We start from the raw sequence: 72,089 nt of genomic DNA on the forward strand, positions 1-72,089 counted from the left end.
TCCTGATTGGCCTATTCATTTTTTAGTAGCATGCTATTTAACCTCCACATATTCGTGCTCTTTCCAGATTTTTTCTTATGATTGACTTCCAGTTTCATAGCATTGTGGTCAGAAAAGATACACAGTATGACTTCAGTATTTTTATTCTTGTTAAGGCATGATTTGTGACATAATGTGTGATTTGTTCTGGAGAATGTTCCATGTGCATTTGAAAAGAAAGTATATTTTGCTATTTTGGGGTGAAATGTTTTGAATAATGTTTTAAATCCATCTGGTCCAGTGTGTCATTCAAAGCTATCGTTTGCTTGTTAATTTTCTGTTTAGATTATCTGTCCATTGATATGAGTGAGGTGTTAAAGTCCCCCACTATTATTGTATTACTATTGATTAGTTCCTTTATGTTTGTTATTAACTGTTCTATGTATTTGGGTGCTTCTATGTTGGGTGCATAATTATTTACAATTATTAAATATTCCTGTTGGATTGTCCTTCTTTATTATCATTATTATTATTATTATTATTATTATTATTATTATATAGTGTCCTTCTTTGACTGTTACAGTCTTTATTTTTTTTAATGTTTTTTTTTTATTTATTTTTGAGACAGAGAGAGACAGAGCATGAGCAGGGGAGGGGCAGAGAGAGAGAGACACAGAATGTGAAGCAGGCTCCAGGCTCTGAGCTGTCAGCACAGAGCCTGACATGGGGCTTGGGCTCACGGACTGTGAGATCATGACCTGAGCTGAAGTCGGACACAACCAACTGAGCCACCCAGGCGCCCCTACAGTCTTTGTTTTAAAATCAATTTTGTCTGATGTATTGCTACTCAAGCTTTCTTTTGACATCTATTTGCATGAAAAATGTGTCTCCATTCCCTCACTTTCAATCTGTAGGTGTCTTTAGATCTGAAATGAGTCTCCTGTGGGCAGCATATAGATGGGTCTTGTTTTTTATCCATTCTGTTACCTTACGTCTTTTGATTGGAACATTTAGTACATTTACATTAGTGATTATTGATACATATTATCAATATGCACAACATTCTATTATTTGTTTTGTGGCTGTTTCTAGAGATTTTCTCTGATCCTTTGTCTTTCTTTCATGGTTTGCTGATTTTCTTTAGTGATATATTTAGATTCCTTTCTCTTTATTCTTTGCATATTTATTAGTAATTTTTGATTTTGATCAAAAATAGTTTTGATAGTGGTTACCATTAGGTTTATATATAACATCTCCTGCGTATAGCAGTCCATCTTAAGTTGATGGCCGTTTAAGTTTGAATCCATTCTTCACTATTCTCCTCCCCACATTTTAGGTATATGGTATCATATTTTACATCCTTTTGTCAGTTCCTTAACCGGTGTTTTACAAAAATATTTATTTTTACTACTTTGGTTATTTCCTACCTTCATTCTGTCACTTTTGGTCTTTCCTTCCCACTCAAAGTGTCCCCTTTAATATTTCTTACAGGGCTAGTTTAGTGGTCATGAACTCCTTTAGATTTTGTTTGTCTCGGAAACTATTTCCCGTTCTATTTTGAATGATAGCCTTGCTGGGTAGTTTTCTTAGCCACTGCTTTTTCCCATTCAGCACTATGAATATATAATACCACTCCCTTCTGGCTTAGCATGTTTCTTGAAAAATCACCTGATAGCCTTATGGGGTTTCCCTTGTATGCAACTGCCTTCTTTTGTCTCGCTGCCTTTAAATTCTTTGTTTATCACTATACTTTGCCATTTTAATTATATGTTTTTGGGTGGATCTACTTTTGTTGATTTTGTTGCAAGTTCTCATTGCCTGCTGGATCTGGATATCTGTTTCCTTCCTCAGATTTGGGGAGTTTCCAGCTATTATTTCTTCAAATACATTTTTTTGCTCCCTTTCTCCTCTTTTCTTCTTCTGGGACCCCTATAATCTTAATGTTATTAAGTTGGATGTAGTCACTGAATTCCCTAAGTCTATTCTAGTTTTACATCATTATTTTTTCTCTGTTTTGTTTGGCTTGATTAGTCTCCATTACTCTGTCTTCTAGGTCACTAATTCGTTCCTCTGCTTCTTCCATCCTGCTGTTCATTCCATCAAGCATGTTTCTCATTTTGTTTATTGAGTCCTTTATCTTTGCTATGTTTTTCCTTATCTCTGTTAAGGGTCACACTCATACCTTCCATCCTTTTCTGAAGTCCAGTGGGTATCTTTATGATCATTACTTTAAATTCTCTATAAGGCATATTGCTTCCATCTGTTTTGCTTAGATCTCTGGCAATGGCTTTGTCCTGTTCTTTCATTTGGGACAAATCCCTCTGTCTTCTCATTGCATCTAAGACTCTGTGCTTGTTTTGGGGTGTTAGGAAAGTCAGCTACACCTCCTGATCTTGAAAGTAATGGCTTTACAAAGTAGAGGTGCTGTGGTATCCTGCTGTGTGGTGTCCCCTGTTCTCCAGGGCCTGGCACTTCAGTAAGTGACCCCAATATGTGCTGTGTGTGCTCTGCTGTTGCATCCTGGCCACTTCATCTTTTGGGTCAGTCATCTGCAGAGGCTCTGTGCCTATAATGGGCAATGTTTGATCCCTGGTCTATATGTGGCAAATTTTAACTAGGTGTGCTCTGATCTGCTTATAAAATGAGACCTGTCACCACCTCCACCAGAACCAAAGTCCTACAAAACTCCCAGGTGAGGGAGATGCAGCATGGGTAGGGGTATGGGCAGGTCCTCTGGGGAGGGGCTGCCTCACTGGGATTGAAGCAAGTGTGACTAGGAAGAGTGGTTCCACTGGAGTGCAGAGGGACTGGGGGCGGGGGGGAGATTTGCTGTAAGCAAGTTAGGCAGTAAGTGTTGGCACTGAGCTGGTTCTCACAGGTGGCCCTGTGCTTATGCTGAGGTGCAGGGGAGGGAAATAAAGCCTGCCAGGTCCTTTGTTCCCAGAGGGGTCTCTCCCTGAATGCTGCCTCTCTGGGATGGGCTCAGAGATAAGCAAATAACCTCCTCACTGTATGCCCCCAGCCACTCTCCATATTGCTGTTTCCTACTGTATGTCCACAGACTGTTTGCCCTGCCTTCTTCCCAAGAGCAGTCCTAATGCCTCCAGTCTCTCCCCAAGCAACGCTTGCTGACCGTTAGAACATGAGACTTTAAGTCCCACTGATTAACAGAACTCAGAAAATTTGGGCCCTCTCACCTTCCAAGCCAATTGTTATAGGGATTCATTTTCCCCATGTGCTCCCCTGTTAGTCTGTCTCACACCTTCTCCACGACCACAGCTCCCTCCCTACCACATTGGCTATGATCCAATTCTCTCCCAAACTCCATCTCCACATTTCCTACTTTCATCACGTGGCCTCTTCTCTACCTTTAGTTGTGGAGTTTGTTCCGCCAGTCTTCAAGTTGGTTTGGGGGGTATTTAGGATTATTTAATAGTTAACTAGTTGTATTCATGAGATTAGGCAAGTCTAGGGTCCTCCTACTCTGCAACCATCTTCATCTCCTCTCCAAAGGAGAATTTCTTGACTTTGTCTAACTGATAATCATAATATGCATTCATTTTCCAGGACTAATGTTCATATCTTTTAAAAATAATACCAATGCTTTTTTACAAATTCAAAATAATTTCGGGAAATTTCTGTAAGACTATTTCTCACTTTAGCTCAGAGCTCTGTGAAGTCAGTGGGAGCTCTGGGCTTGAATCAGCTCCATAGAGTGAGCAGGCAGAGGAGAAATGGGGCCAATACAAAAATATCCCAACATACACAGTGAGGTTTTCCTATCTATGATGTGTCTCAAAGCGATGAACTCAGAAACTGTTCTAATCAGAGAATTCTTCAAGGAAAAAGAAAAATAGTTCCCCAAAGAAGTCAAGAGCTACTCAAAATAAAAAGGAGAAAACCAGAAATTTAAAATAAATTTTAATGAACATTAATTCCAGGTCCAAAAAACTAGTTATAACATTTGTTGGAAGAATGAAGACTTAGTCTTGATTATAGTTAAAATACAAGTTGCCCAGAAAGCATAATTTTAAAATTAACAGATCCTCTCATTTCCCCTCCCAGCTATTTCCAACATTATCCCACAAATCTCTTTCCTAATGACAACTAAAACTTCACCATTAGTAATCAATTCCCTTGAGTTAGTCCCTCATTGGTGGTCTTTTATAAAGCAAATTCACTAGGAACAGGGTGTGAGGCACTTGGGGGTAGTACTGAAAACAGAAAATGCTATGGACTGAGTGGTGTCCCCCTACAAAATTCATATGTTGGAATCCTAACCCCTAATGTGACTGTATTTAGAGATAGGGCCCATAAGGAAGTTAAATGAGGTCATGAGGGTGGGGCCCTAGGAAAAGAACTGATGTCCTTATAATTAAAGACACCAAAGAGTGTTCTCTTGCTCTCTCTCTCTCTCTCTCACTTCTCACGGGCACAAAGAAATCATGTGAGCAGATGGCAAGATGGCAACTACCTACAAGCCAAGAGCAGAGCCCTCAAAATGAAACCTACCCTGCTTCCGGAACTATGAGAAATTAATTCCTGTTGCTTACACCACCCAGTCTGTGGTATTTTGTATGCCAGCCTGAGTTTATTAAGATAAGGGATAATAAAGCAAGGAGAAACATCCTATAGAGCAGATTGAGGAGAGCATTCCCTCAACAATACACACAGATGCAGGAGATATGTTTAAGGATAGAGTTATCCTTCAAAGAATAAGTTTCTTCATTCCCTTATGTATTCCAAGATCATGTGACAATCACTATTGGTCATGTGGAAATCACTAACGTCTGTTTAAGCCATATCACACTCTACTCTTTGAGAACTTCTGGAGTCCACTCACATTATGGGCCTGCAATATAATAAAAAATAAATATTTGGTCTTTGTCCTAAGTTCCTGCTATGGAGCTCATAAAACTCTTGGAATTTCCTGAATTATGAGTGTCTTTTGTATGGTAATAGTGACACTTCATGGAATAGGTCCAAGATAGCTTCAGGATGGGGGCTGGTTGTCAGAAAAGCCAACCAGATGATTAGAAGGTTAGAACATTGAGCTCCACCCTCTGACTTGGAAACAAAGATGGGCTGGAGATTGAGTTCAATCACCAATGGCCATTGGTTTAATCAATCATGCCCAAACAAGGAAATCTGGATTAAAACCCCTGAAGTTTGGAGTGATACCAAGTCAATGAACATATTCATGTACCACAAGGGTAATCCACCCCAACTCCACTGGGACAGAGGTTCCTATGTTCAGGTCCCTTCCAGATTTTGTCCTTTGTACTCTTAATCTGGCTATTCATCTGTATTTTTTGTAATAAGGTATAACAGTAAGAACAGCACTTTCCTGAGTTGTGTGAGTTATTCTAGTAAATTATTGAAACTGAGGGGGCCATAGTATAGTAGGCCTGGCAGAAGTGTAGGTAGCCTGGACACCACATTGTTGGATGGTGTCTAAATATGGAACAGTCCTATGAGACTGGCCCTTAACCTATAGGTCTTCACTAACTCTTACAAAATTTAATTGTTGGACTCCCAACTGGCATCAAAATTGGTTTGTGTGTGGAATAATGACACAAAGGGCCCTTGCATACATCTGAAAATCTCACTATGGCACCAGGAATAGACACCTGATCCAACCTGTACCAATCAAGTTTTAAGAATTTGAAAAAAGGGTCCCTAAGTGAATGCCTTAAAATACTAGACCTCTGTAATTAGTCTTGTGAATTGAGGACATGAAGATTCAGAGTTGTGGTGTCTATGCTCTAATCTGTGCATGAAGCAGCTGAAAAAAATTAGTCTGTGGTCAGAAAGAAATGAAGCAAATGCATGAAAGGAAGACCCTATGGCTTCAGAGAAACAGTGAAACTCAGGGGATGGTTGCCTTGAATCCTGTCAGCTTTCCAGTTCCTGGGTTCCATCTTCCCTGAGACCTGACTGCAGTTCCTGGTCTTAAGTCTCTTGAGTTCTCATGAATTCTTATAATAAATCCCTTCTCTTTTTATTTAAGTTTGTAAAGGTTGGTTTATGTCTTTGCAAAGACTTAAGATGATGACTAAAATGATGATAGTGATGATTATGCTAATAACTAATATCTAATGAGTGCTTACTATGTTTTAAACTCTCTCAAAAACACTCTATACTTTTTCATTAAATTCTCACACCAAATCTATGAAGTTGATATTATTACCCCCATTTTATTATAGAACATGTAGAACCTAAATGCTTGAAGATACTCACAACTCATTCCAGATACAATTTCTGAATTGACAGGGCCTATTTGACTCTTTTGGTCAAGAATCCAGTATATATGAGGCGCCTGCATGGCTCAGTCAGTTGAGCATCTGACTATTGATTTCAGCTCAGGTCATGATCCCAGGGTCATGGGACTGAGCCCCACATCAGGCTTCATGTTGAGAATGGAGCCTGCTTGAGATTCTCTCTCTCTCTCTCTCTCTCTCTCTCTCTCTCTCTCTCTCTCTCCCTCTGCCCCTCTCCCCCACTCATTCCCTTTTTAAAAAATTAAATTAAAAAGAATCTAGTATACAAACTAAGAAGAAACAAGCCAACAGCACATCTTACAAACTCCTATTTTTACAAATCTCACCAAATATCATCAAATCTAAGATGTTCTCAATTATCAGAAGCCTTCATTATTGTTTTCATTTTTTTTTCATATTTCCCCATTTTATTTTGAAAATTTTCAAACACAAAAGAAGTTGAATGTATAGTACAATTAACTCTCATCCTTTTTACCTAAATTAATTTTAGGTAAATTCAGTTGTTAACATTTTTACCATATGTTGTATATATGTAAGATATATGCTTATATAAACACACCAACTACTTTTTCTCCTAACCTAGAGGTTCATTGCAAGGAGATCTCACTCCTAAACATTCTAGTAGTATCACATCCAACAATTCTATCTAATAGGTGACTCATATTCATACCCCTACAGTTAACTCTGAACTAAGAGGGTGATATAGTAGACTCCTGAATTTCCCTCCTCCCACAGATGCAATGAATGTACAGCTACACAAAGAGAACTTCCCTCAGAGAGAAATCCAGAAACTAAATGAGTGACTCCCACACATTGGGTAAATGAGAAAATACCCACATCGAAACATGTAGAGGGGCGCCTGAGTGGGTCAGGTGGTTAAGTGTCCGACTTCAGCTCAGGTCATGATCTCATGGTTTGTGAGTTCAAGCCCTGCATTGGGCTCTGTGCTGACAGCTCAGAAGCCTACTTTGGATTCTGTGTCTCCCTCTATCTGCCCTTCCTCTGCCCCTGCTCATACTGTCCCTCTCCCTTTCTCAAAATAAACTTTAAAAAATTAAAAAAAAAAACACATAGAAAGGCTGAGACACATTCTCACCATTAAACCCACTCTCAGCATAGCACCATACAATCTGGAGAGAACCCTTAACTCCCAGCTTCTCCCTAAGAGTGAAGGGTTTGGATCATACAACTAGTGCTCCCCCCAGGAGTTTAAAGCTCTCACCCAATGGAAGAAGTTAAGATGGCAGAGAAGTACGGGGACCCTGAGCTTTGCTTGTCCCTCAAACACAGCTATATTGAGGTCAGGTCACTTGAAACGCCCAGGAAATCGATCTGTGCAGTGGCAGAAGATCTCCAAAGTTGGAGGGAGATAGCATGGCAGGTGCAAGGTGCATGGAAATGAATTGGGTGACATCAAACTGTGGTGCTGCAGAGGGGAGAGAACGCTTTCCATGGAAAGACAAAAAGAAAAGAAACAGAGAGGGGTTGAGAAAGTGTGGCATCAAGTTCACACAATAAGAAAACCTCTCTGGACCAGATTAGGGAGCAGAAGTACTGAGTGTCACAGGATTTTTTTTGGGGGGGGGGGGGGCGGTTTTGCAAACAGCATTTGGAGCTCAAACTCTGAGGTGTTGGAAATGTGTGAATTTCTCCAGAGTGGAGCTGTGGTACATGCTCTTGGGGAGAAGGGAGCTGGCCCCTGACTGCATAGCCTGGTGTAGGGTCTCCAGAGCACATTGGGAGAGAACACTCCCCTTTCTGGACTACTTTTGGAAGAGGGTATATTACCTCCCCAAGGACAAAAGACCCTGCAGGTGCCAGCCAAGACCCTTCATCAGCAGAGGACAGAGGTGCACCCAGAAGTAATATGACCTTTTGCTGCTTTTAGCGGTACTACACCATAGATTCCACACACTGTGAAAGTGTAGGACTGTTTTTGAGGGACAGAGGGCTTCAGACCCACTACGGAGGGGCTCTACTCTGGAGGAGGGGTGCAGATATGAACAATGATGGGTCCTTTAAGACTTCGGGTGTTGAATCCTAGCAGTGCACCAAAGAAAAAATGCAGGAGAGTTGTGGAACAGGGTAAGCTGGCTGCCCTCAATATTCTGTGAGGGCTGCCTGAACAGCAAGGTGGAGGTAAGATCTGTAGTCTGGGGCCAAGAGACTGAGGTGGTGCTATTTTCCCCCCAACACCAACACGGTGGGACTTCAGAGAGCAACACAGGAGCTCCCAGTGAGGCAGGACTGCTTACACCAAACCCCGCCCCCCTGTGCCTTGCATCTGTTTATTTACTGGGGCAAAACTGAACCAATACAGCAGGCCTCTCTTCCAGAAGATCAGCACAGCCAGCACCCCACATGCACCAAGTGTACTGAAAATTGAGTGCTTCAAAATGTTACCTGCAGTTCTGGTGGAAATAGGACTGGGCTTAATTTTTTTTTCTATTTTTCTCCCTTATTTCTTTTGGAATCAGGCTCATAGTTTCTTTCCTTCTTTCTTTCCTCCTTTTCTTTTTTAATTTCCTTTTCCTTTTGAGATCAGGCTTTTTTATTCTTTTTCTTTCTTTCTTCTTTTCTTCTTTTTTTTCCTTTCTTTTTCTTAGGAATCAGCCTTAGAGTTTTTTGATTCTCTATTTGGTGTTTTAGTTCCCTTTGCTTTTCTCTTTTTTTAGGATCAGGTCTTTTTTTCTTTCCCCTTTTTTCCAGGCTTACTTCAGAAAACAAATCAAAACATACCTACTTAAAGGTCCAAACATTCCCCACTGGGGAATTCCCCACTGGGGAACACTCCAAGGAGGAGCTCTGACAGGACTGACCAGTGGGAAAGAACAGCCAAAATTCAACAGCAGGTTGAACACAGCATACAGTAAAAATACTTCCTGAAGTGCCATGCCCTAGACAGTGTATGACCCCTTTTTAATATAACAGTACTCTCAGGTTCAAGAAACATAACAAGCTTTTAAAACATGCAAAAGAGAGAAACTTAGCCAAAATGACAAGATGGAAGAATTCACCCCAAAACAAAGCTCAAGAAGAAATCACAGCCAGGGACTTGTTCAAAACAGATATAAGCAGTATATCTGAACGAGAACTTAGAACAATCATAAGACTACTAGCTTGGCTTGAAAAAAAGCATAGAAGACACCAGAGAAATGCTTGCTGCAGAAATCAAAGATCTAAAAACTAGTCAGGCTGAAATAAAAAATGCTAAAACTGAGATGAATACCAGCTGGATAGAGTCACAATAAGGACTGAAGAAGTCAAGGAGAGAATAAATAATATAGAAGATAAAAATTAAGGAAAATAATGCAGTTGGGAAAAAAAAGAGGGAGAAGAAATTTATTAGATCATGAGGGGAGACTTAGAGAACTTAGTGGTTCCATCAAATGAAACAATATCCATATCATAGGAGTCCCAGAAAAAGAAGAACAGGAAAAGGGGGCAGAGAATTTATTTAAAGCTCTCACCCAAGGGACAGAACCCCGAAACACATAGCTTTGAAAGCCAATGGGTGTTATGTTCACAAGTCCCACAGGACTGTAGCAAATAAAGCAGCAGTTTTTAGATGGGCGCAGAAGAACCACTCAACAGCTAAACACCTGGCTCAGAAAGCAAAATGAAGGAGGGAGCAAGCAAAAATGCCCATCTCCTAGTTGTTCCTTGGAAAACCCCGACTACATACTTTTCAAGCTCCTGCCTCAGAGTCCACCTTCTAAATCAGCCTGTACCTAGATACTTATTTAAAACCTAGATCATTTTACAGTCCTCCCCTTTGAGACAATGATGGGTCTTGGCACAGCTTCAAGTCCTGGGAGTCACCTAGAACAGATTGTGACTTGAATAATTATAAAGGTTTGAGAGGCAACCAGGAACTCAAGCCACACTGATTGACAACTTTCATCTCCTACACAAGACCAGTCTACCAAGACTGGAGGAGGAAGCTGTTTTATCTAACAGAGAGAAACCAACACAGAAAGCCAAGGAAAATGAAGAAATAGATAAATATGTTCCAAACAAAATAAATCTCCAGACACAGATCTTATAAAATGGAAAGAAGTGATTTACCCAGTACAGAGTTGAGAATAATGGTCATAAAGATGCTCAACAAAATCAGGAGAGCAACATAAAAACATGAGAATTTCAACAAAGGAAATATTTAAAAGTTCCAAACAGAAATCATGGAGCTGAAGAATACCATTACTGAAGTAAAAACTGTAATAGAGGGATTCAACAACAAACTAGATCAAGCAGAAGAAAGGATCAGTATACTTAAAGACAGAGCAGTGGAAGTCATCTAATCAGAGCAGCAAAAAGAAAAAAGAATGAAAAAGAGTGAAGATAGCTTAATGGAATTATAGGATACCAGAAAACAGCAATATAAGCATTATAGAGGTCCTAGAAGGAGAAGAGAAAAAAGGGACCAAAAGCTTATTCAAAGAAAAAATGGCTAAAATCTTCCCTAACCTGGGGGAAAAAAACAGACACCCAGATCCAGGAAGTCTAAAAAAAACCAAACATGATGAATCCAATACAAAGAGACCCACGCTGAAACACAGTATAATTAAATGGTGAAAAGTTAAAGACAAAGAGAGAATCTTAAAAGCAGCAAGAGAAAAGCAACTTGTTACATACAAGAGGAAGCCTCATAAGGCTATCAGTGAATTTCTCAACAAAAAGCTTGCAGGTAAGAAGGCAGTGGGATGATATACTCAAAGTGCTGGGCAACCAAAATATTCTACCTGGCAAAGTTGTCCTTCAGAATCAAAGGAAAGATAAAGAGTTTCCTAGACAAATGAAAGCTGATAAGAGTTCTTCACAACTAGACTGGACTTACAAGAAATGTTAAAGGGAGCTCTTCAAGCTGAAATAAAAGGATACTAATTAGTAACATGAAAACACACAAGAGTATAAAACTTACTGGTAAAAGTAAACAAATAGTTAAATTCAGAATACTCTAATATAATGGTAGTGGTTATATCACTTATAACTCTAGTATAAAGATTAAAATACAAAAGTATCCAAAATAACTATAACTACAACAATTTATTAATGGATGTACAATGTAAAAAGATGTAAACTGTGACATCCAAAAAAATATGGGGGCGCCTGGGTGGTTCAGTGAGTTAGGTGTCCAACTTTGGTTCAGATCATGATCTCAGAGTTCACGAGTTCGAGCCCAGCATCGGGCTCTGTGTTGACAGCTCAGAGCCTGGAGCCTTCGGATTCTGTGTCTTCTTCTCTCTCTGCCCCTCCCTCACTCATTCTCATTCTCATTCTCCCCCCCCCCCTCTCTCTAAAATAAATCAAAATATTTTTTAAAAAAAATTTTTAATATGTGGGAAGGGTATACAAATGTAGAACTTATATATGCATTTGAAGTTGAGTTGTTATTAGCTTAAAATAGACTATTATAAATGTAAGATTTTTATTTAAGCCTTGAGGTAACCACTAAGCAATAACCTATAGTTAATACACAAAAGATAAAGAGAAAAGAATCAAAGCATACTCTACATAAAATCATGAAAACACAAAAGAAGAGAACAAGAGAGGAAGAAAGAAAGGAACTAAAAAAACAATCAGAAAACAATTAAGAAAATGGCAAGAGTAAGTCCTTACCTATTTTTTTAAGTTTTTATTTATTTATTTTCGACAGAGAGATGGAGAGAGAGAGCAGGGGAGGGGCAGAGAAAGGGACAGAGAGAGAATCCCAACCAGGCTCTGTACTGACAGTGCAGAGCCCGATGAGGGACTCGAGCCCACAAACTGTGAGATCGTGACCTGAGCCAAAATCAAGAGTCAGACACTTAACCGACTGAGTCACCCAGGAGTCCCAGTAAGTCCTTACCTATTAATAGGTAATAGTCCTTACCTATTAATAATTTAATTAGTATAAATGTAAATAGACTGAATACTCCAGTCAAAAGACATGGATTGGCGGAATGGATAAAAAAAAAAAAAAAAGACCTGACTATATGCTGCCTACAAGAGACTCACTTTAGCTTTAAGTACACACACAGAATGAAAGTTACAGGATGGAAAAATATATTCATACAAACTGAAACAAAAAACAAGGGGTAGCTATATTCTTATCAAACAAAACAGACCTTAAACTGTAACAAGAGACAAAGAAGGTCATTATAGAATGACAAAAGGGTCAATTCATCAAGAAGATATAATAATTGTAAATATTTATGCGCCAAACATCAGATAACCTAAATAAATAGGAGAAATAGACAGCAAAACAATAATAGTAAGGGACTTCAGTACCCCACTTTCAACAATGAATAGAACATCCAGACAGAAAATCAATAAGGACATATTGGACTTAAGCTACACATTAGACCAGAGGGACCTAATAGACATATATAGAACATTCCATCCAACAGCAGCAGAATATACATTTTTCTCAAGAGCACATGGAATATTCTTTGGGATAGATCATATGTTAGGCCACAAAATAAGTCTTAACAAATTTAAGAAGATTGAAATCGTATCAAGCATCTTTTCTAACCACAATGGTATAAAACTAGTGATCAATTACAAGAAGAAAACTGGAAAACTCACAAATATGTGGACATTTAACAACACGCTCCTGAACAACCACAAGTCACAGAACTAATAAAATCAGAAATCAAAAATTCTTGAAAAATATCACCTCACAACTTTCACATAATCTCTATTCATTAGAATAGTTATCATCAAAAAGATAATAGATAACAACTGTTGGAAAGGATGTGAATGAAAGGGAAGCATTGTGCACTGCTGGTAGGAATATAAACTGATGCAGCTGCTAAGGAAAACAGTATGGAAGTTCCTCTAGAAATTTAAAACAGGATGACCATACGATCCAGCAACCCCGCTTCTGGATGCATATCCAAAGGAAACAAAACCAGTATCTCAGAGATATCTGCACTCCTATGTTCACTGCAGCATTATTCACAATAGCTAAGGTAAGGAAACAACCTAAGTGTCCATCAATAGATGAAAGGATAAAGGGAATGTGGTGTGTGTGTGTGTGTGTGTGTGTACACAATGGAATATTATCCAGTCTTTAAAAAAAAGGAAATTCTGCCATTTGTGACAACATAGATAAAGCTGGAAAGCATTATGCTAAATGAAATGAGCCAGACAGAGAAAGACAAATACTGCATGGCATCACTAGAACGGTGGCTACCAAGGGCTTAGGAGATGAGGGAAATAGGTAGAGGCTAGTAAAAGGGCAGATTTTCAGTTATAAGATGAGTAAGGTCTGAGGATCTAATGTATGGAAACTATGGTTGATAACACTGTATTACCTAACTGAAACTTGCTAAGGGAGCAAAAAAATGTTCTCAACAACAAAAAAAGGTAAATATGTGAGGTGATGAATATGCTACATAACTCAATGGTGGGCATCTTTTCACGTGTGTGTATATATATATATCAAATCACCACACTGTGCACTTTAAATATATTACAATTTTATTTGTTAATTATACCTTTGTAAAGCTGAAAAAATAATTCTAAGACTGATAAAACTTATATTGCTCTTTCATTTTTTAATCTAAGATCTCATCAAGAAATTGTACATTGCATTTGGTTGCCATTTCTCTTTAATCTCCTTTAATCTAGACTAATTCCCCTGCCTTTTTAAATCATCAAGATATACCTTCATTTTAATTATCACTAAGGGAAAAAAAAGTGCTGCCATTTATAACTGTAAAATGTCATCAGTTGTATGATGAATCCTTTTAAATGCTGGAATTTGATATGTTAAAATGTGAGAAAAAAAGGTACTTCCTAGGATCGATGAAATATGGTATTTCTGTCTGGATTTGATATAAAGAGAAAGTGGCAGATAATAATCAAAAGTTTGGAAAATATGTCCAATAATAAAGGGCTGAAGAAAACTGAGAGTACTTAGCTGGAAATGGCAATTTTATAACAAGCTTTAAATTTATGAAGAACTCTTAAATGGAAGAGGGTGACAAGATTTTTTATTATATTCTAAGAAAACAAAGGAAGGAGAAAAAAGCACATGGAATTGAACCATAAAGTAAGGGATTTAATTTACCCAAAAGTAATTTTTTTTCTGCCTAGAAATACCTTTAAAAATTATTCAAAATGGTTCATGAGTCTCTCCAAAGGTATGTCAGAATGTCTTAGACTGGGAAGTGGGCTTTTAGACAATTGTGTGTGTGTGTGTGTGTGTGTGTGTGTGTGTGCGCGCGCACAAAGATATGTGACCTGGTGGAATAGGGGACAAAAAGCACTTTGGAGGTAAAATGTCAAGGTCCAAAGCACAGAAGTCTGATTACTGAAGCCAGACAGAGGTGTCTGTGATGGTGCCAGTATATAATGGGTAGTCACTCTTGAATAGAGAACTATTGTGTCAAAAATCATATATAAGGAAGTTTTCTTTCCTGCACTTATATATATGTAGATTGGCTTGGAATAAGCAAAGAGCAGGAGTAAGGAGGCCAGCTAGAGTCACTGCAAAGAGCCTGCCTTACCATGGACTCAGTATGTAACCACCACCTCCCAGATGCCCCTATAGAGAGCAGAAGCCTGAAAACTCACAATTAGAACATTTTTCTCTGACTTCCTGTAAACACACTAAGCTACTGTCCATCTTTTAAAACTGAGGATGTTTCCGTTTCCTTAGGAAAGTAAAGGTTAAGATTGAGTGGACGGTTAAGACCTTGCAGACACAGGAAATCCAAAGAGAGTAGAGGCTATAGATTCCAAAGCTAGGCTTTAACTACCTAACAGTTTTGCCTGCATCCCATCACCACAATGGAAATAAAGACAAAGGACCTTTTCCTTGCTTTTCTCACACTCATGGAAACACGGTATTATTACTGAGATTCCATGCCTATTGGAGACCTTTATTAGTTGTAAGGTCAGGTCAATCCTAACAATGTGAGGCATGTTCCAAAATCTATTACCTAAAATATACTTCAAATCCTAGTTCCACGCTTCTTTAATTTTTGATAATGAGCATTTGGTGTTCAAGAGTATATAGCGTTATAAATTGAGGTAGCTAATAACCCTAAGAATTAGCTCCTTTGAAATCAGTGACAAGAGTGCCCTCTCGGGCTTTTTTTTTTTTTTTTTTTTTTTTTTGTCTCCTGACCTTGACGTTCCAAAACTGCAAATATTGCTGATGCTTTTAATTTACTAGATTATAGTTCTCCTTTAAGTGATTCCAAAGAACAGAAGTCTCTCTCCAGAAACAGCCTCTGATTAAACACAGCATCTTCATCAATTCACCAGAACCACTGAATCATTCTACCCTTGACCCTAGAACCTAAATTTGCCTACAAGGAGATAATGAGAGGGGGTAGAGGAGGAGATTCAACACTACAGTTAAAGGTGCCCTAAACAGTGTGGCCACCATCAGAAATTGCTTGTTATCCACTCTTTACAGATGGGGCTAGACCTTCCCCAGGGGAGTTTTATTCCTGGGGCAACCCCCTGGGATGCCTAGCTCAGTGGAAATATTTAGTAAATGTGCACCGGCCTAAAGAAAATCTTTAGCATGAAAAGGCATAAAGTTTTAAGAAAGTGTAATTCAAAATGTAAACTGGTGCCAAGAGTCCCTTTTTACTGATAACAACTCCAAAGAAGTTGCGTCCAGCCCCCTCAGAGGTACCCCATTTCAATATGGATAGAACTTGCTGCCCCCAGCCCCCACTGTGCAAGTGTGGCTTTTAACAAGATCTGCTCAGGTCCTTGGGATTTCAGGGCAGAGCACGTCATCTGCTGACAAAAAGAGTATTTTCTTCACTCCAAATCTAAAAGTGAAATTGCCCTCCCAGTTCATTCTTTTGGGCCTTCTTTATGCCTCTGAAGTAATTCTGAGGCATTCCATTTCATTTCCATGATAGCAGATTTATGAATATTTACTGATTGCAAGCAAGGGCTATAGGGAAGCCCTGGGAGAAGGCTCAACTTCACTGCAGTAGTTTTAACAACAATCAAAGTTTCAAAGGAGCCAGTGTGCCTTCCTTAGCTCATTACAAGTAACATGCCAGCTTAAAGATCTCAAAGCAAATGACTGAAACAATAAAATATAATAAAGAGAGGGAGGCAAGTCATCTCCCTGTAGAAAAAATTTAAAGAGTCCCAGAGGTTAGAAAAATTGCCATTGGTCAGAAAGTGACTTCAGAAGTAAGCTAAGATTGCAAACCAGTTGCTTTCTCTTCTTGCCCCCCACCCACCCCTCCATCCCCAGCCCCTCCTCCTTAGTCCTTTGACCTGGGTATTTAATACATTTTTCATTTACACATAGATTTCTTTTAGCATGTAGATTTCTATTTTCACTTGGTTTTATAACAACCTCTATATTTTAAGTTATTTGGAATGCCAGATAAACTGTTGCTGCTCTCTAGGTATCTTGAATACTGGCTTTTCAGTAGCCTAGACTGAAAAGTGTCTGAGAACCTCTAAATTCCTATACGACAGCAAGGTATTATTGTTGTTCTATCTAAATGCCAAGAGCGGAGGGGCGCCTGGGTGGCTCAGTCGGTTGGGCGGCCGACTTCGGCTCAGGTCATGATCTCATGGTCCATGAGTTCGAGCCCCTCATCGGGCTCTGTGCTGACAGCTCGGAGCCTGGAGCCTGTTTCAGACTCTGTGTCTCCCTCTCTCTGACCCTCCCCCGTTCATGCTCTGTCTCTCTCTGTCTCAAAAATAAAATACACGTTAAAAAAAATTTTTTTTTAAATAAATGCCAAGAGTGGAATTTAACAAACTAAAAACTAAATAACCCATCCATAATCGTACTTGAATTCAACATGTATGTATGGAGTGCCTATGACATGTCAGATACCCTTCCAGGCCCTATGGACTGAGCAGTGAACAAGAAAGAAGAAAATTCTGATTCTCAAGGAGCTTACATTGTACCAGGGGGAGACATAATAAATGATTAAACAAGAAAGTAAGTAGTATATGAGATGGGTATAAGTGCTAGGAAGAAAAATAAGATCAGGAAAGGAGTTAAGGAATGCCAGGAAAGGTTAGAGAGAGTAGGGACAGCATCACTGATAAACTGACATGTAAGCAAAGACTTGAAGCAAGTGACCCTGTGCCAGAAGCATTCTTGATGTGACTGAGACTAGGAGTAGTGGAAAAGTTGATGTGGCTGTACTCAAGGAGAAGCTGGTATGAAACAGAGTCAGAGAGAACAAGAGGCCAGATAGGACTGGTTTTGCAACCATCCTAGCTCTGTATGGCTGGAACTCAGAGTAAAATGGAAGTCACTGGAGGCTACAGAGTGGGGGAGAGAGGGAACACTCTTACTTCCTAATAACTGAAATCATTTTCTAGAAGTTACTATTCCTAACCCTCATGTTTTATAGATTAAAAAAAAAAGACTTACTCTAAAAACAGGATTGTTTCAAGACTCATTCTTCATACTTCTGTGAATCTATTGGAGAGAAACTGGCTTCCATTCTGTTTCAGAGAACACACCAGGGAAGCCCAAATTCAACACACTGATCTTGAAACAGAATTAACTGCTTTCAGAAAAAGGACAGCTGAGGCCTACTGCATATACATACTTCTCTTAGGCAGAAGGTGGATGGATGAGATGGTCCATAAACGCTGATAGAAAACCTATTAGCTGAATCACATTAGATTAGCCAAGTAGTGTTATTGAGGGCATCCGAAAAACGAAAAACGTCAAGTGCTAACGTCAGTGGACTATGCATTAAATAGAGGTGAGATACTAACACCTAGAAGGACAAATGGAAATTCTTTCATTACTTAAAATAAATTTATCCATATTTCCTAAGCTACTACCTATTCCTTTGATCACATAAAAGAAAAGCTTCTTCTCAGTCAGGAGAAGGCAGTTACTAAAGTAAAGAGGCAGGCAGATATTTGATGGCTTGATGTGCAAGTTCCTTGTTGAAATGACCTCCATCTGAGTCTGCCATTGTGCCCAGAATTAGGTATTCCTTTGAGCTAAGTCATTATCTCACTAAAAGGCCTTTGAAAGGCTAATAGCATAGTTTAGCACATTAACTTCCCAGCCCCTTGTGATTCACACTAGCTAACTGAAACCTTGGCAAGCAAGACCCTGAGGGAAAGTAATATAAGTGGGCATTGGCCCAACAACAGCACTTTTTTTACCTTTTCATTAATAATACCATTTATTGAGCTCTTACTATGTGCCAGCTTCTAATCTCACAAGAGCCCAGAGGTTACTATTATTATTCTCATTAAAGAGGCTGCATAAATCTCCCAAGATCCATAGCTGTAAATGTGAATCTGGAATTCAAACCTAGCACTTGACATAGTGCTTAGCACATAGTAGGTGCTAAGCAATCCACAAATGAATGAATGAGTGAATGATACCCAGATCTATCTGATTCCAAAGTTCAAACTCTCAACTATGTGCATTTATTCAGTGGTTTATAATTTTTTTTTTAATTTTTTTTAACGTTTATTTATTTTTGAGACAGAGAGAGACAGAGCATGAACGGGGGAGGGGCAGAGAGAGAGGGAGACACAGAATCGGAAGCAGGCTCCAGGCTCTGAACCATCAATCAGCCCAGAGCCCGACGCGGGGCTCGAACCCACGGACCTCGAGATCGTGACCTGAGCTGAAGTCGGACGCTCAACCGACTGAGCCACCCAGGCGTGGTTTATAATTTTTAAGCACTTTCCCATACGCTGCAGTAGCTTAGGTAGAAATAGCCCACAGTAGTATTTCTCCCAATAAAGCACCTCTTGTAAGATACTTTCTTTTCCCCCAGTTTATTCAATAGGACCCCAAGACAACCTGGAGAGAATCTGGAACAGGAGGAATACACAGGGCAGGGTGTTGCCTTGAGAAGAACAGAAAAGAGAAAGAAGAGGGGCCACTAGGCTATCACAGTAAGTTGGGTGAGAGCTTTGCAGACAAAAGGCTAAAAAGACACATAGAGATGAAGGGCTGCTGCTCCAGAGTCCCTCAGGCTTGGGCGGGTAGCCAGCCCCATCTATTAATGGCTGTGTGACTTAACCATTCTGCACTTCAGTTTCTGCATCTGTAAAATGGGGGTCATTATACCTTCCTTACTAGGTAGTTACGAAACTGTGTGAGAAAGTGTGTGTAAAGCACAGTGCTGACACATAATAAGTACTCTATAAAAGTTAGTTATCTTCATCATTAAAGAGTAAGATGGTGGTTCCCATGGACAAATGTCACAAGACCTATGGTCCTCATTGGAGCCATAAACTACCATAGTTACCACATTTGAAGATCTTCAAAAAATAAAAAATATATATCTCTGACCTAAATGATTTGAAATAGTCACCCTCTTGAAAGCAGGAAACAAAACGGACCTCTTAAGAACTTATTTCACCCTCCAACGCTAAGATGTCCCAGTTTCCAAACCCCTGTGTACGGGAGGTTGAAGTAAGCCTTCCTCCAGTAGAGTTTCCCCTTTTAGAAATTCTGTTTCATGCCAGTGTTAATTTCACAGTCCTTAGTGTTCTTTCTATTATTCATGAGTTCTCTGCAATTCAATTTTACAAAGCAAAGGAGGGCAAACACAGATACGTTTTTCCCCTTTGAAAACAAAACAGTGTTAGCCTCTGTGGAATGGAAGGCCTGCTGATCAGATGAGTCTCTTGTAGCCATAGCAATTGGATTTAAGCCCATTTCTTGAAGACAGCCCAAAGACAAACTCCACAGCTTGCATTTACATTTGGGGGACATTTTACATTGCATTTCTCTTTGTAAGAGTATATCACTTCCCTGAAATTTACTCTGCTTTTCTTGGTAATTCAGCTTCCCTTTCCCTTTATTAGACAACTGTGAGAGCCCCATACAAAAGAAAGGGGGGAAGTTGAGTCCCCCATCCTACTCTATTTTCCCTGCTTCCATAGGCCCTCCCATAACATGATTGCATTCCTTAATAATCTGAGTGTGTCAAATGCTTTGGTGCTAATGGAATGACTTGACCAAATGGATTGCCATTAAATTTTCCTTCAGTCCCTATGAATATGCTTGTGGCATGCTGGATGCAGAAGGGTCATAGCATATATGGGATCTTTGTGCAAAAAAGAAAAAGTCACTCCTCTGACGGTGCAGAATTTGGCAGGCAGTGTCTTTTTGTAAATTAAACAAACAAACAAAAAAGAAAAGTATGTTTCCTCAAGACTGACATTGTCTTGAACACAGGCTAAATTTAAGCCCCTCCTCATCCCTACCAAATTATGCAGTAGCTCTGCCCTCAAACACAAGACAACAGCATTCTGTCACCCTTTACCCAATGTCTTCATACCTATACTCAATTTGAGAGCTTTGTTGAAAAAAATCTAGGGAGCAGCTGTTGAGCTTAGGGACCGGTTTGCAAATTCCTCATTTCATTCTGAAAATGAAAACAACTAACCAACCTACTTTGCTAGAAGTGGGATTGATTAGCTCAGACTAAAGCATAATGGACATGGTGTGATTTAAGAGGGACATGATCCCTCTCCTCTGGAAAATGTTTAGTGCTACAGACTAAGATATAAACATCCAGTACCTCAGCTCTCATTGGAGACACATGAGACAATAAGAAGTTGAGATTTTAACTGTCATAATCAAATACTTACACATGTCAGAGTGTTTAACTGGAGGACTCAGGAGCTACCATATCCAGTTTATCACATCTCACCCTGCGATCTAGACGAGCCACTGTGGTTGTATCTTCACAGAGATATTGGTAGTGACAGGGCCATAGACTTTTTACAGAGAAGGCAAAATTTTCTATTTGTCCCTTCACCACAGTGGAGAGCATCAAAAATAAAGATATCAGAAATGGAAGAGTGAGAGTATGATGCACAGATGTGTCCACCTCCAATCAGCTAGGAGAAGTAACAGGCTCAGAAAAGAATAATTAGGAAAATAAGAACTTTAGAAATCACCTGAAGTACCTGATATGAATAAGAGATCTTCTCCTCCGATACCAAGAGCTGGACCTCCTCATATCACTTTCATGTCTAAGGCAACCTGGACCACGTCCAGCTTCAGTGGGATGCGTGTTTCCTAGAACATGCATCCCTGTTCAGTGGGCCTCAAAGACTAGGTGGACATTTGTGGCAACCATCAGTGAGTAGACAATGCATTGTTAGGGGGGCAAGTAGTGAAGGGGACACTCTCTTCACAGGTTTCCACTGGTACACAGGAACATCTCCATGTGGCAAGCTCTCCTTGACCAGGAACAGATTTTACAGTTTCTAAAAGTCATGAACTATTTGTCCACTTTACATTATGACAACCAGCGGTCTCCATCCTTCTCATCAAAAACATGCCACATCTAGAGGCCAATGTCACATTGTCCAGGGCCTCCTAGCCCTGGTGTAAAATAAGCTAACTCTCTTCTCCTTTCTTATCTAAGTTTGGCCTCCTCTCAGATTTGTGGCTGTCCTGTAAATTCTGTTTAAATCATTGAGTTAATAAATGACTTAATAGAGCTCTCAGCAAGGACTAAAAGTGGTGCTGAATGTAATCTTGATTAGATTAAATGTCCAACATTCAGCTAAGTCCTCTAAAATAGGAATTAAAATTAAGTTGAATTTTTTTTTAAAGAATTGAAATTTAGCCTTCAGATTCAAATGTTAGGTACTGGTGATAAAGACAAAGAGTAGATGCCCCCTTGCCATCCTCTATCTTCATCATTTTTCCATTATGTGCCCATTTCTCTTCCCTAGCACCTACTGCTTGGATTTGGTACCAAGGAAAAGACCTAGGAACAAAAGCTAGGTGATTAGGAGTACATGCATGTTTCTGTTTCTCACATTTCTATGGCATAGCCCTCTCCCACCCTTCTCTGCTCCCACATCATGTGTGGGGGCATTCATGTGTGTACACACATGCATACACACACACACACACACACACACACACACACACACACAATTAGCCAGTGAGCACAAAAGTGATATTCAAGTCCTTTATCCCTCAGTCAGGGGGAAATGGGGTTGCTAACACAAAATGCATTTTTCAAACCTACTCCTGTTCTATAGAAACAAATGCTCCTGCCAGAAAAACACCCTGTAATTCACTTGGCATTATTACCAGTGGATAAATGAGAGGTTGTGATTTCAGCTCTCCTTCTGATTGCCCTATGAAGTGGCATCCCCACTGATGTTCTGGCTACCCTGTTATTCTCAGCACATTCAAACCACCCTCCTTGCCCCTATTTTGAAAATGGCCATTGAGATACAAACAAAATGACTTTAAAACTTGACATTCCAAAATATGGTTGTTGTGCTTTGTGGAAATTAACTATCTCTTTGTGTAGGAAAAAACAAAACAAACAAATAAAAAAGCATGTGTAATTAAGATACCCATTTCCAGTTGGATCTGAAGGGTTTCCACAAAAAGAGAATCAGCCTCACTGTCTTTGCTCACTCACACTTCTCTTGGGAGCTCTCCCAAGAGCCCCCTTCAAGGTCACTGTGCCAAGGCACTCCTGTTCAGACACCCTTGAAGAGGAAGGAAATGAGCCACTGAAACCTGACTTCCTCTACCTTCTGCAAGAATCTTCTGACTGGCAGTAAAGTGCAGACTTTAGTAAAGCTCAGATCACTAAACTGGAGATATTAATTTGTCCAGAGCCAACAGACAGTTATGAAAGAAAAAACAAGGAATTAATATCTAAAATATATACAGTACTTATACAATAGAAAGCAAACAAATAATCCAATTATAAAATGGGCAAAGGACTTGAATAAACATTTCTACCATAAACATTTCTACCAAAGAAAGCATCCAAATTGGCAACAGGTCCATGAAAAGGTGTTCAATATCAATAACCATAGGGGAAATGCAAATCAAAACCACAATGAGATATCACCTCATACCTGTTAGGAAGGCTTTTATTAAAAAGACAAGCGGTAACAAGTATAGAGGAGGATGTGGAGAAAAAGGGAACTCTTATGTACTGTTGGTAGGAATGTAAATTATACAGCCATTATGAAAAAAAGATCTTCTGAAAACCTCAAAATAGAAGTACCATATGATCCAGCAATCCCACTTCTGAGTATATACCCAAAAGAAACAAAATCAGTTTCTCAAAGACATATCTGCACCCCTATGTTCACTGCAGCATAGTCACAATAACCAAGACTTAGAAACAACCTAAACGTCCATCAACAGATGAGTGGATAAAGAAAATCTGGTATAAACACACAGTGGAGTATTATTCAGCCTTATAAAAGAAGGAAACCCTACAATATGTAACAACATGGATCGACCTGGAGGGCATTATGCTAAGTGAAATAAGCCAGTCACAGGACAAATACTGCATGATTCCACTTACGTGAAATATCTATAAACTCAAAGAAACAGAGTTAGAATGGTGGATACCAGGGACTTGGGGGTGGGGGGCGGGTAGAGAAATGGGGACTTGCTGTTCAACAAGTATAAAGTTGTAGTCCATAGGGAATAAGATGAAAGATGAATAAGTTCTAGAGATCTGCTGTATACCATAGTGCCTAGACTTAACAACACTGCATTTACACTTAAAAATTTATAAGAAGGTAGATTTTGTGTTGTCTTATCACACACACACACACACACACACACACACACACACACACACAAATCCAGTATGTAATAATTTAAAAAGAAAAGACCCCACTATGATGGACCACATTTCTAGAAACTGGGTCATTTCTGTCCATGCCAGCCTGGCACAGCTTTGACTTTCTTTGGTACAAAGCAGCTAAGACAAGATAAGGAATCCAAAAATGTCTCCTAGGGGCAGACAACACAGCATTCCTAGAATCAGGATTAAGAACATGTAGGTTAAGGGGTGCCTGGGTGTTTCAGTCGGTTAAGCATCTGACTTCAGCTCAGGTCATGATCTCATGGTCCGTGAGTTTGAGCCCCATGTCGGGCTGTGTGCTGACAGCTCAGAGCCTGGAGCCTGTTTCGGATTCTATGTCTCCCTCTCTCTCTGACCCTCCCCTGTTCATGCTCTGTTTCCTTCTGTCTCAAAAATAAATAAACATAAAAAAAATTTTTTTTTAAAAAGAACATGTAGGTTGAAAAGCAATGGCTCTGAAATTACTGCAGTTTTGCTTCAACTTCAACAAGGGTCCAATAGTTTTTCCTCCCAAAGTGGTAGGTGTCCCAGGTTCCTAGCAAGCTGAGCTCTGGACCTAAGGAGACCTGCTAGTAGTTATGTATAAACCATTATAAACATGTGATGTACTCTGTGAACTGCCATTTCAAAATGTGAAAAGGTAAAACAATGAAACAAAGAAAAAAGAACCTTTTATTCCCAAACCAATACCTGATCGGCATGGGAATTTTATTTTCATTTTGGGTGTTTTTTTTCATTTTAAAATATTTTATTATGGAGAATTTCAAACATATAGGATAAGGTAATGAAGTTGCTTGTACCCAACACTGAGGTGAACAACTTATCAACTCCTGGCCAACCTTTTTGACCTATACACCTTCTCTAGTGATGGGTCTAAGCCAGCTCATACCTCCTCAAGAGTGGATTGTGAACATTTCTTCACACAACTTGATAGTTTGAAATCAGTCATGGTAACACAGGAGTTTTGACCTGCTCCATTTCTGATCTGGGCCAGTTCATCTCTCCTCTGGCAACTTGGTGGTCCCCTGCTCCCAGGAGGTCACCATATTGGTGCCAAACCTTGTGTGAACACATGGTCAACAGAAGACTGTTAAGAACTCCAGACCCAAAGACTCTGGCCCTACCCTTCACTCCATTCAGCCCACTTCCATTTGCAGGGAACATTTAAAGCTAGAAAACTGTGTTGGGTCAGGATTCCCCTTGCCTTCCACTCCTCTGGGCCACAACTATAGTGGTGAGCCTAAGACAGTAGTACAAGGGATGAGCCATCCAATCTGGGGTAGAAAAATGCCTGTCCCCCTCAGCCAAACACCTGGGTTCAGTCTGGGATCTCCTGCAGAGGACAGAGAACTCAATTCCCATTGTCCCTCTTTCTACCAGCTGTTCACTGGATGGTAACAAAATAAATCACCAAATATCTTCTGATGTGTCTTCCAAAGAAGACACATATGAGACAAACAAATGACAAGTTACATTTTCCTCATGTTCTTACAGGAAGAGAAAGAGTCTAGAGCCTTTGTCTGTGTCCCAAACCTCCTTACTTCCCTACACTTTTCTTGGTTAATAAAATCTTGGCTAAGACGAGTTTCACTGACTCAAGATATTTTTCAGATATCATATGAATTTCCAGAGAGAATTCACATACACAGCATGGGGGATTAAGCCCAGATTCCTCAGCACTGTCTCCTATACAATTGAGAAGCAGAGCCAAATGTAAAGAAAAAAGAGCTAAGGAGAAGAGAAAGAATGTAGAAAATGGGGCTGTCTTCTGCCAAGATAGGAAATTGTTCTAAGTTGCCCCTGGCTTAGGTTTAAACTGTACAGTTTGCTCTAAAATGTGCTCAAACCCCATCACCTTCATTCAAGCCCTCGCTAAAACTTTAAATGAGTTATTATACACATTAAATTGTCATTTAATCGTACCCAAGCACTGTCATAAAAGCAAATGAAGCAAGTCAAGCAGCAATGGAATAAAAAATACTACACTGGTTACATTCTGAAAGCACAAGCTGAAAAATGCTTACTGTCACCTCATACAAGGGGAGAGGGAAGCCTGCCACCATCAGTAACAAATGGCTTAGCAGGCTCTGGCTCTTGGCTTTCCCACCTGCAGCTTGGGAGCTGACGACTGCCAACCAGCAGCAAGACTGGTTTTCACCTAATTCGCCATGTTTGCACCTACCTCGATGTGCACTTGTTTAGTCCAAAGGTCCAGCTCAGAAAGACACTGTCAGACACTAACTCCAGATGATGCTCTCACATGCTTTTTTTCAAAAAGGAAATGATGACAATTCCCTGCCTAAGAAATCCTTAGTAAAAAAACATCCACTGAGGGCTGTCTTGACAGTGAACTTAAAAGCTCCACACAACTTCTATAAACACGAAGACCCCTAGTCAAACCCCCACATCCACCCAGAGGAGTCTTGGCTTACCCAGCCCCATCAACCCTTGCACTTTTGTGATCTTGTTAAGGGCAAAGACAGGGGAGAACTGGCAAACCCAAAAAGACTAGCTGGATTTATTCTGATAAGAGCAGAGAAAAGAAGCCAGGGCTCCTCGAGAAACTGCTAAAGTTGTGCGTGAGAGAGTTAGGGTGCTCAGGTGGGGACCACAAGGGCCTTTGAGACATTTTAAAAGAGGAAGATGGAAAAAGATGGTTTTAAGAAGTTATGCGACTCACTGTGAAGGTAAATCCTTTTGGCTTGGTTTTATGTTTGTTTTGAGTTTGCTTGTTTGCTATATTTTTGAGAGATTGCTTTTTTAAAGATTTAAATTGCTTTTCAAATATTTTTGGAATTCCAGACATGAGTCCTTTTCTGAAAAAGACTATGTTGAAACTAGCCTATATAGTGACTTCATCTTACACGTTATGTTTAGATATTTATACCTATTTGGCATTTTTTTGAGAGTAATTTATTCCATTTATTTAGTATTTGTTGAGTGCAAAAATATTCAACCTGGCCTGCACAAAACTCAAAAAGATCACCTAAGGACCCTGTTTCCAAGAGCTTAACCTGGAGTAATTACCATTTAATGGCTATGATAATTATATTCAATTTAAAAGCACATACTTTCTGAAAAAGAAGCAGAAATCAGCTCTATCGAAGCTCAAAATAGGAAGAGAACACTTCCAGCGGGGGAGGAAGTCGTGGGAGAGGGAGAACCATCATAAACTACAGAATCTTTCATTGGGAGGCAGCATCATAGATGGGCCTTAAATGGTGGGTAGGCTTTCAGCATGGAGAGATGGGAGGAAGGGTTTTCTAGGTAAGGGAAGGGAATTCCAAACTGAGAGAAAAACCTCGGCAAGGAGTAGAAGAAAGAAAATGAAGAGATGATTCAGGATTTAAATAATGAGTGATTCTGTGTGACTAAAGAAGAGATTCTATGAGGGCAACTAGTGGGAGATGAAGTGAGAAAGATAGGCTATGAGCAAACCATGGGTGAGCTGGGAATTCCATGCTAAAGACCTTGGATACCTTGGATTTGGTTCAACAATCAATTGTGAAGGATCCAGGTGGAGACCAACAATTTTGAACAGTGTGTTCCTGAAACAGGACAAGTTTCATGGCAGGCCCAGCCTGCCCCTCAGCAGTATTGCTCCCCATCGAGAATCACTCAGATCTTCCTTAATTTAGACTCCAAAAAGACAAGTTTTCAACCAGGTCTGCACTGAGGTTTTGGAGAAAGGACTGAATTGCTTCAGGCAATCAAGCAAGAAAACTCCAGGCTAAGTACAAGGCAGTCTTTCCTAACATGAGACTGGTCACTCTTGCTTTTTTCTGCCCAACCAGATAAAATATGACTACACTAGAATATCATCTCCTGCTCTCACTCCCAGGATCAAGTAGAAGCCCAGTTGGTCTGAAGGTGAATGTGGCCACTGGCATAGGTACATTCCCATGTGCTGGTGGTTTAAGAGATGTTAAATGGTATCTGAAATGGAGCTCAAGGTGAAGGGTGGGTGACAGATGCCACAAATGCAAACAAATCACTGGGTGGCTCAGTCAGTTAAGTGTCTGACTCTTGATTTTGGCTCAGGTCATGATCTCACAGTCATGGGATTGAGCCCCACATCAGGCTCTGTGCTGGGTGTGGAGCCTGCTTAAGATTCTCATTCTCTCTCTCTCTCTCTCTCTCTCTCTCTCTCTGCCTTTCCCTGCTCACTTGTGCACTCTCTCTCTCTCAAAAAAATAAATATAATAATAATAATAATAATAATAATAATAATAATAAGGCACTTGAAGACAAATCAGGAATACTGGAGGTCCTAAAGCAGAGTGCTGGGACACATGGACCAAGAATCAGGGAGAACTGATGTTGGCATCACTAGAAAGGGGGTTTCATTTCCCAGAAGAAGGTTGTTAGAGCTGAGAGATGGCCACTGGTAGAATGCAAAACTGTCATACACAGTGCATCCCAGTCACTAAAAGTGCCATAGCTAAAATAGCATGCTTCCTGGTACAGGGACTATTATCTCCTTTGACTCACAATTATATCCTAGAATTATTCCCATGCATAGGAGTCACTCTAAATATTCATGGAATGAATGACTTGGTGAACTAGTGCAGCATGGTGAGCAGCCTTCTAGAATGCTGTAGAGAAGATTTCTGCATTGGCAAGAGGCTGGATTCAATTTCTAAGATCCCTCTCAGTACTAGGACTCCATAGTCCTCCTCTGAATGTTAAAATTTAGTCAGTATTCATTGAGCACCTACTATGTACAAGACAATGCACTAAGCACACACAGAACAAAGATGAATGAAAGAGAGCCCTCATTTTCAAGGAGCTCATCGTCTAGCTGACATGTCAGTGACTTAGCAATACCCTCTTCAAAGGGATCACAGAGTCTCAAGTCTTCTGATGTATCTATTTATGTTCTTCCAGAGATCTTTTAAGTGTTAATATGCATATTTACTAACAACTACCTTCCTAGACTACATAGTTCTGAATTTCATCCCCTACTGAAAAGGTGGGTGAGGATGTTAAAGCTCAGTTTCAAAATACTTCCAGAAGACAATGGATTGCCTGGAACGGTGGCATTTTAATCAAATGGCTTATCTTTCTTTGCCTCCTGTGTATTCTTTTATTGGAGTTCATGAAAGAACCATAGGATCCTAGGGCTGGAAGCGAACTTAGAGCTCATCTAGTACAATACCCCGAGAAAACTAAAGCCTGTGGAGTCAAATAGCCTCTAGTTAGTGATACAGCTGAGGCTGGAACTGTGTCTTTTGACTCACAGCTAACATTCTCTACACCACACCAAACTAACACACTTCTTAAGCATTAGGAAACTTATGATGTACAGCACGGATCTGTATTATGGCTTTAAGGCCTTATTTCCATAATCCAAAAAGATGTAATGAAATACTTGTCTTGCCTTAATTCCCCGAGGGAAATTTATAGAGGCTGCTCAGTGTAATGGAAAAAAATGTTGGAGTAGATCCATGAAACGAGGGTTCTAGGCTGAGCTCTACTAGTAATTTTATGGATACCTTCAGACTTCAGCCCTTTAGGTCCTAGTTTTCTGCCTGAAAGTGAGGACACTGAACTAGAATCAGGTGTAACAAGCTCAAGTGCCTCAAACAATCACAAAGGTAATTTATATATGTATAGAGCAGGCTGAATACAAGACTACAAAGCAGAGATGGGAAACTGAAGAGCTCATGTCCCTATTAAGGCACTCAAGCCCAAATTTAAAAAAATAAAATTGTGAACACCTCAGAAACAGGGCTGTGATTCGAATGTAGCCCCTAAGTCAAGCAACTTAACACCTGAGAACTAGAAGTTTAGGTCCCTTTCTTCTATAATTTTTTGGGTATGAAAATAAAATAGTTATCAGAGGTCAATGTTTTGATCAGAGTTTAACATGTTATGATTACCTCCAAGTAAATCATTTATTTTAGTGCTCCCATGATCCAGAAATATCTAATCATTTTCCTCTGGCCTGCTGTGCAGCTTTCAATAGTTTGTATAATTTCTCTGTGCCATAATTTGTTATTAACTAAATGAAAAATAACATTGCTGACCATACCTAAGGAGAATGGAATGAATTAATTAGTCAATGTTTTGGCACAAATAATAAGGATGTTCATTAATAAAATATATCTTGTGGGCATATGTTCTTCGTGATCATTTGCCTCAATAGTTCTTCTGTTGGCATCAACTTTTACTGACTGTTCCACATAATTAAAACCCCAAGAAATGGATTTTAAAACACGCGAAAGGGCGTGTAATATAGGACTGCCAACACTAATGAAATAATTTAAGTCGGAATTAGACAAAAGGACAAATTAAACTCAGCGAATTACTCAAGGACTAAGAAAGGCTGATTGTTCAAGTGTAATTAAAATATACAACTGGAATAGTAACTGCTAACAGAGCGATCTGATCAATGAACACAGTAGCTATAAAAATTTAATGCAATGTGAGTAGCCTACTTTTTAAAATGCAGATAATCAACCCAAAATGCAGCTGCCTATTATGAGGCCACCATGGAAAAACTAACAAGCTCATGAAAATTGTACTGATGACTCAGAAGAACAGGCTGCTATAAGATATTAAGAACATTGCTCTTGATATCAACATCACCATTTAATCATAAAGATTAATTTCTCTAAAAGGAGGGGTAGAGCTCTTAGTCAGAGCTGTAAGAGTATTTATTTCTTCTAGCCAATTCTTTACTTAATGCCTCAGCTGAGCAGTGATGTATGCCACATCTCCTCACCCATGCTGTCTATGTTACACCCCTCTCATTACTACCGAAGACCACATTTCCTATATAGTGTTTACATGCTCAGATCTAAGTCCTTGAATTTGCATAAAAACAAGATAAAATTGGACTCTATAAAAGTTACAGACATATCTGAGGAAGACCAAAAGGAAGCAGGTGACTAGAGGGGGTGGTGAAATTTTAGATCATTTTTTTCATTGTTACTGTTATTTTTATTATAAGAGTATATAATCAACATATGTAACTTGAATGCCCAGATCTCACCAGGTTATGGGTATGAACAAGTTCACATTAATATTAATTGCACACATTTCATCAGCTCCAAAGCTCTACTTGTTAATATGGAAACACCAGGCTTTGGCAGAGCAGATCCTGCCTCCAGGATCTCCAAGAATCCTATTCTCTGGCTCTGTGAACTCTGGTAGATAACAAGATGCATCACTCAGATCTTCCTTTAGGAAAGCACTTGTCCCAGCAGTCAGCACCTCTGCAGTCTGCCACAACTGCAAAAGCTACATCATCCAAGGGTATATCCTGCCCAGAGCAGCCCACACCCATTGGCTGATGGAGGAAAGATGGAAAGGCCTGACCATCTCAGCCCAGTAGAGACAACTCTAAGGGGTCACATGCAACCCAGTACTCTCAATGGAATTAACTAAGGTTGTCTGGCTGACACCACAGTTTAATTTCTATTTACCCAATCATACTTCTTGCCCCTTCCCTCTACAGATGCTGATTCCTAATAAATATCCTGCATACCAAACTCCATCTCAGCATCTGCTTCTAGAAAACCCAACCTATGATAAGAATTCATCCTGACTGCCCCTAGCAGTTGGCTTGGCCCAGAGAGCCTCAAATACTTTAGCATGATCTTCTTCCTTTACCCCCTTGCTCCAATACACATTTCTGCTGGTCACCCCAGAAACCAGTCCCTCAGTCCTCAATGCCCTGTGAGTGCTCTATAGTCCCCTGTGATACAGAAAGGACCTCCCTTCCTCTGTGTATGCTCCACCAACATGTGTCTCTCAGTTCACACAGTTTTTTTTTTTTTTTTCTCCCCAAGACAGGAAGACACTGCCACGGTAGTCAGGAAGGATAAGTTACATTACCAGCCACCATCCTGTGCCTTGAATCTACTTTTCTCCAAGCCTCAGAAATTTGTGTTCCTAGTCGAGCAAGACTCAGGATATCTTTGTAGTAAACTCTTCTCAACATCTCCACAATACCCTTCTTGAGATGCAGCTTTAGTTTATGTACACATAAGCACATTTAACCTACCAAGTGGATCTGAACCCAATTGTAGTAAATGCTGAGGGGTTTGAAGCCTCCGCATCTTAAATGAGTATGATAAATACTGCTGTGGAGCACAAGAATTTTTCAGCTCTACACATATATGAATATTTATTTTAAAAACATCACAATTACCATTGGCACTGTTCTAAGGCTTTAATATATATTAACTCATGCAATCCAAAAACAACCCTACAAGGTAATTAGGCCAACCTTACACATAAGGAAACTGAGGCACGTAGAGAATTGGTGACTTGAGGTTACACAAGTAAGTTCTGAGGATGCTCTGGCTCCAAGGCCCTATTCTTAATCACAATGCCACAGAGCCCCCCAGCCCAGGCTGGATCCCCAATGTGATGTGACAGTGCTAATATTCCACTGAGATAGAAATGCAGATGCAAGAACAATCAAGTGAAAAATCTACATCCCTTGGTCTCCTTTTCTCAATCTCACTCAGACAAATGGCTAAGGCTAAAATCTTACTTCCCAAGTGGCTGAAAAGCTGTTGACATCAGAATAAATCTATACTGAGTGGAATCATCTGTAACATATTTCAGGCCATTCTCTTGATATCTGATTTCCCCTTAGCCTCTCTTCTCACACCAATGATCCAGCAGCCCTTGGGGGAGGCTTAAGTGTGTCAGGTGGGGGCAGCACTGGCCTGAACTGTACCTACTGCCTCAGGCCTTATATGTGATAAAGCAGCCATTGCTTGGTGTGACACAATTCTGAGAGGTTGTGTAAAGCAAGAGCAAGCTTGGCTAGTTAACACAATTCATAAGCAGACAATGAGTCCTCCAGAGCTGAAGGAACACCTGCCCAGCCAACATATTGACACTGTTCCAAATGGTTTCCTTCTGTCCTGGTCTCTGCTGCCCTTGCTGTATATCTCAGGAGTTCACACTCTTAACTTGAACTTCTACTACTACAATAATGCGAAGACCTACTGTTCAATTCAGTTACTGTTTTTTTTTAACTGACTAATGGCAAATCACTATGCAACAGATAAAAGGCACCAACATTAATATTTATTGAGCTTGTATTATACACAAGGTCCTGATAGAAAATTTCAAACATCTTATTTCAGTTACCCTTACCACAACACTATGCAGTATTACCACTGTTTTAAGATGAGGAAATGAGAAGGAAGGAAAGTGATTTGATCAAGATCTCACAGCTAAAAGTAGCAAAGCTAATTTAAATCCAGGCCTGTCTGACTGCAGGCCTCTGCTCTCTCCCAACACATTATAGTGATTTGCTAAAAAGAACTTACAGTAAAATGAGTGAGACCAGTGTTTAAAGAGCTAACTACTAATCAAAATCCCAGCAAATTATTTTATGGGTATAAACAAACCAATTCTAAAGTTAATATGGAAAGGCAAAAGACCCAGAATAACCAACACAACATTGAAGGTGAAAAACAAAGTTGGAGAATTGACACTACTCACCTTCAAAACTAACTATAAAACTACAATAATCAAGACAGAGTGATATTGGCAAAGGAACAGACAAATAGATCAATACATCAAAATAGAGCCCAGAATAGAAATCCTAACTGATCTTTGTCAAGAGAATAAAGACAATGCAATGGAGCAAAGATAGTATCTTCAACAAATGGTGCTAGAACAGACATCCACAAACACAAAAAAAAAAAATTAATCTAGACACAAACCTTACGTCCCTCACAAAAATTAATTCAAAATTGACCAGAGACCTAAATGTAAAACACAAAACTATAAAACTCCTAGAAGATAACATAGGAAACAGTTGACCTTGCAAAAGGAGAGATCTTTTTAGGTACAACACCAAAGGCCCAATCCATGAAAGAAATAACTGATAAGTTAGACTTCATTAAAATTAAAAAGGTCCACTTCACAAAAGACAAAATCAAGAGAATAAGACCAAGAAAAGCCCTGGGGGGAAGAGTATGCATAGAGGCCCTAAAAGTGAATGAGCATGGTGTTCCTAAAGGTCAATCAGAAGAGCAGCAGCTGGAGTACATTGAATGAGAGAGAGCAATGCAAAAGGAGTCAGAGAAATTGTCATGATCAATTCATGTCTAATAGAACATAATAGTGTCCAGGTACATTAAGTAAAGGAAGAACTTTTGTGTCATGTTTAGGACAAGATTTCTATATTTTTTCCACCTAAGTTTGTTCATCTTTCCATTCAACTTAGGTAATAAACATGAATGATTTAAAAAGAGAGAAGATAAGCCACAGACTTAGAGAAAATGTCTGCAACAGACAGATCTCATAAAGGACTGTTATCCAAAAATATACAGAAAACTTTTAAAGCTCAACAATAAGAAAACAAGCATCCCAATTAAAAACTAGGCCAAAGACTTTAGCAGAAACTTCACCAAAAAGGATTTACAGATGGCAAAAAAAGATGCTCCACATCATTTCTCATCAGGAAAATGTAAATTTAAATAATGAGATACCACAACACACCTATTAGAATGGCCAAAATCCAGAACACTGATGCCACCAAATTGGTGAACAGGTGGAGCCACAGGAACTCTCATTCATAGCTGGTGGGAATGCAAAATGTTATAACCACTTTGAAAGACCATTTGGCAGTTTCCTACAAAATCAGATATACTCTTGCCATATGACTCAGCAATTGTGCTTCTTGATATTTATTCAAAGGAGTTCAAAGTTTATGTCCACATAAAAACCTGAATACAGATATTCATGGCAGCTTTACTGATAATTGCCAAAACCTAGAAGCAACCAAGAATGTCCTTCAGTAGGTGAATGGAAAAAGAAACTGTGCTATATGTAAACAATGGAATATTATTCAACTCTAACAAGAAATGATTATCAAGCCATGAAAAGACATGAAGGAACCTTAACTGCATGTTATTAAGTGAAAGAAGCCAATATGAAAATGCTATGAAAATTCTGGAAAAGCTAACACTATGGTGATAATGAAAAAATTAGTGGTTGCCAGGGGTGGGATGCAGGGTAGGGATGAAGACTTTTAGGGCAGTGAAATACTCTGTATGATATTATAATCATGGATGCATATCATTATATACATTTGTCCAAACCTATAGAATGTACAACACCAAGAGTGAACCCTAAAGGAAAACTATGGACTTTGGGTTATTTTAATGTATAAAAGTAAGTTCATCCTTGGTTGAAAAACCTTTACATCTAGTGAGTGATGTTGATAAAGGGGGAGCTATGCATCTGTGGGGGCAGGGAATATATCGGAAACCTCTGTACCTTCCTCTCAATTTTGTTGTAAACCTAAAACCGCTCTTAAAAAATGAAATCTTGGGGCACTTGAATAGTTCAGTAGGTTGAACGTCCAACTCTTGATTTTGGCTCAGGTCATGATCCCAGGGTCAGGGGATCAAGCCCCATGTCAGGCTTCACGCTTGAGTATGGAATCTGCTTAAGATTCTCTCTCTCTCTCCCTCTGCCCCTCTCCCCTACTCATTCTCCCTCTCCAATAATTTTAAATTTTTTTTTTAATTTTAAAAATGAAGTCTTAAAAATAATCACCAGAACACAAGGTAGAATTAAATAGGGGAAATTATAAATATTGAAAATGGAAGGCAGAGGAAGGAACAAGTCATTGCAACTAGGAGTATAGGACAAGGAAGTTTCTTTTGAGCTAGATATTGAAAACTAAGTAAAATTTTTGATAGTCTAAAGAAGTTGTGTGAGCATAACGATAGAGTCATAGCAGGGCGTGTGGCATAGACTACCAGCTGTTCATAAACATTCATTTCTTCTTCCTCCTGGACTTGCCCAGATTATATTTCCCAAGACTCTTGTGTGGTTCAGGGTGGCCACATTTAGAGTAAAACTTCTAACTAATGGAATATGAACAGAAGTGATGACTGACAGGCTTCACCCACAGAAACCTCTCACATGAGCTTCTCTATCCCTTTTACCCACCTAGATGGCTGGAACACAGATGAACAGGGCAACTCTGGAAGCACTGTGATAAACATGGCACATCCTTCAGCAGTTCAATTCTATGTATCGCCTCATAGATGAGAACCCTCATGCCCACCAGGAGCACCCACCTTGGACTGTTCAGTGAGAAATATATGAACTTCTTCTGTGTTTGAATCCATTATGCATTTAGGGTCTACTTGTTACAGGAGCTAATGTTACCCTAACTAATGCAGGTGGTATATTCAGGCAAACATGAATAGGGAGGCATGCAGGGAATACAGTGGGAGTTAACTGGAAACTTAACTGGTGGCTAGATTGCGGTATTTCACATTAAAGAACTGAAGTTTCTTCTATTAGCAGAAAGTCCAAATAAATCCACACTCTGATGAAATTAAACTGTATGCAAGTAAATATTTTGAAGACCATCTTTATTTATGAGCATTTGACATTTAAAACTATACTTTCAGCATTAACATGAGTACCTTCTTATACTGTCACTCTTCTATTTTGCAAAGAAGTAAGCCTCTAGAAATGACTCTCATACTTCAAGTTTTACACTTGCCATCCCATTAATGAGTACTCACTGACTTGTTACAAGCTTTAGTTTCAGTTCCACCAATACATGCTATAATCAGCACCTGACAATGGAAGAGGACATCCAAGTTAGAAATACATGAATGCTCCTACTTTAAGGACAATTGAAGAACAAACAGAGAAACAAAGATTGCAGCAGGCATTATGCTGTCAGAGAAAACAAAATGTTATAAAAGATACTTCTATGTGCTTTCAGGCATACTTTTCCCAAGGCCAAAAATGTGGCACATAGCCCAAGAAAGACTGGAAATAAGAAGTATATAAAAACAATACTTCAAGAAGGAACAACAGAAAAATTAATTTGAAGCAGAAAGCAAGCACATTAGTGCAATGTTACTTTTCTGAATGAACAGTTTCTCTCTGAATGCAACCTGCAAGATGAATGTTGGACATGGCTGGAATATTGTGATAGGGTGAGAGAAGGCAGTAGAAAAATTGTTTCTCAACTCAAAGATGCATAAAGTATATTTTGAGCACACAAATTTTGGTAGACTCCAAGAGAAGTTAGTCTGAATAGGGAAGTGGAAAACAGGAAGAGAAGTTAGAGTGGCAAACTTTGTGAAGGCAGGTAAGGTGATTCAAAGATAGAGTGATCTAACAGAATGAATCAAGAGCTCAGTCATGGGACCACATCTAACTCCAGGGAAAGTGTGCTTTGGAAGAAGAGAATATGGATTTTCATGAACAAGTGTCATTCTCTGTCACTATGTTCTTCTATGATTCTATCACTCTGCTAATGCACTTGTCTCAGGTTGAAATTGTCTATCTCTTTTTCTGTTTTACAGTGCAGACAGACTGGCACTGATCAACATACAGCTATTGAGTAACTAGGTGCAGCTAGCATTGCTAAACTTTCTGAATTGCAAAGAATATAAGAGACTTGATCCCAGTTATTTGATTATAAACAAAGGAAATGAGATACAGGAAAGCCAAAGTTATAATTTACATTTTATCAGCCTTGTTGCACTGGCTGTAACAAAGGACAAAAATACAAGGGCTTAAACAAGATAGCACTTTATTTCTATCACATAATAGTATGGATCAGAGTTGGTGTGATGGCTCTCCAGCATGAAGGGAAGAATGACCAGGAGGACAAACTTCTTTCCTTTTTTAAGGTATGATGCAATTTACACGTATTACTTCCTCTCCCATCCAAGTGGCCAAACCAAGTCACATAGCCAAACCTAGCAGCAAAGAAAGTTGGGAATCGTGGTCTTTTGCTGAGCAGCCATGTGTAGAAGCAGAAACTTCTATTATGATGAAAAAGAAGAGGAAGATGAAATAGATAGTGCAAGTCACACTTGTTAACTTCAAAAAAAGCCAAAATAGACCCATTTATAAAATTAAATGCCCAATACTAATAATTTAGCAGCCTGGTAGAAAATCATGGTATATTTGTAATGATGTGACACTTTCATGAAGAGTAAGAGTCTCAAATTCAGCTCCATTGGAAACGGACTCTAGAAATATTGTCAAGGACGTTAAGTATACTATCTAGAGCAATTTTTCCAAACATCACTGAATGTCACAGGATCACCTGTGACTGATGTCATTGAATATCAGGATCACCTGTGAAAATTATTTTAAAATATCAATGCCTAAGTCCCACACATTCTAAATCTAGGTAGGGGGCTGGACATCTAAACTTTTAAGTCCCCAGGAGTGAACAGGATGTTGGGGCTAAAACCAATGATAAAGAGAAAATCAAAGATAAATGTTCAAACTCACCTAAAAGGTTAAACTGAAAAGATTCCTTTTAAATAAACAAATACTGTTGGACTTTCTTGAGCAACCTCAATCAAAAGGATTTTAGATTATAAAAGACTGATTACGAAAGAACAGAACTGAGTTATCTCCTGGCTCTGCCACTATTAGACTTTGGGCTGGTTCCTAAAGCGTTCTGAGCTCGATGTCTCTCGTCCATAAATTGAAGGGTTTAACCATAATGATTGCTTGCAGCATTCTGTGATCCTGCATGTTTTCACCTTTTGCTAGGCAGTTCTCTTCATTAAGAGTAAAGCAAAAATAATTAACATTTAACAAATATTTATAGAGGTCTTACTTTGTGCTAGCTAGCCTCTGCTAAGAATACAAAGAAAACAAAGATTAATGCAGGCCGGACTTCTTCCTTTTTCCTTTTCTTTTTTTAATCTTTATTTATTTTTGAGAGAGAGACACAGTGTGAGCAGGGGAGGAGCAGAGAGAGAGGGAGACACAGAATCTGAAGCAGGCTCCAGGCTCTGAGCTGTCAGCACAAAGCCCAACGAGGGGCTCGAACTCACAAACCGTGAGATCATGACACAAGTCAAAGTCGGACGCTCAATCAACTGAGCCACCCAGGCGCCCCAACCTTCTTCCTTTTTCATGGAGCTTGCAAGCTATCAACTGCAAAACAGTGTACTGTGTCCCATATAATGTTGATCAGAAGCCTATTGGTGGTCACCTTTGAGTGGCAGGAATATACAGAGGTCTTCTTTCCCTCTCTCTGTCTCTGTCTCTCTCTCTGTCTCTCTGTCTCTCTGTCTCTCTCTCTCTCTCTCTCTCCCCACCACCTCCTTCCCATTTTCCCCTTTCTCCTTTGGAATTTCTTTTGTTTAAATTCAAATTTTTCTAAGTATGTATATTCTCATAATGGAGGAACAAAGTAAATCCTATAAAAGGCCTTATTTTTTAAAACTTATTTTAAATATATATTTTCAAATTCCTGTCCTCTTCTGTAAGAGAGATAGTGAAAGTAAGCAAAATGTAGACAAAGAGGTATCTGATAAGGTAGAGCTCACCCCAAGCAGATAGAACCTATGCAAAAGCTGAGTCCCTCTTCTATTTCCATAGCTTTTAGGAAAGGAAATGAGGGCCCAGCAGAAATTTCACAGTGTGTGCATATGTCTGTGTGAGTGTGCCTGTGTGTGTGTATGTGCGTACACACATGCCTGTACTGCTTAATAGAGCAAAGGGGCAACAAAAGAGGAATACAAATAAAAGACAGTGATGAAGGAACAATGAAAGAAAGAAAAATAGCACCATTCCAAAACAATTAGTTCCTTTTTCTGTAAGCCAAACAGCCTTGGTAAGTGAGGTTTCACAGGCAAGTTCTACAATATTTTCTCAGCTTTCTCTGGTGACCTTCACCTTGCCATGGCTATTAAATGCTGAGAGGCTAACTACTGTTTGTTTCTTGGATACAAAAAACATTCACTTCTCTCTGAGTGATTCTGTGCCTCTCTGAAGGCCAGCAACCACCCCCGCCCAGTAGGCTTGCAACCTCTCTGCTAGGGGAGAAGCACCATAATGGGGTCTATTCAAAAGACCAGACAATCCAAATGCTTTGGAACATGCAGTGTGATTATTATTATTTTCCCAGTTGCTACCCTTTCCTTCCTTATGTTCTGCTTAGGTTAAAGAATTTTGCATTTCCTAGCACACATTAATATTGTTCTGGAGGAGGAAAGAGAAACCTAGCCAGGAACAGGGGCAAGCTGAAACTAAATTCACAGTGTGTCTTAAATGATACCACATGAACTTTTCTGTATTTCATTTCTAAAAAAGGCTCCCTGTAGACTCTACTATTAACATTTACCTTGGAAACAGCTAACACTTAATATATTTTATTGAAATTTATTTATTAATAAGTTGTAGAGTTAATCATGGAACTTACTGTTGAAGGATTGCTCTTTAATCAATATCCAGTAGAACTCCATTTTTCATTACCCAGTAAGCCTTTCTAACAGTATTCTCCCTGGTGACCCTATCAATCAAACAAAGGGGGGAAAATATTTATGTCTATTCATTACTATGCCTAATGGTAGCCTATAGCATTTTTAATAGCAACTGTAAAAGTATGTCAAACATCTGTATACAAAAAAGTGATATCCCTGTATGTCAAATAAGAAGGAATAGTATTAAATGTCTGACATTACGTGTTCAAAGTAGAAGAGTTTTGAACCTTTTACAAGAAAAGAAAATAACAACATGATGTGTATACAAGAAAGCATTAATGATGTTTAGGGTCAATCAAAAGCAGTGGTTCTAAACTGAGGACAATTTTGCCCTAGGTGACATTTGGCAATGTCTGGAAACAGTTTTCATTGTTACACCTGGAGGGTGGGCGCTACTAACATCTGGTGGATAGAGGCCAGGGATGCTGTTGAACATCCTACAATATATAGGACAGGCCCCCACAACAAAGAATTATCTGCCCCATCTGTCTGTAGTGCCAGGGTTTAGACACATCTTTAAGGTACCTTCCCCAAGCACTTAAAGCAGTAGAAAAAAATGGGGACTTTTTCAAAACTTCAGTTTTGCTTATGAACCTTGGTGCCACATGCACACATCAGACCCCGGAGTTTTACTCATTCTGCACTATACATTCTCTGGCTAGCACAACCCAGCTAACAAGTGTCAGAAAGCTCCTTTCTACTTCCAATGGTGTTTTATTGCTCCACAACAAGGCTTCTCATTGCTGGGAGTGGGGAGGCACACGCCAGAGATATCTGCTGAGCTTTTCAAAACATCCTTTCCCACTAGTTTTGATGTATCTCTCAGTTGTCTGGGGGCAGGGGATGCGTGGTCACCAACAGACATTCCTAGTGCCATGCAAAGTAAATACAAAATAGGATTTGTAGGAATAACATTGATAAGTAAAGAACAGTATGCATAAGATCACCAAGCTCTCATCCTACTGAGTTGACTGGACCAGATGCACACAGCAAGCAAATCAGTACAGAGGAATCCACATATCTCTACTAAGGCAACTTGTATAGATCACAGGGGCTTCCTCTTCAGAAAGTGATAGGGACACTCCAGAGCTCAGCCCTGTTCTTCTGCTGAGTGTCTCAGACCTACAGAGCCAGATCTCTACTAAGCTAAGAAGAAAGAAAATGAGCCTTCAGAGACATTCAGAAAGAGGATAGAATGGAATAGAGTAGGCAGGAGAGATCACAATGCATTGTACATACTAAAAGCGCAAATTAGTTCCTGCAATTTTTATTTTGATTGTGTGTTTGCATATGTGTACCAGGTAGTGAGGTAAAATATACTTCTCACTGAAGGTCATGGTCAAAGAGTTTGAAAGTCATGAACCTAGGGGCACCTGGGTGGCTCAGTCGGTTGAGTATCTGACTCTTGATTTCACCTCAAGTCATGATCCCAGGGTCATGGGATGGAGCCCAATGTTGGGCTCTTCACTGAGCATGGAGCCTGCTTAAGATTCTCTCTCTCTCTCTCTCTCTCTCTCTCTCTCTCTCTTCCTCAGCCCTTCTCCCCTGCTTGCCTGTTCACTCACTCTCGCTCTCTCTCTCTCTAAAATAAAATGAAAAAAATGGAAGTCATGAAGCGAACTCAGTCCCTTTTTCAATCTATCTGTCTGTCCCTCCCTCCTTCCTTCCCCCTTCTCCCTACCACATACCCATATCCATTTATACAGGAAAATCAAAACAGATTTATCTATTAAAATATGTATAATTAATACACAATATATATATAAGTTGACAGGACAAACCAAGCTCAGCACAAACCAAGCTTAGTAAACTCCCCTGAAGCCAGGCCATTAAGCAAAGCTGCTGAAGCTGTCAGTCATCACTATGGGTCTCACACTAAAGAGGATGATGAGCACTGATTAGGCCACAGGCTTCCTAGCACCTATCCAATTGACCTTCACCAGAGAACCTCCAGGCTTCTCTTCTTCCTAGCCACCTCCTGCCAAGACTGTAGGACCAGCCACCTACTAGTCCATAAACAGTGTTAACTGGGCACCACCCAGGGGCTAACCATCGTGCAATATATAGTTTATACATTTATCTTACTTAGTCCTAACAATCACCCTAGAATATCATTTCCACTGAACAGATGATGAAACTGAGGCTCAGGAAGATAATAGCATACCAAAATCTTATGTCTGGGAAGGAAGTATTGGATCCAGTAGGAAAAGCCAAGGTTCCAGGCTCCAAAGCCCAAGATCTTTCCACCATACCAGTCTCTTAGTTCAAGAACAGACTGAGTTTGAGATGTTTGTGCAGAAGATTATTGGTGGGGAGACTCAATACCGCATGCAGGAGAGAAATATAATTAGGATGTTGACCCCAAGATCCCATATAGGGCTCTGGAGCTGAGACAGCCTTTCAGAGATGTCCAGTCTTAAGGCAAGGGACCTGGGCCTCCATATCCCACTCTCTTATTGATAAGTCTAGATTCTGGCTTCCCAGAGAGGAGAGTATGACCTTAGGTGAAGTGGTCCTCTTCTGAGGACAGCAATGGCAAAGAAGGACTCAGCCAAGAATCAGCTACCAATACTCCCAGAAACTGAGGGAATGAGTGCTTTAGACCCACAAAAAGAACCAGGCAGGGTCCTACAGCATCCACCACATCAAAGAACACAAGTCTCCCCATGTTTGCTATCCTCAGCTGTACTGACAAAGTTGAATCCTCTGTCCTTAGAAAAGACTATTGCCTATTTCAACGCCACCATTTACTATGTGATTCTGAATCAGTAACTTATCTCTTGGTACTTTTGTTTCCTCACCTGAAAAATGAAAATACTAATCACAATATGGGATTTTTCAGAATATAGCTCCTGGCACCTAAGCACTGGGAAAACGTTTCCTGTTGTTAAAGTTTTTGTTACTTTGCTTTGCTCCCTCCTTCCCAGCCTCTTCCATGTATAAAAAGTACTTTAAGTTAGGTAACAACAGACATTGGTTATGGAAATGCCCAAATTTCAGTTCAGGACTTTGGCCCAATGTTTATTTTAGTCCTACAACTGCTGCTGCCCCCTCATTTTACTCATTACCACTGAGACTATGATTCCTTAAAGGAAGTTTCAGGAGATGTCTTTATGAATACCTGAAGTACTCCTGGGCTCACTCCAGGATAGTAGTTTAAATAATTCATGAGAGTTGTGCCTGCAATTGACAAAGACAAGGCAAACTGCACAAGAGCAGCTTATTCCTTACATGCCTTTCCACGGTCTTTGATAACACAGGAAGCCAGCATGGAATTTCAGTATTGCTTTAAAAAAAAAAAAAAAAGTGCTCCAAAGAAGACAAGACAATATTTAAAGAACAGTTAATCCCAAAAGCAATGTGAAGGTGACAGCCACCAGGTGATAAAAGTAAAAGAGGTACTACATTCTTTAGCCTGGTTTGGAAATGGTCCCTTCAAGAACCAGACCATTTTCATTTTCAAGAGGAAACACTAAGTAGAGTGTAGTTTTTCTCCAAACAGAAGCCTTGAAGATTTTTTTTAATGCTCTGCCAAAATGAATGTTGGATGATGCTTGTTGCTGTTGAATAATTAAGACGTTAGCTATTTCTATAATGCTGTTAGAAAGCACTGCTTCACACAGACAGAGATTGTATAACTCCAATGGGTCAGTGCAAAAGACAAGATATTGTTAGAATGACAGTTGTATCCTTAAAATGCATTCTATTGACATAAAGATAAAAAGGAGTTTGTCTCAGAAGGCCAGCATGCTGATAAGCCAGAATACCCAATCACATAACCTATCTGGGCTTTCATAATTTTGTTTTGGATAAAGCCATGAGCCCATTGCCTACTCTTTCAACAAAACTGCCCTATATCCAACTGAACAGAACTATTCAATTTTACCCCCAAAGCCCATGTTTTCCCATCTCCAAGCCTAAGCTTGTGCATCTTCCCTGTAACCAGAGCCCCCTTCCCTCCACTTTCATCAAACTCCTCTCCATCTTTAAGGTCTATTGCAATGTCATCTTTTAATGAAAGCTGTTCTGGGCCCACCTCTCCAAACTAGACACAATAATTCCATGTAAACTTTAATAACACCTTGTATGAATCTCCCTTGTGGCAATAATAATTCTTGCCTGTTTTGCTTGGGCTTATTTATTAATTTATAACATTTATTTTTCCTCTATCTTGTCAGCATTTTAAGGCAGTGACTATGTCTTAATCCTTTTTGCACCTTCTTCAATACCTGACACTACGCCCTGAACTTGAAAATGTTCAATAAATGTGGCTGGATTTATCAATAACACTTTCTTTTGGCAGTCTGGGACCCACTATTCATCCTTTTATCATCACTGTACTTCCTCTTTCATCCCTGCTCATAGGTGTCAGCACAAAGTGACCTCAGCTATCCCTTGAAAATATCAGAAGATCAAAGGTTAAAAAGCTGACACTGTTTATGAAGGGTTGCTACCCTCTGACTACCTAGGAGTTATGGGATTCTAAAGCTCAAATGCTCTTTATATAATATCTGAATTGGTGAACTGCCCAACGTCACATATGGAGCAGACCTACGACTAAAATCTAATGTAATGATGAGATCTTTTGTTGTTCAATACTGTTGGCATAGATAGGGTTAGAGTTTTTCTCTTTTGTGATCTTGAGCTCGTTATTTTCAGGAATGTAATTTTTTTAAGTATAAGCCTAAGAATATTAATTTGCCAAAACAATAAGAATTATAAGAAACATTGGACTTACTTATAAATTTACATGTACAGCCAGGAGGCTCCACCCTAATCCAAAGTTTCAATGAAGAGTGTATCAGATTTAAATACAAACAAACATATACTTGCCTATGACAAAAACACTACAGGTTCTGTTTGTACTATGAAGAACATCCAAAAAAAAATGAAGTTCAAGTAGAAACGTTTTTCTGATTTTATTCTCAGTAGAACTCAACCACAAACCAAAGTCATAGATGAATAATGCTTCAAATGAAGTGAAAATAATGAATCAATACATGACTGGCAAATTCTGGGGAATGGATCAGAGTTCTGAAAAATCATCACAAAAGATTTTCTTCCAGGGAGCTTTTGCAGCATCCAAATGCATTTATTACTGGCTCACTGCAATTTCTATGGAGCAGAAACTAAGCAAGACTTCTTGCTCACTTCCATTTTTCATAGAGTTGGCTATAACCTCATATTCCCTTGTTTAAACACAACCTACAACCTGTCTTCCACAGGCACCCTGTGATTTGTTGACCTTATAGCTTCCTTATGCCCCAAAGTTAAGATGACCTTATACTCCAAGACCATGTTTGGAAAGCTACCTAGTGTCAGTTTCTTTATGATGCCTGTGTGTGTCATTCTCCTCAAGGTGATTATCACATGAGTGAGCATAACACAATTCTATACAACACTTCTTCCATGTTGTGAGGTTCAATACTAAGTACCTGGTGACTGTATCTAATTATAATAGAGGCCACTGGAACTATTTAACACAAACTCCCACAGGACTACATAGTCAAAGAGAAGCAAATGCTTGTGCGATTATGTGGTAAATTCAGAGATCAGCACACACAAGATCAAGGAAATTTCAATAAAGGCAGATTTATCTTTTCAGATCTCTGTAGGTAATGAGAGGTCATATCTAAGATTTGCTGCATAGGAAAAGCACCTTCAGTCAACCTATCTGTCAGCCTGGACAGGTCTTTAGGGGAAAGTCTATGCAGGGTAGAATGCCAAAAGGTTATACAAAGTATATGAATGAATGTGGACTATAAGGAAAATCCTTTTAGTTTTGGAAATGATGAAATTTGAGCATGAAATAACTGACTTCTAACAGCATGATAAGATGTAAATTCTGGTTGAAATAGGTACTGCCCTTTCAAAATGGTCATCTTGGGAGATTTTTCATACTCTACCTATGCTACTTTTGTTCAAAATATGTCATCTTTTAAAATTAGTTTCAGGGCACATTCTGTCAAAATCTTCATCTGGGCTTTTCAGCTAGGCTTGATTTTTGGAAAACAACCAGCTACAGGCAGACTCTGAGGTGCCCCCATGCTTCCTGGTGCCCCTGGATGCAGGTGCCCCTGCTTCCTGGTGTTCATGCTTTTGTGTGATCCCCTCCCCTCAAGTGTGAGTGGGGTCCATAACTTGCTTCCAGCCAAGAGAAGATGGCAAAGATGACAGAATACATATAATTACATGTATTTAATTACATGAATATAATTACATTATCTAAGACTGTAACCCATCTTGCTAGTAGACTCTCTCTCCCTTGCTGGCTTTGAGGAAGCAAGTAGTCATGCTGGGAAGGTCCACAGAGCAAGGAGGTGGGTAGCCCAGACAGCAAGAAATTGAAGCCCTTAGCCAACAGCCCAGAAAGAATAGAATGTTGCCAACAAGCACGTGAGCTTGGAAGAAAACCGTTCTTTGGTCAGGCATTCAGATGAGACCCATCTCTGGCTAATACTCTGCAGCTTTACAAAGGACCCAGCCATGCCCAGACTCCTGAGCCAGAGAAACTGAGATAATAAATGAGTTCGTTTTAAGCCACAAAGCTCGTGATGTTATTACACAGTAATAGATAATTAATGTGAAAGCTGATCATTCTGAGCCAAGATTAGTCAATATAACATGCAATTTTTTTTACCCAAGATATCATTCTTAAATTCTGTCCTCTTAATTATCTTTTCCTTACCTTACTTTTCTACCTATGCACTCCTAAGAAAATCAAGAATTCTCTTGAAAGGGAACCACTTTTGATTCACCTAATACTTTACAGGCATTTATAGGACATTTACTATGTGTCAGGCACTGTGCTAAGCACTTTACATATTTTATTAATCTACACAACCCTATAAGGTAGCAATTCTTACATTCCCATTCTAAAAGTGAGGAAATGAAGTAAAATACATTTCCCAAAGTCAAAAAGCTAGTAAACAGCAGTACCGAGAATCTAACTCAAGAAGTCAACTTCCAGAGTTTACACACTTAACATCCATCTCTCCCATTAAGGATGTACACAAGCATTAGCTGATTTAATCCAAACAAAGTCCCTATAAAAACCTATTCTAATGACCAAATTTGCAGATGAAGAAATTGGGGCTTTGAGAGTTTAAGGAATTAAGTCCCTTAATTTGTTAATAGTCGAGTGTAGAATAAAAGAACCAAAGTTCTTTTTTTCTTTTTTGCTGCCCTAATCCAGTGCTCTTTCTACTGCAAGAATACCAGTCAGTTGTTGCTCTGAAGCCCTGAGGCTAATTGTTTCATGGGCACAGCAATATCCAAGAGAGAAGCTCTGAAACAGTTTTGAATGAAGAAACCATCATCCAGACACTCAATGTAAACACACTCTTGGGTTCCATTTTGAAAGTTAACACTCATCTCCAACAGTATTTCTATGATCATAAAATTATAATTGCCACACCTCATAAGGCAACACAAACTTTAAAGTCACACCTCATAAGCAAGCACAAAAGTTATTGAATGTAAGGTATATAACTCTGGGAAACTCCATTTCTTAAACTACAAAATGAGAAGGGTTGGAGAAGATCAATATTTCTCAAAGTATGTTCCAGAGGACACTAACCCTACAAGATGTTAAAACATGTTCAGGGGAGAAAAAAAGAAGCACTGGGGTGGGGTTGTATGGTCAAATTAGTTTATGCGATTTGCAGCCCTCTGCGAGGCTCATGTCCACATTAGCACTTAGAGGCTCTGAGAAGTTCTGCACTAAAGAAATCTATGAACTCTGCTGAACCCAGTGGCTTCAGAACTTTTTAACCACATGACCTTTTTTTCTGGGAACACTTTTATTAATGTCTGCTAGGACTCTAATTTCTACTTGGGAAATTCCATGAACTTACCTCAAGGTTAATTTTCATTTCACAGAAGGTTAAAAATTAAGTTTGACCTATAAAGTGAGTTAGAGGTAGTTTGTTTAAATTATATAAAACTTAGGAGGCAATTGCAAATGTCCCCAAACGCATACATTTTCTCCAGACTTCCAATCCATCAATTTTAGCTGCCCATTATCTACTCTTTCTTTTCAAGGTACTTTGAGTTAATGATTTTGATGAATCTCAGAATGAAAAATAACATTTACAGATAATCAACCCATTTCCAGAGCAAAAATTTTTGGTGTAACCATTTGTTCTACCAACTTGCTTCATGTAATCACACATTCACCACAAAGAAAGGGAAAAAAGGACAAATATATTACATTTCTATTACCCAAGGAGTCTGTGAAGTTTTCCCCATGCTGGTTCCTTATTTCAGCTAAAATAACCATGTTCAGAGGGTATATTAATCCTACTGACCTTTGCTAAGCTATTTAGAGGAATCTCACCTTCCTTTTTTTCTTCATATTAAAGTTTTTGGTAGAGTTTCCTCACCCAAGTCAGTTTTGTAGTCTGTAAAGTGGAAACAATAAATTGGAGGCTTAAGGATTCAGTTCCTGTTCCTTTATCAAGCCACTTCCCACACAGCCAAGTCATTGGTATCAAACATAACAAAGTTATATTTAGGAAAATCGTGGGTGCTGCTTTACAGCAGTTCTTTTGCTCTGAGTCATCTTGGCTTCAGCTCCAACTTCAGGCAAACTATTTAACTTTTCTCAGGCTTTGTTTTTTAAGCCTCTGTTTCATCATCTGCAAAATGGGTTTATAATAGCTCCTGCCTTACAGTATTGTTAAGAGGAGTAAATGAGAGAATACATGGGAAATATCACTCAATCCATTTATTCAAAAAATGCATCTGTGGACCCAGAACTCTGCTTTTAGGGATGTTACTACACTTAATCATTATTATGACACTTACACGGTGGCTTCCAATTTTTATAAATGAGAGAATAGTTAAGAAATTTGCCCAAGTTCAACCAGCTAATAAATAGAGTACTATGAATCTGAACTCTATTTGCCTCTTCGTTCTTTCTGTTGCACCACAATGATGTTCAACAAAATATGTTGAGTGTCTCCTATAGCATACATTTGCCAAGATGCTGAAGCAAATTAAAAAAAAAAAAGAAAGAAAGAAAGAAAGAAAACAATCTTAACTCAACCTAATCTTTAGACAAAGACATAAAGTAAGCCAAACTGATCTCTGTCTTTGCTGCCCAACTCCAGGGAACAGAATCCTCATGTTGCTCCCATAAGCCCAAGGATCCTCTCACTATGCCTCAGTAAGGCAACCTAACCAGACACTGGCCTGCCTTCTAGATCAATGCTACTCAAAGTAGCTGTCCATTGCAGTTTGTTAGCAGACAGCGTTGAAATAAAGGGTTTGCACTAGAATATAAATTAACATGCTGCTTCCTTCAATGAGAAATTCTTGATCACAAAAGAAAAAAAAAAACAGCTTAAATTAAAAGAGTGCTTCATAACCTGTACTTTATCTCATGGTGGACCAGCGTCAATCCCCAAACCACACTATGAGTAGCACTGTTCCACAACATTCTCAGTCCCCTTATCAAAACAGTTCATAACTGTTTTGATGCTCATTTCCCATATTCTCTGCTGTTTTCTGTGACTAAGCTGAAAAGCTAATTCATGTAAAGGTATTGATGTTGCTAATGGTTAATGTTTGGTGTCTCTAGGTAAAATATTTATCATTTAAAATGGGTCTATTATAGATATTCCTTAACCCAGAAAGTCATTTTGATCATGAAGATTTTAGACACCAAGCAAGACCATGAGAAATACATATTAGGAAGACAGAAGAATTTAGGTGCTGCTTACATCACAACATACTAACCCACAAATATGTGAGTATGTGCACATGTATACACAGTCCCAGTGTGGCATGTTGAGGCATGGTATGTTGTGGCATTATGACTTGAAGGTTAGGGAGAAAAGTTGCTTGCTCTTTAGTCAAAAGATTAAAAAAAATTTCCTCTGAGTTTGCTAAGGACAGATAGGGTGAATTTAAGCCTTGCTTCTCCATCACAGACAGATCTATTTTCTCTCTCAGACTCTTCCCTACTCTGAGGACTAAGGGTGGCTATGTGCCCAGTGTGCCAAGAAGAGTGCCTGGCACATCATAGGTACTGCATAAATTCACTAGTTCCTCAGCAAACATCCACTTAGCCCTTAATTTGTGCCAGGCCCTCTTCATACAACAGGAAATGAAACAGATAAAGATGATATCATGCATGATCCTCACATTCCAGTGGGGGAGAGATTAAATACAAGCAGGGAAGAAAGAAGGTGGAGCCTTTAAAAAGTTCAAGCTGGGGACAGAAGGAGGAAAAAGCAAATTAAACATGTGCAACCTAAATTGTGTATTCTTTCTCTTAACCATATCCAGAATGTAACGGAACCACCACAGTTCTGACTTTGGGTATTTAAATTGCTCCAAAAGGCAGTTGGACTGTGTTTAAAGAAAATTTTTCTTACTGGGATAGATTACTATGGGAAGGTACAAAGTCTATTCTCTTGAGTTTTTAACACAAAATAAATAATCCAAAAATAGGTGACTAAAACCCAACTCTTAATAGGAACCATAAGAATAAAGAACACTGGACAGGGAATCTGAGCCCATGCTGTGCCATTTATAAGCTGGGTGACCTTAGCCAAGTCACCCCACCTCTGTGAGTCTCAGTGTCCTCATCTGTAAAAAGAAAAGAGAGTGTTTGGTGACCTCTGGATTCCCTTCCAGTCCTGTGATTTCAGTGACACTAAACTCTTCCAGTCTCTTCAAATCCAGCACATCTATATTTTCATTATTGTAGGTTTTCACCAGAAAAATAGGGTAATTACTTCTGAAAGTATAGTGTTATCCTCAAGTTTTTTTTAAAAGTATAGCCCACTACTGAGACTACAAGCATACAGAGTCTGAGAGAGAAAGGAAAGACAGAAAGAGAAAGAAACAGAGGAGAGAGAGAAAAAAAAAAAACACAACAATGTCATCATGTCTGCATAGGGCTTTTAACATACTTCTTACTGTCATGGCTGCATCTCCTTCCCTGCCATCGCACACTTTATATAGTATGTACTGCTGAAAAGCAACATGTAAGCCAAATTTTGTTCACTTAAAGCAAACTGTAAGTACAGTGGAGAAACGGTTATTAAAAAGAATCCTCTGCTCCTGGGTGGCTCAGTTGGTTAGGCATCCAACTTGGGCTCAGGTCATGATCTCATAGTGTGTGGGTTCAAGCCCCTCATTGGGCTCTGCACTGCCAGCTCAGAGCCTGCATCCTGCTTTGGATTCTGTGTCTCCCTCTCTCTCTGCCCCTCCCTGCTCGTGCTCTGTCTCTGTCTCTCAAAAATAAATAACTGTTAAAAAAAATTTTTTTAAGAATCCTTTCACATCTTTTGTAATGCAAGTAAACACCCCATACTTCATTTTCGGTAATAATCTGAGTTTATATAAATTTATATTTTAAAACTACCCCAGTATTTACCAAAGGTCCACTCTGAGTCAGGCTCAATGACAAAAGGTTCACATACAGAATTATATCTAATACTGACAACAACCCTAAGAAATTAATCCTGGGATTATCACCATTTTAAAGATGGGGAAAATGCAGCTCAGAAAGACTAAGTGACTAATCCAAAGTCACCCAACCAGTAGGGAGGAGAAGAAGAAAGCAAACCGACATTTATGTGATCCAAGAGCCCAAGTTCTTAACCACTACTATATAGTGCCCATGAATACTAAGGCAAAGGCCTACTCTGGGCACATTTGAAATATGGAGCCTCACTTTGTCCTTTGGCCTCTGTTTTCTAGCCCCCAGAGTCCCTCCAGACATTTCTCAGCCACTAAACCTTGTTTCCATGTCTGACAAATGGCAAGGGGTTTCCAGGCATAGGTACTACTCTCAGAAGTCCAGGTCTGTGAGCAGAGATAGACGATGGGAGGCTCAGAGGAGAGTGGCCAGGCCAGGAAAAGGCTCAAAGCCATGTTATCTGGGGACACTTGGAAGAAGTGGGTAGGTTTGGACTGGAGAGGAAAAAACTCAGGGGAAACAGATGCTAGAAGAGTCTTTTCATAGTTCAGTGGTCTCATTTGAAGAAGTTGCTTCATCCAGAAGCAGCAGACTCTTGGTACATTCAGCAGCACAAATAAATCTTTAAAATACAGGAAGAAACAAAATATGACCTGTAGCACAATGCCATCTACTTAAATTAAAAATCTATGATAAAAGAATAATGCCTGTTTTATAAGAATTCATACAAATAGAAAGATACACATCACATGTATTAGGGTTGCTGCCTACAAAGAGTGAGGAGGGGAATCAAAGGGAAGATTTATCCTATTTTTTATTCCAAATAAATGAAGGAGAAATACATGTGATAAATAAGCCCCAGATGATAATGCTAGGATCAGCAAGTGAAATTTGAAAAGCACCAAGAGCAAAATATATACAGAACCCAACCTTTGGACACCTCTTCTCATCCAATATACCAGCATCTCTGGTCTGAAGTATAGTAACAGCCTCTAATGACTCTCCTTAAGTCCACATTTTTCTCTGTATAGTTTATTTGCAGAGCAAATCTTTTAAAACACAGATCAGATCCCATTACTCCCTACCTGAATACCCTCCAGTGACTCCCCACCTTTTACAGAGAAAAATCCAGTGTCCTTACAATGGTCCTCATGATTTCACTCCCATTCACTTTCTAATCTCATATCCCACTGCTCTCTCCTTGGTATCCCCCTTTCCAACCACACTGGCCTCACTAGTGCTCCACGAACACACTATGTACATGCCTGCCAAGGGCCTTTGCATTTACTGTTTCCATTACCTAAAATGTTCATCCTCCAGACATTCATATGTCTCATTCAGGACTCCACTTGAAAGTCACTTGTCAGTGAAGGCTTTCCTTCCAAGTCTAGTTAAAATTGCAAGTTCCCACTCCTGACACTCTCTTTCTTCCTTTCTTAATTATCTCCTGTCATGCTCTTCATTTTACTTGCCTTATTCACAATCTCCCTCCTGTAGAAAGCAAGCTCAAGAGCATAGGGATTTCTGCCTGTTTTGTTCATTGCTGTATCTTCAGAATTTAAACAGTATATGGAACATGGTACACACTCAATAAATATATTTTAATTGATTTTTGTTCAACATAAAAAAAAATTCCTATAGAATCGTCCGTTAACGAAATGAAATATCTTATAAGAAAATGAACTCCCCATTGACTTTTTGTAAAGATATTGAAGGAAAGATTCAAGCACTGGGTATTTGGACTAGATATTAATCCAAGCTCCTGCCAACCCTGACATACCATAGCTCTGTGAAACACCACAAAAATGCTAAAATAAATTGCTCAGACTCCTAAAACTGGACCTCAGGAGGTCAGCAAATGCTTAAGAAACCAGAATCATATTCCCAGTCTCCTACATCTATTGAACTGAGTACCAGCAGTTTGAGTTTGTTTTGTTTTGTTTCATTTTTAATCTTTTAAACCCCATGAGTCTATTTGGTAACATTTTCTCCTGAATACAAAAAAGCAGCATACATCTAATTGCAAATGAGAAATTTCAGGACAAGCTAGTGTTATCAAATAACTGTATTATCTGGAAAAAATTCATCATCGCACGTAATTTAAATTCTTGCCCTTTGCTCCCTTGTGTATATTTTTGCATTAAAAAGTCTGTTTAAAATTAGTTCAATTCTTCCCTTTGGGATAGATTTTAAAACAAAAACATGGAAGGATTAAAAAGAGGAACAGAATGACTGATAGTTGAGATTTCTTCTATAGAGTCTCTTGATTTATATATGATAAGAAGGTTGAAAGCATATGTGGAAGCACCAAAAAAGAAGAAAATGAATATTCTAGGGTCCACGCAAATGAGTTATGCCACCACCCTCCAGGGAAAAAAATACTTTGATTATATTTTTTTTTTTAGTGATGAGAAAATTGCAGTACCCAAGAGGCAGAGACCCTGCTTCAGACTCGATTAAATGTGGGCTAAAGTAAGACCCAGTTATTTCGGCATTATCTCTTCCCTCTGCTAGAAGGGATTCTTCAGTTATGTGAACAGTCCAGGGATCTTACAAGTAACTAGATCATAGCAACAAGAGTGGTCCTCTGCTCCTGGACATGAAAATTCTAGAACGAACCTGGAACCTCTTCGGAGCCAAGAAGGTGTTCCATCCCTGTTTACAACTTTCCTCAACACAGAGATTGGGGACTTATGAGGATATCCACTTACAACATATTATTTTATTCAAGAAAGAAAGGGGCAGGCTTATCCCTCCACTTTTATAGAAATCTATTCTTCCTAAACAAAGAAGGAGTCTTGAGCTTGGGATTTTTCAGGCCATGCACACTCTTCTCACTGTTGCAAATATTTAGTCTATTTCTGGAAAGGAGCCCACAAGTATACCACAACTAAGAACAGAAACCAATGATTACCATTTGTTCATCACATTCCCTGCCAATGCAGGGATATCTCAGACAATTTTTTTTCAATTTTTTATTTAAATTCCAGTTAGCTAACATACAGTGAAATACTAGTTACAGGTGTAGAGTGTAGAACTTAGTGATTCAACACTTAAACCTAATACCCGGTACTCATCACAACAAGCACCCTCCTTAATCCCCATCACCCATTTAGCCCATCCCCCATTCACCTCCCTTCTGCTAACCATCAGTTTGTTCTCTATAGTTAAGAGTTTGTTTCTTGGTTTTCCTCTCTTTTTGTTCCCCACTATGTTCATCTGTTCTTGGTCTTAAATTCCACGAGTGAAATCATGTTTTTGTCTTCCTCTGACTGAGTTATTTCACTTAGCATGATAGTCTCTTGCTCCATCCATGTCGTTGCAAATGAGATGTCATTCTTTTTGATCACGAGTAATATTCCATTTTTATATACCACCTCTTCTTTATCCATTCATCAGTCGATGGACATTTGGACTCTTTCCATAATTTGGAAATTGTTGATAACGCTGCTATAAACACTGGGGTACATGTATCCCTTCAAGTAAGTATTTTTGTATCCTTTGGGTAAATACCTAGTAGTGCAATTGCTGGGTTGTAGGGTAGTTCCATTTTTAACTTTTTGCAGAAACTCCATACTGTTTTCCAGAGTAGCTGCACCAGTTTGCATTCCCACCAAAAGTGTAAGAGGGTTCCCCTTTCTCCACATCCTCACCAACACCTATTATTTCCTATGTTACTAACTTTAGCCCTTCTGAAAGGTGTGAGGTGGTATCTCATTGTAGTTTGGATTTGTATTTCCCTGATGATTAGTGATGTTGAGCATCTTTTAATGTGACTGTGGCCTATCTGTATGTCTTCTTTGGAAAAATGTCTATTCATGTCTTCTGCCCATTTTTAACTGGAATATTTGTTTTTTGGGTATTGACTTTTATAAGTTCTCTACATATTTTGGATACTAACCCTTTATCAGATATGTCATTTGCAAATATCTTTTCCCATTCTGAAGGTAGCCGTTTAGTTTTGTTGGTTGTTTCCTTTGATGTGCAGAATCTTTTGATCTTGATAAAGTCCCAGGAATTCACTTTTGCTTTTGTTTCCCTTGGCTTCAGAGATATATCTAGTAAGAAGCTGCTATGGGCCAATGTCAAAGAGGTCACTGCCTGTGTTCTGCTCTGGATTTTTATGGTTCCTTATCTCACATGTAGATATTTCATCCATTTTTAATTTATTTTTGTGTACAGTGTAAGAAACTGGTCCAGTTTCATTCTTTTGCATGTTGCTGCCAAGTTTTCCCAACACCGTTTGTGGAAGTCACTGTCTTTTTTTCCATTGGATCTTCTCTCCTGCTTTGTCAAAGATTAACTGACCATATAATTATTGGTTCATTTCTGGGTTTTCTATTCAGTTCTACTGATCTATTCAGTTCTAATGATCTACTGGTCATTTTTGCGCAGTACCATACTGTCTTATTCACTACAACTTTGTAATATATCTTGAAGTCTGGAATTGTGATGCCTCCAGCTTCGCTTTCTTTTTCAAGATTGCTTTGGCTGTTCGGAGTCTTTTGTGATTCCATGCACATTTTAGGATTGTTTGTTCTAGCTCTGTGAAAAAATGCTGTTGGTATTTTGAAAGGGATTGCATTAAATGTGTATATTGCTTTAGGTAATATACACATTTTAACAATGTGTTAAAGACATTTGTTCTTCTAATCCATGAGCATGGAATGCTTTTCCATTTCTTTGTGTTGTCTTCAATTTCTTTCATCAGTGTTTTATAGTTTTCAGAGTACAGATCTTTTACCTCTTTGGCTAGGTTGATTCCTAAGTATCTTATATTTGGTGCAATTGTAAATGGGGTTTATTGCTTGATTTGTTTTTCTGCTGCTTCATTAATAGTGCAGAGAAATGCGACAGATTTCCGTATGTTTTCTATTCTCAGAGGATTTTTAAAGGGTGTTCCCCAACACTGAGCTGAACAGTGATCTACAGGGTCACTGTTCCTCTTCCTGACATTTTCTCTTTTATGTTCCCCAACCCACTCCCTCCTGATAATGGATAAGTTCATTGTATAGAACATATGTTTTATTATCAAAATTAACACCTTAAAAATGCTTTAATAGTGACTCAAGGGTAGATTCTGAGTGACTTCTATATGCCTAGCATTGTGATCAGTAAGAGGTGAAGACTGAGGGGGCAGGGAGAATGAGGAAAGGCGGGCACAGTAAAGAGTGATCTGTTTGTACCCACATAGAATTCACAATTCACTGGATGGACAAGAGTATCATTATAAAATAAATTTAAAGGTAACATAATATGGTGCTTCGTGCCACAGAAACAATAGCATATTTAGCACTGGAGGAGACCAGATTCCATGTGCTTTAACCTGGAATAGGTCTTGAATGGTATGAGAACAAAACAGAAAAGATAGAGGAGGTCAGTCTCTAGATAGGCCTGGCCAAAGTCAATCACCCTGTCCCCATTGGTCTACCACTATGTGGCCATATAGGGCAATGGGAGCCACAAATAAACTCAGGAGAGATCAAACAAGCCATGGAATTTTGTTTTTTTAAGTTTTTATTTTAATTCCAGTTAGTTACAATACATAGAGTGTTCTATTAGTTTCAGGTATAATTCTACTGCATAATACAATACAGTAATTCAACAGTTCCATACATCATACCCTGTGCTTATCACAAGTGCACCCCTTAATTTCCATCATCTAATTAACCTATAAACAAGCCATAGGTTTTGGTCCCACGTTATGTTCCTCCTTAGGATTATTCAACACATAGAACCCAATTCTCAGAAAACACAAAATTAAAATACTGCAACTAAGCCAACAAATTCTTCCCTTTCTACAGAGAACCATTCTATGCATATATTTATGATCAGCTTTTCTCCAATGTGAGAATTTAAAACAGAAAACAGCTAGCAAAAAAATTTTGAAAGCAGGTACGAGATCAGGGCAAAAGGGCCAGGTCCCAGAAAAACACGGCAAGAGTTGGTGCTTAAATCCCAGGCAGAAGGAATGAAGTCTTCCAGTGTGGTATAGTGCCATCCTGGAAGTGACAGTCTCCTCCCATTAAAACCCTTTATACTCATGTAAGTATGACCATACAGGCCCTGGCTATATGACTGCATGGCACATTACTTACATTCAAATAGAGAATGGGGCAATCCTACCCACCTCCAAGGGTACAGACACTGGAAATAATATAGACAAAGGTTTAGGATGGGGCCTAGGCCAGAAATTATCAAGTGGCATTTATTATTAGCATTGTTAATAATAATAATTTTAATATCATCACCCTTCCTATCAAAGCTTCTTGTTTCTTTCTGACTTTTTTTGCTATACCCAAATAACTAAAAAGTTATATGCTCAGATCCCCACAGGGTTTCCTTCTCCTGTTAGTACTGTGGGTCATCCTGGTTTAATCAGTCCTTTTAAAGAATCACCAGCCATTCTTCTGGCTGACATTTTAATCAGGTTTTCCCAAGAATCCCAAAGGAGGGGAGAAATAGAGCTGCAGTGAAAAAAATCCACTTTTCTCTACATGCCAGTAAATTATAACTTTGTAGCCGCCTCAGAAAAAGAACAAAAGGCACATGGCAGAACATTTTTCTGGCTGAAAAAATTGACAAAGCAGTAGAATCAAGTTCCTTGCAGTATTGATGGTGGGGTGGGGGTGCCAGGCAGGGGCAGGGAATAAACACAGTTCTGTAGAAGCTCAAAAAACGCTTCAAATAGTGAATGAATAAATGAATGATGCAGGGAAGATTTAAGCTATTATTATTCACTTTTTATATTCTGCTGCTTCCAGAAAGGATTTGAGGAGGTTGAGGAATTAATTATACAAGTCAGAGTTTATATGTTCTGACAACTACCATGGAAGGTAAAACAGAGAAAGATTCCAAATAGCCCAAGATTGGGAGCATTAATTAATTAATGCTAACTCTTCCTACCTGAGCAAAGGCCTCAGGCTAATAACATTCTAAAATTGCTTAAAAGCAGTTATAGTCACAAAACCAAGGTACACCAGGAGTCCATTGGGAACTTTAATAACATTACACCTGAGCTCTTTATGTGAGAAGGGAGCTCAAGAGACTGTTCACAGACTGAAGCAAGATGGGGAAAAAGCCTCACTCAGCAAATAACATGCCATTAACTTGGTGTGTGTGAATGGTACTCAGGGAAGCAGTAATTGAGTCAATAAAAAGTCAGAGTGGATAAACAGGCCAAAATGGGAGGGTGGATGAACCTGCCAGTTGCCAAGGAAATACACAGTGAGACAAGTCAGAATATGTGGGTCACTATATTAGAGTCTTAAATACAATGCACATTAAATAAATGGTAGTAGTGATATTATGACGTAATGGAGGGAAGAAGTCATTTAATAAAAATAATGGCTCAAGTGTATCATGTGCTTACTACATTCCTGGCACTGTTTTAAGCACTTTACCCATGTCTAATCCTCATTTAATCCTTCCAACAGCCCCACAAGGCAGGTTCCATGATAATTCTTACTTCACATTTGAGAGAACTGAGGTACTGAGACCTTAAGTGACTCACCTTTCATCTATTATCTCATTTAATCCTCAGGCCAATGCTCTGAGGGAGTTACCATTTTATATATAAGAAAACTGAAGCACAGAGAGGTTAGTAATTTGGCCAAGGTCACACACCTAGTAACTACTAAACCAGGGCTCAGAGCCATCTGACTGACTCCAGAGCTGGTACTAACATGCTGGCTGCTGCATGAAATCTGTCTAGTTTCACCACAAGAGATACCTAGCATGAAAAATTTGGTTGTGTATTCATAGTAATAATAATAGCAAATCCTTACATAGAACTCAATGTGGGCCAGGAACCGTTTTCAATAATTAACTTATCCTTACAATATCCCTTTAGAGCAAGGAGTACATTATGCCCATTTTACAGATGAGGAAACCCAGAGAGGTAATATGCCTGGCACAGAGTCACACATTAAGTAGTTGAGAGCATTTAGAGTCTGTGTTTTTAACTACCCTGCTTTCCTGCCTAAGAATGATACTTTGAGGCCATGTTGAACAACATGACGATCAATAACGGTGAAAAAGAAATCAGCAACAGCAAGGAATTTCCTTCCAAAGCCTCCTCTTATCACACAAGGGTATTCAAATCATCATTATGTCTCAATGACAACAATTCCTTTTAAAACTGGTGGTCTAATCTGGGGGAAAATCTTGTTGTTCCCAAGAAAGAGAAAGCATATGAATGGAAGCACTGTGCTATATTGCAGACTATGACAAGATGCAGAGAGAGGGCATTCTGTATCCCAAACACCTGTCATTGCCATCCCAAATAGCAAAACCTTCTGCTTCCTACTGGATGGGTAGCAGCCATCATAACTGTTGAGGTCGCCCACGACTAACTAGAACTGCAGTTCCACTCCAGTATCCTCTCTGTCTTTGGAGAGCAGGCCGTGATTTTATTTTATTTTTTCTAGACCCTGCTGTTTTTTTCTATAAATGCTATTGTGTGAAAAGACCCATAAGGAGATAAAGCTGAGAGATGCTTGCCTGTTGAAAATACGTTTTGTAGCCACTCACAAAATGTGAATATGCCTGCCACTGCTAACCGTGCTGATGGGAGGCCCTTCAAAGGTGTAAGCACTGCCTGCTCTCCCCGCTGCTAAAACATCTCCATCTGCAGTGAGTACTGTGGAGAGGCAGTCACAAAAGATCAAACAAAATGGCTCGAAAGGATTACTCTCCATTTTTATTAATGTTCTAAATTCCAGGAAAGCCCGTATACTCCAGTGGCAGTGTCTGTCCCACAGGCAAGGCTTTTGACCCACAGGGTGACCCATACTTTTGAGACCTTCCCATTTTCATCAGTGATTCCTTTCTGCTAAACCCGCTGAGATGGAAATCTTGTCCAGAGTATGCCTGGGGTTTGCAAATCAAAGGAGCAGCACCAGAGTCCAGATTTAGGGAACCTCAACTAGATGCCTCATTCTGGATTCCTATTCTACCCTGTGTTTACCTCATCTCAACACACATCAGTCACCCTGTCCTGAAACTGTCCAGGAACGTGATGGCGTATCTCACCCAATAAGCAATAATTTCTCTGTGACCAGAAAATAGGTTTAGTTTACTTTTGTTTATGCAGAACTTGGAATTGTGCCTAGCTGATATAAGCACTCAATAAATATAGTGACTCAGGAAGCAGCCTATAGGGGTAGCCCCAGTCCCAGCTATGTTCAAACAAAACCAAAAAAATGGGGGCTTGTTTTCATCATCCTTCATTGAGTGCTTATGCCACTGTAGGAAATATTTTGTATCTGTCTCATTTTATATTTACAAGTGACCCTATTATGTAAATGACATAACTATCCTTATTTTACAAATGAGGAACTGGAAGCTCAGAAGGACTAAGTAACTTGCCCAAGATCACACAGTTAGTGATCTGAGCTGGGATTTGAAACCAGGAAATTTGATTCCAGCTTGCATGAAATTAAACAGACCTTTCCATACATCCCCTCAAGTTGCAAGTTCCATTTTTCCATTTTGTGATTTTACCTCTTCCCCCACCCCAGCCTTCTTTTCCCCTTTGTGTTCTTTACTGTTAACTTTACAACTAAATAAAAATGGCTGAAAGGTACAATACACAGCACCATCAGTACTGACCCTAAACGCAGATTCAACTCTTACATTTCAGATCAGACCAGATAGACCTAGCTTGGAACATCTTGGTCCTGAACAGAATCCATCCCTGTGGTGAAGGGTGAGGTCCTTCTGGTGGAAGTCTATGCTCCAGGACCAACTCTGCCTTGGGCCCACAGCCCAGGTGACCTTGGGCAAGTTTCCAAGTTCTCTACCTATTTAAAACATGAAGATAATAATCCTGCCCTGCATTTTTCCTGGACTAGTTTCTGTGAAGACTGCCTAAGGCCACTGTAAATGAGAGCACTATGAATATCCTGTTGTATTCTCTGCCAGCATGATGAGATAGTGTTGGGATCCAATGACTCTTATTTAGGCAATGGAGGTGGATTGCTGTTATTCACTTATCTTCTGGGTCTAATCAAAAGGAGCAAGAAAGAAAGCTTCCTTCCCAAAAAAGAGAGAAAGAAAAGAGAGAGAATGAGAGACAAAAGAGAAAGAGAAAGGCAGCAGAGAGATGGGACACAGGCAATGAGACAGGGAGGGAGAAACATAGACTGAGACAGAATCAAAGACAAAGAGACAGAGAGAGGAGTCAGACAGAGGACCCAAAGCTAAGACAAGGTTTCATTGTCTATTTCTTAGATGTAATAAGTAATTGCCTCCAAGACTGGGCACAAATCTAACTTTAATAACTTAAATTCTTTCTTCCCCCTACTGCTTGACCTTGAACTTCCTCCTCTTTAGCTGTCCCTCCACTACCACACAGTACTCAACCCACATCAACCAATCACTTAAGCATGTAACAGGTAGGAGTAGGGTACTGTCTAGAAAAGCTAAAATGTCAGGGGCACCTGGGTGGCTCAGTCAGTTAAGCGTCAGACTCTTGGTTTCGGCTCAGGTCATGATCTCACAGTTCATGAGTACTGACAGTGCAGGGCTTGCTTGGGATTGTCTCTCTCTCTCCCTTTCTCTCTGCCCCTCCCCTGCTCATGCATGTGCATGCTCTCTCTTTCTCTCTCTCAAAATAAATAAACTTGAAAGAAAGAAAGAAAGAAAGAAAGAAAGCAAGCAAGCAAGCAAGCCAAGCCATATTGTCACATGAAGAAGCATTTCAGTTGCACCTGGTTTATGACTTGGCATTTTCCCACCTGAGTCTCCTGAAGCATTCCCTGCTCTGCATCTCACCCTCACTGCTCTTATCAGCCTCTGGGCAAAGATGCATTGGCCATCTTGGGGCTCACTGAATGAGGCTGGACTGCACCAGGTAAATTGGGCACAAGAGCCCAAATTCTGCCCAGTGTTCACATGAAGACTACCAACCTGCTACAGGCCCAAGAATGATAAGCCTACTTCTGTAGAATGACAGTACTGTTCCCTTCTACTCTAAGGGTAAAAAGTAAGACCCACGTTTGTGGTGAGAACATAAGCCCTTAAGCCCAAGTCCTAATAGCCTGATGACGACTCTTCCAGAGATCTAGCTCGTGGCTATTGTATAGATCATCTCAAAGACTGCTCATTTAGGGCACTCTTTCCATGGTCTTTACTGACACCCTTCCTACTTTCTAGATAGAAGTGAACAGTTACATGCCTTATATTTGTCTCTTGCATCAGTTTCCCTTTCACACACATCTGATCCTCACAGCCTCCTGAAGTGATGATAAAGATAAGAAAGGTGAGTCTCAAAGGAGTATGTAGGCTGCTAATTAATACTCATGGAGCATCTCCTATATGCCAGGTACTGTCTGTGGCCACTACACAAGCTACCTCATGGAAACTTCTGATCCTAGCAGCAAAGAAGTTATTACTTGCCCCTACTTTAGAGATGTGGAAACTAAGACTCAACAGGTTGAATGGCTCAAGTACAGTCATGTAGCATTCAGAGAGCTGCGGCTAGGACCAACACCTTTGACTCCACATTTAGGCACAACAGTAGATCTCCCTACATTCACCCAAGATTTCAGAGGTAGATTTATTTTTGAAGGGAAAAAAATTTCATAGTGGGTAGATCAGGTTTGTCCTGGCCAATACCAGCTTGAAAAACAAAGTTCTGGAGCCCTCCATTTGTATACTATGAACAATTCTTTGACTTGCCACTTCCCCTCTCTGTGCACTCAATAAAATGGAAGTGCTGGCTACTTAAGAGGTTTCTAAGAAATCCAAAATCTTACTTGTAGTAGTACCCTTACTACAAGTGTCTTGAACAATGAAAATTGCTTTCCTAAGTGAAACTAGACTCGAGTGGTTTGTTCTGCCCTGTTATAGTCATCCAGTCAGTAGAAGTGTTTGTGTGATTTTTTTCAAAGTTCTGAAAACAACCTGAGGAGATAATAAAATACCATCCTCTTTATTGAAGTCTGAGATTCCCTAAAGCTGAAGACTGCAAATTGTGGTGTTTGATTGCCCTAAATGAAAATGTTGGAAGATAAAGAATCCCCTTGGCTCTAACCTTCAAGGAGCAAACCATGCCCAGAGGCAAGGAAACACAGCCAGTATAATACATTCTCCCTTTGCTAAATTCTACATTCTGCAAAAATTCTCTCTCCTACCCAACTACATTAGTTCAGAAGGCAATCAATACAAAAATGCCAGGCTCATCCTAAGAGATCCCAACTGCAAAACAAAAACTCTAAGCAGCTCAGTACCAAAACTTAAATGGTTAACCCCTTATTCTCTGTGTGGCACCCTCTTGGAGATACTCACGCATCTTGGTTTTCAAGGTGAAAGCTTTTCCTAATGAACCGTGAATTATGTTGTTACAGTCTGATGTAAGGCAAGGCCTTTGTAACCAATTGAAGGACAGTCCAATCAGAGACCCTTTGTTTCAGGAACCTTCAGAAAGGATTGGTTTAGGTTTATAGCACCCTCTGATAAGACCATCACATCTCTAGGACAACTACATACAACAATGCCTCTACATGTCCTCTTCCTCCTTTTAACTGATTCACGGTTTATGTCTCAGGTTGATATAAGAAAATGCTCCATACTTTCTGAGAGAACACTGAAGGAAAACCACTGTGTTACAATCATAATAAATAGAATGCCTCATTAGTCCCACTCCCTTTGTTGTTACTGCTGTAGGATGTCCTGAGAAAAAAAGGTGAGAAAAGACTGCTTTAACATGACTCTACTTAATGTAGAGAACAAATTTGAGAAATAAGTCATAGTGGGCAGGGAGGGCCTGAAAGGACTTTATTTAGAAAAATGAAAGTATGTATTAAGAGAATATGTGTATTATATCTTACATTTAACAGAATGTAGGTTGTAAATATCTTTAAATATTAAATCATGATGTGGAGGAGTTTTTTCATTTATGTTCCCCCCAAAAGAACTAAATGACAACCCAATTTAAGACTGATAAATTCCCATTTGACTTCTACAGAATGATCGTAAAGAGGGTGGTTATTTTTGCAAAAAATATGCAAAGGTTCCTTCAGTTTTCTCATGGGTCTCTATTTTCCTTTGATATTCATATCAGTTTCTTTTGAGGCATTCTTCTAGTTATTACAGCTATGTAACAGATTACTCCCAAAATTTAGTGGCTTAAAATAACAACACCTACCTTAATACATTCTCCCTCTGCTAAATACCATATTCTGTGAAAATGCTCTCTTCTCTACCTAGCTACTACATTAGTGCAGAAGCAGCTCAGTAACGAAACTTAAATGGTGGACTCCTTAATAAGCAATCTGAGCAGGGCACAATGGGGACAGCTTGTCACTGCTCCACTTGTCATCCGCTGAAGCAAAGACTGGGGGCTAGGATCATCTGCCAGCCTGCCATTCATATGTTTGGCACCTGGGCTGGGAAGACTCAGCTGGAAGCCAAAACAGCACAGACTCCTCAGGCTTCTTTCTCTCTCTCTCTCCCTGGTCTCAACACATGGTCTATCCAACATAGTGGCTTCAGGTGACTGCATTTTACACATGGCACCTCAGGGCCCCTGAGAGAGAAGGCTGAAGCCACATCACTTTTTACAACCTAAGCTGGAAAGTCACACAGTATCACTGTTCTGCCATGTTCTATTCCTTTGAAGTAAATCTCTAAAGCCACTCTATTTCAAGAGAAGAGGCATAAAGATCTACCTTTTATGGGAGAAGTATCAAAGAATTTGTGGACATGTTTTAAAATTACCAAAAGTGTCTATCATGTCATCTTCTTTGTTGATTTTCTCTTCTGATTTTTGACTGATTCAACTCTGCCAGATCCATTTGTCATTGGTTCTGTGTAAATTTGGTGTCAGGTCCATGAGGGCTAGGATTTTCATCTGTCTTATTCAGGCCTAGTCTCCAATACCTACCTAGTACTGCTACAGGGAAGGTGCCCAATAAATATTTGTTGAATTAATGACTGATTCAGCAGTTCTCCAATATTAATTTAGTCACCTTCAAGAAATCCCAAATCCTTTATATGATTTGCAATTTTACTCTGCAACTAGTTTTCCTTGTCATTTTATTGTATTGTATTGTCTGAAGTTAACAACATGAGGCAATCAGCAAGAGACCAGTTTTTTAAAATGTTGATAAGATGGGCAGAGATAAAAGTTAATCCTTCCCAAAGATATTGAAATGGGGGATTAATACTGTAAGTGGTCATTTCATTTTGGGAGGAGCATAAGGAGCTCTGTTACCCACATGAAAGCTCATAAGTGCAAGAGCCCAGATAATGAAGACTTAAATAATGACTCCTAGAATACCTTTGAGTAAGTCAAAATGTCTCCTCACTTTCCAATTGCAAAAAGGCATTACCTCCCAAGTTTTAGCTTGTTGATGATTTTAGGACTTAGAATTTTAGATCAGGGTCAAAGATATAGATGGGCAGATATTTATAACCTATAATAACAAAGTGAAAATTAATAATAATCAGTATCACATTTCTTGATTTCAAACTATATTCCAAAGCTATAGTAATCGTAACAGGATGGTGTTGGCATAAAAACAGACACACAGATCAATGGAACAGAAAACAGCCCAAAAATAAACTCACACATATATGGCCAATTAATTTACAATAAAGGAGCCAAGAATATATAATGGGAAAGGACAATGTCTTCATTAAATGGTATTGGGAAAACTGGACAGCCACATGCAATAGAATACAACTGGACCACTATTTCACACTATACACAAAAATCAACTCAAAGTGGCTTAAAGACTGGAATGTAAGACTTGAAACGGTAAAACTCCTACAAGAAAACATAGACAGTAAGCCCCTTGAAATCAGTCTTAGTGATGATTTTTTTGATCTGATAGCAAAAGTAATGGCAACAAACACAAAAATAAACTGGTAGGACTACATCAAACTAAAAAGCTTCTGCACAGCAAAGAAAACCGTCAACAAAATGAAAAGGCAACCTACCAAATGAGAGAAAATATTCACATATCATATATCTAATAATGGGTTAGTACCCAAAATATATAAAGAATTCATACAACTCAATATCAAAAAAAAAAATCTGATTTTAAAAAATGGCCAGAGCATCTGAATAGATATTTTCCAAAGTCATACAGATAGCACGCACATGAAAAGATGCTCAATATCACTAATCATGGGGGAGATGCAAATCAAAACCATAATGAGATATCACTTCCTACCAGTCAGAATGCCTATTATCAAAAAGACAAGAAATAACAAGTGTTGGTAAGGATGAGGAGAAAAGGGAACCTTTGTGCACTGTTGGTAGGAATGTAAATTTATGCAGCCACTATGGAAAGCAGTATGAAGGTTCCTCAAAAAATTACAAATAGAACTACCACATGATCCAGCAATTCCACTTCTCAGTATTTATCCAAAGAAAACGAAAACACAAACTCATAAAGATCCCCCACATCCACTGCAGCATTATTTACCATAGCCAAGACATGGAAACAATCTAAATGTCTATCTATGGATGAATAAATGAAGAATATGGTGTGTGTGTGTGTGTGGTATATATAGTGTATATATATATATATATATATATATATATATATATATATATGTATACACACATACACATATATATATAATACACATACACATGGAATACTATTCAGCCATTAAAAAGAATGAAATCTTGCCATTTAAGACAACATGGATAGACTTGGAGGGTATTATGCTAAGCAAAATAAGTCAAACAGAAAAAGGGATGATCTCACTTATATGTGGAACCAAGTTCATGAATATAGAGAATAGATTATGATTGCCTGGAGTGGGGTGAGGGGAATAAGTGGGAGAGGGTTAAAAAGTACAAATTTCCAGTTATAAAATGAGTGGCCATGGGAATAGTAATATACAGCATGGTGACTATAGTTAATAATACTAAACTGCATATTTGAAATATGGATCTGAAATGAAATATGGATAGTGGATCCTGAAAATTCTCATTGTAAGAAAAAAAAATTTGTAACTATGCATGACAATGGATGTTAACTGTACTTACTTTGGTGATCATTTTGTAATATATACAGTTATTACATTGTATATGTAAAACTAACATTATGTCACTTATACCTCAACAAAAAAAAGGCTTAAAAGTAATAAAAAATACTGATGTTTAAAATAGCTATCATTTACCATGTATCAGGAATTGTGCTTTCTATATATTATCTCATGTAATCTTTACAGCAAACCTTTGAAATTGGTGTTATTACTTCCATTCTTGCAATGCTCAAATAAATTACAGACTTTTCTCTGGTAATGTGATGGAAACAGGACCAAACTCCAGACTAACAGCAGAGCCCATGCTGTTAACAGCCATGCCTTCTCACCTCCCATTACTGCAGTGCAGAATGATTACATTAGGCCTGGCTATGAAACTAGTCATACTGGGACAGGGAACCCTAGTAAGGATCTGTCCCAGGCTTCAGCAAAGGACATTAAATTACAAGAAGGACCAGAATGACCCAGTTATAACCCAGGTCCATAAACAGCTTTGTATAGAAGCTGCCACACATATCCTTCTCTCTGCTGTTTCTGTACACTCTCTGAATAACTCTAAATCAAAACTCTCTCTTCTCAATTAAGTAGAGCACATTTTTTCCCTGATGATTAAGTCATTGCTGCCACCTTATCTTAAGATTACACAGAATAAGGGTTTGACCCATTTTTAAGTAGTATGTTCAGAACACCAGATTTTTTAAGTGAACTAGAAATTAGAGATAGCAAGGACCTTTGTCCTTAAAACTGATCTATAAAGACTCAAAATAGTTTACAGACAACATAAAATTCACTGTCACAACAAAGCCAGCATTATTCTCTCCATTTTGCTTACGGAAAAACTGAAATAAGAAAATTAGAGCCTGACTTTGACACTGTACAGAAGTGCTTCTGTTCACCCTATTACAGAAGCTGGCTGGGAGGACACTGGCAGGGAGGGAGACTAGAAGTAGTCTACACCAGTTTTCAAACGACTTCATCAACATAGCTCAATATCCTGGAAATAAGAGGGTGGCTAGATGAGCAAGACTCTCTTCAACTAGAAGAGCCCAGCTCTGCATAGAATTTATCTGCTTTATAGATTAGGATTTTGTGAAAGATTTTCTTTTAACAAAGGCATCAACTTCTAAACGGATAAAACCACTGACCTGGAGAAATTTAAACTATACCACCTAAAGGAGATATTTAAAATATACCACCTTTAACAAGTAAACATTTAGTAATATCCAATGGTAATTCAAAAGTCCAAAAATGACAAACCCTGAGTTTATCGGAGCTCGGTACTGTGCTCAACACCTTATAGGCATTAACAGTTCATCATGGTAAACTATCACCTTACTGACAAAGAAATTGAAGCTTCGAAAAGTTAAGCAACTTGCCCAGGATCATCAGCCAGCAACTGGTGGAACCAGGATAAAGCCAAGCAGTTTAACAGAGAACCTGAGCACGGGCTCCTGTGGTGCCAATCTGAAATCTGCCAGGGTACCAGGCCGCAGCAACCAAAACACACCACTCCATCACCCTAGGGGCCCGTTATCCCTCCTGGCAGGGCCTGGCAGCAGCCAGGGGCCCAGAAGTTGCCCCTGGGGCCTTTCCACAAAGCACAGCCTCAGAACATTGCTCTGACTCAGCCCAGTGCCAGGACTCTGCAGTAGAGCAGCTGGCTCTTCGCCCAAGCCCTTTGATTAGGGAAATTTTCCCTTGCAAACACCATGGGGGATGCTCCCAAGCCTCGTCTAGGTGGGTAAAATGCGAGGTGTCCCAGGAAGGGAAGCAGGACATGGCTGAAGCCTTTGGGGCGTTCACCTCGTGGCTAAAACTAGGTGCGGAAACGGGCAGAAGGCCGAGTCCAGATACTGAGGCAGAAATTGGTTGGGTTACGATACCATTACCGTCGGGGTAGTCTAGGAGGTCGAGAGCAAGCAGTCCCAGGACACTACCGCCTACTCTCCCCAGAGGCAGGTCGATCTCGCGAGATCTCAGGAGTTGTGCGGGGCTATCTGTGCGTCCTGGGATGAGAAACACCCAGTTGCCAGAGGCCACTTCCTCTAGATGAATTGGCGTGGGTTCTGGTTCAAGCCACTTTTCAGGTAAATCCCAGTCCTGACGGACACCTCCCCACTTGGCCGCGCACCTCGCACCCCTGTCGAAGTCAGTGCTGCCAGGGTTCACCACAGGGACTCGTTTAGGTTTGGGCATTGTGCTCTGGCCCACCGGAAGAGCAGGGGCGGGACCCCCTGAGGCGCCGTGGGGCAATGAACTGCGCAAGTGCAGCCCTAGATGTTTAGTCCTGCAGGTCAGGAGGCAGGGTCTGTGAGCGGGCTTCCCGGGGCTCTGAATCGACTTCTGCTGAACTCTGAGGTCGCAGCAACAGCAAATAGCCTAGTGCTGTGAGCCAGTCTGCTACTCGGTGTCTAACCCAATTAATGACCTCACCCATTCCTCAAGCCCCTGTCCGAGATAGAATTAGCAACTTGTACTCCTTACAAAGACTGCATGACAGACAAAAGCAAGGTGTTCTAACGACAAAAATTTGGATGGCCTTTGTTCTGAGTTCCTGGAAGGCAGCCTCTAAATCCTTGGAATTTCCAGAGTAATAGAAGTGTCTTTCATGCATATTTAATGAAGCCCCAATAGAAACTACAGAGACAGTATCTTTATGTTACACATCGAGGAACTGAGATTGATGCATCTTAAGTCTACCAGGAAAGGACACCTCATGCTTTTGAGTCTCTTCGTTTGCCACGTTATGATTTTAATTGTAAGTGTGCCACTTCCTGAGTTCTGAGTCATTCTAGCCAAGTATCCCAAATTTGTAGCCAATTGGTCAGAAATCAGCATGGCTTGGGAAGCCCTGAGACTGAGTGGTGGCTGCGGTCTTGTGGAGGACTGTGCCCTTAACCTGTGAAGTTCGGCCAAAGTCTAGGTGGTTAGCATCAGGAGTCATTGCTCAAGGCTGTGTGGAAAATCCTGTGTTGATCATTGCTTGACTGAAATTGATCTTCAGGATTCAGAACTGACCATCAATTGGCTTTGACAAGCAGCAATTCTCTGAGGGCTGTTGCTTCCATGTCCATGTTTCATTGTCCCACATAACCAGGTGATCTTACTTTAACACACCAGACTCAGGGCTTATTCATGATAATGATGAACCACCACAGCTGTAAGATCCTTACCAGAGGGGAATTTCTGCCCTTTGGCTCTTTCAGATTTCCTCCCTTAAATTTTTTTTTTTTTTTTTTTTTTTTTTTTTTTGCACCTTTGCTGTGTAAGAATCTAAGATTTTTTTCCTCATTAAAATAGAAAAACAGTATCTGGGTACACCTAACATTCTTTTGCAGTTCTTCAGACCTCTAATGAGCTGTAAATCTGGACACAGACTTTAAAAACACCAACTAAGTATGTTTATAAGATTAGAAGATAAAATGTAGAATAGATCAGTGATTTAACATAGAATATGAATTAAGCAAAGGAAAAGGTATAGAATCTTGGAATCAGGATTTATGTTACTCTTATAAAGAACTAAGTAGCAAATTTGGAGGCTATAAAAAACCTCAGATTATCTAGTTCAAAACCTTCATTTTGGATGTTAAGTAGATTTATTGTGGTGATCACTTCACAATATATACAAATATCAAATCATTATGTAGTGCACCCAAAACTAATATAATGTTATATGTCAGATATATCTCAATTTTTAAAATTTTTATCTTGTTGGTAAGGGAACTAAGGTTCAGAAAGATTACAGTGAAATGCCTTTCCCTGAATAACAAACTATGGTATCTTAACACAGTATTTCCTTGGCATGTATTTTATTTTTAGAAATCATACTTTCTAAAATTCTTTTTTCCAAACCAGAAAATGCAAACCATCAATGAGTTATTCACAACATAGTTTGAAAATGTCACCATTAATAGTAGAATGACCTTATGATAATGTCATGACTTAATGCAGGAATCTTCCAGCCTTTTGGAAAAAAAAAAAGGTCCCAGTTTTTATTTCCATGGAAGCTATTCTCTTTCTAGAAGAGTAAGGAAATGAAAATCAGGTATCCTGGATTCTCTCTAGAGCTACAAAAAGTTTCTATGGCTTTTTTCCTGTATTATTCTCAGTTCTTCAGTTATAAAATTAGATGACATAAAACATGGCTTGTTTTCCTAATAGACATATTTCTGAGAGAGGGTTTCAGTCACAATCTTAATCTAGTATGGGATTTTGATATTTAAAGAATCCTAATGTGAATCCTTTTGTAAAACCAAAAAGAAAGTTATTTGCTAATGTAAATAACCTCACCACAATTTTTCTGTTTCATAAATCCAGATTTCTGTACATAGAAGTTTCTTTTAAATGAGGTTCCTCTGTATAATATATTCTACATTATTTATTCTGGGATGACATGTGAAAAAGGCAGATAAATGTGGCAAAGTGGTTAGATAGCCTCAGAAAGAGTCACCTGATTCAGGTAGAACAGGAAAAAATACAAAGGCTTTATTTCCTTTATCCTGAACTTACTAGTTCAGGGTTGTTTTTCAAGATCCACTCAGAATGTGCAGCATCAAATAGCTCA

This window comes from Panthera pardus, unplaced genomic scaffold (assembly GCF_024362965.1).
Source record: "Panthera pardus isolate Hobbes unplaced genomic scaffold, ASM2436296v1 HiC_scaffold_13, whole genome shotgun sequence".
Lineage (NCBI taxonomy): Eukaryota > Metazoa > Chordata > Mammalia > Carnivora > Felidae > Panthera > Panthera pardus.